The sequence below is a fragment of the Typopeltis vanoorti genome, chromosome 1 (assembly GCF_054136105.1).
Source record: "Typopeltis vanoorti isolate ZY-2024b chromosome 1, IOZ_Tvanoo_1.0, whole genome shotgun sequence".
Taxonomy (NCBI): Eukaryota; Metazoa; Arthropoda; class Arachnida; order Uropygi; family Thelyphonidae; genus Typopeltis; species Typopeltis vanoorti.
Window position 1 is genome coordinate 171,138,785 of NC_143549.1, and position 72,089 is coordinate 171,210,873.

Genomic DNA, 72,089 nt, shown 5'->3' on the forward strand with positions numbered 1-72,089 from the left:
ATCCTTCTATTACGAATTCATTCGCCATGCAGAAATCCAGCAACATCTCTCCAGTTTCATTTATATTTCATATACCTTCATTTTCCTTGATAATTTCTGAACCTGTCCGATCATTTCCTATTTTAACATTTAGATCCCCCATTACTTTAATTATATCTCTAGTATTTGTGTCGACCATTGTTTTCTGTAATACGAGATGTGGCTATTAAATAACGGGTTGCAAAAATGTGGTTTATTATTACAATTGTACAACTTAATTGTTATCCTTTCAACATACTCCCCTCTTCTATCTATACATACGAATGCATATCCGTTGCATACGAATTTTCGATTGTTGGAAGCAGTGCTGCAAGTCATCAGGTGTTATCTGCTTCAGTAGCGCTACCGGTTTCTCCTTTACATCCACTGACTGAAAATGGATTCCCTTCAATGCGGATTTGAACTTTGGGAAAAGGTAAAAGTTGCGTGAAGCTAAGTCCGGCGAGTAAGGTGGATAGTCCAACACTGGGATCTTCTTATAAGCCAGATACTGCTTTACAGACTGTAGGCTGGAGCGTTGTCCTGATGGAGAATCCAATCGTTGTTCTTCCACAGATTGGGTCCCTTCTTCTTCCTCACTCGTTCTCTCAGCTTGGACAGAATCTCCAAGTAATAATGGTGGTTAACTGTCTGACCCTCTGGTACTCATTCAACCATTACCACGTCAATGATATAAAAAAAAAACGATCAGCATTGACTTCCTCATTCTTTTGACTTACTCATTCTTGCCTTTTTCATTTTCGGTGACGTGGGAGTTTTCCAGTGTATCGATTGTCTCTTGTTTCTGGATAGTACTGGAAAATTCACGTCTCATCCCATATGATAATGAGATTAATGCGCTTCTCGAGTTTAACGTTAGACATTATTCCGGCAAAGCGACTTCACACGTCTTTCTTTTATAACTGTCTACAGACTAACTACGAGCGACAGCGAACAATGCTTATCTCAACTGCTTCTAGAAACTTCAAAGTTATTCAAGGTACAAGCGCATCCCACTGCTACGAGTACATAATTCACATTATCTCGTTATTTAATAGCCACACCTCGTATATCATATTTTCTTGATCATCTGCATTATTAGTTCTTCCATATCCATTTAAAATTGTTACTTTATAAAATCTTGATTTAAATCTTGCTCTTATGCAGCTTTCTGTAATTGGTTCCCATTCTGTCACTGCAGCTCTTGCTTTACTGGACATCATTATTGCTACTCCTTTTTCATGTTCACTCCTCATCTTTGTTTCCAGAGTATATTATTGTTTCTCTTGAACTCGAGTAGATCAATCCCTGTTCATTCCATCTTGTATCGCTTATTCATAATATTTCAATTATGTAGTCTTGAATTTTTTTTTTTTTGTTATATTGGTTACTTTCGATGTGCCATATATAGTCCTCATATTTCAACATCCAGTTCATTTTTTGGGCTCCAAATAATTTGTATGTCTAAAAGTTTATTTTTCACTTGCTTAGAGTATAATAAAATTAGTTTAATCCTTTATCCAAGTGTGAGCAAACAAAGTTTGCGCCTGAAAGTATCTTCAGGGTGGCACACCATTTGGCAACTCCTATAGGTAGAGATGACCTGCTAATGCTTCTGCCTGGTATCTCCACTTGGGCCTGGCTCCCACTGAAGAGACCTCAGTAAAGGTCGAAACTAGTCTGGGTAGTGGCCCTTCCCTTAATGCATAACATTAGACATATCCGCAAGGAGATGTGTTTTGCATTATGGGAGATACTGAGACAGGAGTGTTGCTAACTTGCTCCACCTTTGCAACAAGTTGCCGTGGTGTTATACCACCTTACCCTAGTCCTGAAGATACTTTCAGGCGCAAACTTTGTTTGCTCACACTTGGATAAAGGATTAAACTAATTTTATTAATTTGTATGTCTCTTTTGGTTTTTGTGTCTCGTCCGAATTTTCTCTTGTATTCCTCAATTCCCTAGTTGCTCCACAACAGCTTTCACTAGGGGATGTTATTCTCAGTAGTTTGTGTTCATTTAGGACTTTTTTAGTCTGACATTTCTGAGGTTTCGGTTTCCGTAGCAAAGCACGTTTTTAGGAAGATGGGTTGCTAGCCCTTCGCTCAACCCTCACCTATTTTCCTGGGCTTGGGACCGGCATAATGCAGCACAGCCGCATTATGGGTGGCTTACCAGTTATATAGTGAAACCATTTCTGATAAATGAACGTTTCCATTAATTGTAGGAATGCTCTATTTGCATTGTTCAAACTAAAATAATAATTGTAGCGTTTGAGATGTACTCTGCTCTTCCATCTGTTTATACGAGGAGGAGGGGAAAGGAGATATATTTTATCTATTTTCAGATGGTTATATACTATTACATAAAACACCATGTACATGTATATAATTGAGATCAGTTCAAAGAGCTGCATAAAAGGAGTAAATATTCCTATATATTAATATATTAATGATATTGTATTGCTGAGTTTGGAAATCAGGTAGTTGTTCATGTACATTTCTGGATGCTAGTTTTTTTATGATAATAATAATAACTACTTATGAAAGTACTGTATTTCTCTTAGAGTAAAAGCGATTTGTGTTTTATCGATATATATATATATATATATATATCAGGAAAATTTCAAAAGTTCTACACACCGTACTCCTGTTATTAGACGAAATATTTATTTAACAAAATACATTTACAGGTCTTCAATATAATCTCCATTCTATTTCATCACTGCTGCCAACGTTTGGGTAAGTTTCGCATTCCTGTCAGTATTTTCTTTCTGTTTTTTTTTGTTTGTTTGTTTTTAATAAATAGATTTTCTCTGCGTCAGAAACATCGTCGACTTCGGGATCAGATTGAAGTCTGGAAGCCTCATGTCAAGCAGTACGGATGGGATGGGATCAGGCTGTACGGAGGGATCAGGTACTTCACGTGAAAATTGTGACCTCGCATTCGATCAGAATCAGATTCCTCCTCGTACTTTTCCCCTTTCATTGTTTTAATCCTGAAGAATGAACATCAGGCAATCATGCGAGAGAGAGAAAAGTGTCATTAACCCGGTGTTAGTAAGGTGGGGTGTCACAGAGCCCAAAGATTTAAATTAACTATAACTTTTTAACAACGTGTGGCAGTGAGTCATGCCTCAGTATAGCTTCCCCTCCCGTAACCCACTACTACTCGACGCCATTGACGACAGGCTGTTGCGCGCAAGCAAGTTTAGTGTGCAGAGGTGTAAAGTGTGCTGGGGTCCACCAGACCCCACCTTACCAAAAGTGTGACTATATTTACTTCCGAAACGCAAGTTGTTTTCATGTATATTCTACTAAAATATTATCGTTACTGCTGTGACTTCTATATCATAAGGGTATTTTGAGAATAATACCTTTTTTTTTTTACCAGATGAGTTACGAGCAGGAAGAACAGAGGTTATGTCAACTTTATAGATGACGCTTTGACAGACGAGGAGCCATTTAGCGGAGATGATGATAGTGAAATTGATTTAGAATTAGTCAGTAACCATGAGTCTGATACAGAACAAGACTGTTCTGCATCTTCAGAAGAAGAATCCACAGAGAATCCACTAATATTGATTAAAAAGATATGGATTTCTATAATACACTATATTATTTGGGTGGGTCTGTGGGACCTTACCTTACCACTTTTGTTACATTTTCCCACCTCGCCAGCGTCGAGTTAAAAATTACGATATTTAAATTAAAAAGTGTAATATTAATGCAAAAGTTGGTAATTTGCTTCAAGGTGTATAAGATGATACGTGATATGTATATGGTGATACAGTATTAGAACATAATTCAAGTTTTAGTTTTGGATGACGTTTCCCTGGTTTAGCATAGCTACTATAAATTACTATAAACCAAGTAACTCTTAATTCGATAATTAAGTATCCTCTGTTGTGTTTTTTGGACCAGTGCCTCCACATACGAGAAAACAATTAATTTATAATGAAAACCAAGTCACTAATGATACTCTCAGATTCACGAGAATTCTTATACTCTCTAAGAATAGGCGAGACTATAACTTGCAGTTAATCTTCTGCTTCACGTAATTAAAAGGCAGCAATCTTTAGCTGTTCAGAAGAATGAACACAACTGCACACACGTGCGTATACAGTCATGGTACCTGATTCTGTGTGTGTGTGTGTGTGTGTGTGTGTGTGTGTGTGTGTGTGTGTGTGTGTGTGTGTGTGTGTGTGTGTGTGTGTGTGTGTGTGTGTGTGTGTGTGTGTTTTCTTCTAAACAGCTGGTTTTCATCTTAGTTTTAAATGGAGAAAAGCTGCAAGTGTGTTTTAATTAACTGAGAGATATCTCATTTAAATTAATTTGGGTAAATTTAAAATTTACTAATATCTCCGCCCTTAGGAACCGGATGGCAAGCCACCCTTATCTTCCACAAGTTTTGTTCTGTTAGTCTTCCACCGGGATTAACTGTTATGACTCTCTAATCTGATAATTAATGTTTAATTAAAATGACTGGGTTAGGTTACTGAAACAGAAAGTGGCGGTGAAACCGTAGGTAGAGGAATGTAATTTTTAATGATGCATTCTTATTTTATAAGAAACTACCTTCTCTTGTACAGTGCAAATGCACACAGAATTATACTATCCGTATAATGTACTGCATCTTATTTTTAAATGATTCCGGTATTATGATATTTTCTTTTCCAAATTTTCCATTATAGGGAAAACTGTTCTGGTTTTTATTAATTAATATCCGTTGCCATTATGACTGCCTATAACATTTAAACAAGCACATTCGTAAATACAATGTGACAAGTGTACTTTGATTTGAAAGACCTGTGCTTGAGCTCTGGCTAGGATACGAGAAAGGTTTATGAGAACTATTCAAATAAATGTAAGTTAGTCGACTGATCTCATATGGTGACAGGATTTCCTTTCCTGGTATCAGATATTATATGCTAGCCGCAAAGGCTTTATTGTCTTGCTTAATTACTCCTCCATGCTTTCCCAATCATCGCTGATTTCTCAATCAGTACTGTAACAAGTGCAGTCAGAGACTCACAACAGTCATCGCTCTTGAAACTTAAGGAATGCAGTACCAAAGTGACTGGTACTGCATTCCTTAATTTCTCATTTCATTTCCTTTCCTTTCCTTTCATTCTCATTTCCTACATGTTTTACTTTACTTCTTTTGAAGCATTAAGAATATCTGAGCATAAACAGATGTTCATTAAACTGCAATGAAACTCACACAAACAAGTCTTATACGCGATTCGCGATAAGCTTTGAAATCCTTCCAAGTCGGTCATAAGGTCGTTCTAGGAAGAATTATATTTTAGAATTCAATTAAAATAATGTTAAAATGACATTCGTTTTCAGTATTATTACACATCTATTTAATGCAATTCAACGTATATTTGTTAACTTGATGCCAGAGATTGATGCTATAGATCTAATTTTTATTAATATTATGTATATGTATACTACAAGCGCTATTCAGTAATGAATAACATAATACAAGAGAATTATTCTGCTAATGAATTCTAAATTCTGCAAATGTAATATAAGTTCTGAGTGAAAAAAAAAAAGTTATAAGGTTTACTGTTAGCAATCTGTTATAATCAAGCTCGTCATATTTGATGTACACATACCGGAAACTGAATTAGAAACCTTTATGCAGCTGTACGTAAATGATCACTTACTCACGTGTTCTATTTAAGAACGCTAGTGGTAAGTAATTGTCAACTGTGTTGATCACAATGAGAAAAACAAAGGGTCTTTCTGACTTCGATAAAGGGCTTATTGTGGGGACCCGTCTGGCTGGAGCCACGATTTTGTGAAAACAGCAGAGCTGACTAGTTTCTCAAAAGGTGAGATATCCCGGGTGTTTACTCAGTGGAAAACTAACCCACTTTGCTTGCCTAAGAGGCGTAACTGTGGTCGTAAGAAAGTCTGTCAGGAACGAGATCGTCGTCGTCTGAGAAGGCTTGTAAGGACAAACAGAACTTCCTGTGCACAACTGTGTAGGGTCGGTGTGCAGCAATTGACCGAAGCATTTCACGAAGTCTGTTCCCGACTCATATCTCACCAAACTATGTGCAGGGAATTTAAGAAGATAGAAATTGGCAATCGCATGCCGATACGTAAAATAAAAGTTTCGTTTCTAATTCAGTGTGTAATGTTCATCAAAAACAAAGAATTTCTTTAACTACTCAAACCCAAGTACGTGTTAATCCATTTCATAGCTTACTGATTTGACATCCTTAGCTGACCCTATAAAGTTCACAGCTTTTTGTATTAAACTAAATTCTGAATAAGCTGCTCAGAACCGGTTAGGCTTTAAAAGATGTCCTGATATATTGATTAAACTGAAGTACAAGAATTGAACTGATTGCTTCAGCAGTTCTACATAACTACGCTGTTCTGTTGTTTCTTCTTTTGTCTTCTTTTTGCGATAACTATGTAAACCACTGCATTTTGCTTGTTGAACAATAACAAAACAGTGGCAAGTCTTCTTTTTTTGTGTTTTTTTTTCACAAATTTTCCATGAATAGAAGTTATTTAAATAAATCTAACTCAACAGAATGTTAGGTATTATCACATTAGAACTAAGTCTGTTTATATAGCTTATGTTTCCTTTAGAAACTTGCGATCTTTCCACTGCTCTGATCTCGGAAGTATCGAAGAGAATCGATTCAGAACTGAACACAAAATGTACCATAAAATTATTCATCGTTCAATTATTTGCTACTCAAACCAATCCTTCTTTCGCTGCCTATTTTCATCTAGTGAACGCATTCTTGTTTATTGATATTCTTGTCACGAAAGATGTGGTTCTGAATTGTTTTAAATTTGTTATCTCAAACAATTTTGTGACGTGACTTGGCAATCAATTAATTATTAGTTTCAGAAGTATAATATCTCTATCTTTTATTAATTAAGGAGGATGGGTTGTAATGTGTGACTAATATTACAAGACTTTCTCTATAAACTCATTATTTTCTCGAAGATGAAGGTTTATTCATTAGCTCTGCTAAACTTACGTGTCTCCGCAAGTGCCAACTCTCAGACTTGATAGATCGTTTAATTACACTGAAGTAAATTACTTATGAGATGTCACTGAATAATTGAACATTCTTCGCAGTCCTTCTTACGCATTTGTTTTCAGCCTTTTGCTGCATTTTGTCTCTGATCTTCATTCTTATTCATTTCTCTGTCGTTTGTTTCCCGTATATACTTTCACTCCCTTCATTCATTTTATATATATTATATGATTAGAAAAGATAAACTTCATTGAAATCTATACAAGAGATTTCATTGAATCTGTTCAACTTGGAGAAATAAAATCCAGCTATAATTTCCCTCTTATAAAGTGTATTGGCACAGACTACACAATATGGAATCATCTTTTGGATCGCATGCAATAATGATGTGAAGAGCAATACATATTTGCTAATTCCTAGCAGCCAATATACCATAAGACCGTAAATCTTTATGTAAAGAGCAAATATATAACATCACTCTTTCAATTGTCAACCTAGCCTTCTGGTGCGCATATTTAAGAGTAAATCTTCCTCGTTGTAGAAAATGCCAACTAATTCATTAGGTGATAAATAATTTAGTGTCGGTGCAATAATACTGTCATTCGTAATGGGATTTGAAGTGGCCATACTAAGACATTTGAAAATCCAGAGCAGGTTAGATTCCACCTTTTGCTTTTCCATTTGTATGTTATCTTTTGTTTTCCTTTTTTTTATCATCTTTCTACTTTATATTGTCTTTAGTTACCCGCTATCGATTTTGGAGTATCAGTGATATCTTTTGTGTATACGAAGAACACTATGGGGAACAGCACCTCCCTCATAGATGAGCACACCATTTCTTTTATCTGGAGGCAGGCCAACGGAAGTAGTTCCGTTGACCTGCCTCCAGATAGTGAATTAGACCAGTTTAAATGCCAATGTAGCAAAAGGATTGCAGGATAAACTCGCTGGTAATCTCATTTCCACATCTACTTTTGATGGTGTGCAGACAACGTTCATGTAGAACATTTTACTTATACGTGCATACTGCAGCCATGTAGATCATCTTATTGTACCCATTCTGTCAATCTTCATTATTCATTATTTCCTTTAAAAAAATAAAAAAATATGAAATCAATAGAAGCTGAATACAATCGAAAATGGCTCTTTCATATCAAAAACACGAAAAAAAATTCTTCAAAGAAAAAAAACTGAACATCCGCGTCTTCAATACTGCTCTAAATTCAAACCTCAATACAGTCAATAGTCAATTTTATTTTCATAACTCATTCCTCACTCCCTTTCATAGAGAAACTGTCGTGTCTTACCAATACGGATATCTTCATTGTTTGATGTTACCTGGTCTTTACGAACTTCAAACAATTTTATTGCCTCGCTGTATGCGATCCATTTATTGGTTCGGTCACTGCGTAACTCATAGCCTTCTCAACATTTTATTTTCAATGAAATAAGATCCTTTAAATGTTTTTTAACAGATTTATATCCCATTTCTTTTTAAGCGATCATTGAAGAAAATGTTCGATTTCGGAGTATGTTTCGTCGATAGAGGAATAAATATTAGTCCACTCTATGAGGACACGATAGTGCAGCAAATCGTAATTCTAATAAATTCAGACGTATTTGAATTTTTTTTGTTCTTTGTTACGCAAAATGCTAGAAAGAAAATTATATAGCATAAATAAAATTGAAATAATTTTAAATATGACTTGAATTGTCTCTCTTTAAATAACATAATTCGAATTGTGTTGTATGCCTTGAAATCGCATTTTTTTTTGATAAATTTATTTGATGGTAAAAGTTCTTAGTGATGTTTATTACAGATTAATTATTTTTTAAAAAAAAATCTATTGTTGAAGGTCTATGAATTCTATGAGCATCCGTTGCTTTGTGTTGGGCAGTCACCCGAATTGAGAAAGTGATCATTTTAAGAAGGTAGAAACTGGACAAAAAAAAAAAAAACATTATTTTTTCTTAAAATTCCCAAAAATGCATTCTGACATTATTCAGTGTTTCTTATTCCAATTACATCGATAGCTAACCACCTATAGATCAGAAGTCTCAAATTCGCTACTGTAAGTTTTGGTAACCAATCATTCATCACTCAATCATTTAATCATTCTTTGCACTCCATTTACTCAATATTATTATAATTCACCAACATATCAAGCATATTACGAAGCATTTTCAGTTAAAACAGTGTGTAAGGTCTGAAAGATATAGAAAGAAAACAAAAATCAATAAAACATATTAGAATGAATCCTTGCAAATACGTTATAAGATTAACTGCACAGCACTTGGAGCAATTTGATGGAAAAAAATTTCTCACCGAATTTTATTAATTGCTTTCCAAAAATCCCACGAAAACATCACATCGTTCTATTAAAATTCATTGTTTATATATTTCTTTTTTTTAATATAATGTGAACTAATCGAATGAATCTACTCATCGGCGTATCCATGAAATAAAATGTTGCTTAATTCACAGTATTAGCTTCTGCTTTTCATTTTAATTCCCGCCGAAACAACTAAGGCGTTAAACAAGGAGGTCAGTGCATTACGTTTAGTAACTACATATCTTCAAGCCAGTTTGTGGACTGAAATCCTACTTTTTAGGGAGGAGAAACATTGTCACTACCTCAAGAGATTGGCTAACTCATCTTTAATTGTACTGTTGATAGAAAGAAGACCCGGATTGAGATAACCTAATGAAGCTACAATCTCTTCATATTTTTCTCTGTTCTCTCTCCAAGAAACACTTAACACCTAACTTTAATTTTGACTTTAACTCTTCTATGAAGTCTCCACAGCGCAGTCGACAGACCATCGCAACATTTGCTCTATAATGGGAAAGATCTATTTTTCAATCTCGGATCCAAAAGAAAGAATCCAACTTTCGATGAGTGAGGTTCGTTCCACACAAAACAGATTGACTGGAAAATGCATACAATTAGAGGATGCAATACGCAGATCCCGTGGTTTTAGTTGTCTCAGTCCTTATTTTAATTAGCGTAAACTCCTCTACTCTTCTCCTGCATTCCTTCTAGATTTCCCTAAAATCTGTAAATAATAAAATCTTTTAATTTTCTCCTATTTACCATAGTAAAACTGTCATTAAAATTCCTTACTTTAATTAGTTTTCATACATATTTAATGGAAGTTAAAAATAAATACATACCCAAAATGTAGTTTATATAATTTAATTTTAGTATTTTCTTTCTTTTAGATTCTATTTTCATTTGTTTCAAATCTTCTGTTTCCTTTTCCCATCATATTTTATTCTTATGTTTTAAATCATTCTTTCATATGTACAAAAATAATAGAATAACTGCAAAATGTGCCTATTTATTATTATTATTATTATTATTATTATTATTATTATTATTATTTTCACTCACTTCAGTTGAAATCTGTTCTTCGTTTCCTCTCCCTTATTTCATTTTTTTTTCTTTTCCAAAGGTAAAAAAAGTCACCATAAAATGTACCATCGACATTCTTTAGTACTTGCCTAGCTACACAATTTAAGAACAGATTCTTAAATCGTGTAACTCCTCTCTCGAGTACACCACCTCTGAAAGGGAACCAATAAAAGTATCTGTCAGTTAGGAGAAACCTTTTGGAAAGACGGCTTATCTTTTGTGATGAAATAGAAGGTCGCTATGTCCGCGATTTAAAGCCGAGACATAAAATGGAAAACTTTCTTTTCAGATACTGGAATAACCTTATTGCTTTGACTTAGTCGCCACTGTGTGGAAGTTTCGAAAAAGATTTAGTTTTGTCGTTTGATGTTTATTCTGTAAAGAACTCTCTCTGAATATCTTCAAGTCAGCTACAAAATATTTTTATTGTATTTTGCATTTGTACTAGAGCTTAAGTGAGCGAAGCATGCTGAAATATCGCTTATTTATTAATATAATGTATTGAGAATATGTACGATATATTTTGCTACCATGTACACGATCAGAATCAGAATCTGTGGTTGTCGAATGGAACAGGTAACATCATTTCTTCTCTTACACAAACGAGCAAACAAACAAAAGTATTTTATTATATAAAGAGAATTGCATTTCTTTCCTAAAATTCAACTTAATTACTGTTAGTTACGCTATTAGCATTAACTTCAGAGAAATCTATTCCACCAGTGTTTGGACCAATTTGTTAGGATGTGTTTAGACAGTACAGCCCAAATAACTATGGACAAATAATATCCATTAATTGGTTGTGGTCTTCTGTTTTTGAACCAGAAGAACACAAAATTTCTGATCAGTTTTTTGATTTTCCGAGAGATTAAAATAAAAAAAAATAAAAAATAAAAAAAACAGAATACCAGGAGGGTTTTTTTGAATTACATAAGAAACATGTAAGATTACGAAGCATATTAAATCTGTGTTTCCTGGCTGGTTTTTCTGTCTGCAGCGATAAAATTACTGATTTCTGAAAGGAATACCTTCCCACCTCCGTATAAGACAGGCAAATTTACCTTCAGCTGAAATAAAGTCCTTTATGAAAGCCCTTTGTATTCTAGATGGTCTTTCCTGTTGAAGAGCATTGTCGTTACCGACTAAGGTACGGAGGCTCCTTTTCGAGGAAGAAATACTCTTTACCTCTGTATGAGACGGACTGTCTCATTTTCAGTTGAAATTCCTTTATAAATGTCTAGACGAGATTTAAATCTGACTTGTTCAAAAGCATCTTTTGAAGAAGTCGGGTTTATTTATTAATTATTACCGAATGCGCCAAGGAACTGACTGATAAAAAAAAAACGCACACATTTTTTGATAAAAAAATATACGAAAAATAATAAATTTCATTTTAAACACACAGTTATAAAGACAAAATCAGAAATGATTGGTGAATACACCAAATGTCGAGTTCAAAGAAAACATCGTATAATTAATAATGATGATTTTTTCAAATTTTTATTGTCTTTCTTTCCAAACTTTCTTTTTCTCAATGTTTCTGCAAATATTTCTCTTTAATTTTTATTTGCTATCTCTGATTACTACAGTACAAATGAAAAATTCTTCCTTCTGTTCACCAGTATACTTTCTTTCCTGAAATAAGGATTGAAGAAATCTTCTTAGCAGCAAAATCTTAGCTGAGAAGATTGTTTGAGATACTCCCAATTATGATCTTTACCTAAACTTGTTATATTGTTTTAGGCTCATTTTTTTATCTGTAATCTCTGTGTAACCTTACAATTTTCCTTTCGTTTACAGTCAAGTCGTCTGGATACTCGGAAACAGCTTTACAGATTTTGGTGGATCCAGTTTTAGAGACTTTTCTCTAATTCGATGCAGATTCCCAAGTAATGTAGGAATATCATAGAGGTCGCTTCTCTCAACTATCTCTACGATCCTTCTCATTCATTTCAGGTCTACAGTTTCGCCGGTGCACTCCATTTTTCATTTTCATTTGTCAGCTACTTCAATATTTGAATATTTACTTCAAAAATATTTCCTACTAGTGCCTGAAATGCTGACTTTTATATCATCCTTTCAGTTGAAGATTACATAAAAATTCATTTCGATTTCAGTGAAATTTAAGAACTGATTTTGTAAAAAAAAAAAAAAAAAAAAAAGATGTTTTGTTTTTAGGAAAAATAAACACTTCCCCTAAATTTAATCTGTGTTTAATATGTAGATCCTTAGAAAACCACAGAAATCTCTTCCCCGCGTTTCTTTCCAAACAACTTGGCTTTCTTCTTTGCTCAAGATGTTGCTTTTATCTATTTCAATTTATATCAAGATATCAGAACACCTTTATGCACTGAGAACGGAGTAACTAAAACTTCCCTAAAAATCTTTAATTCCTTCTGCGAAAGGATAGTACTACCAGATGAAGATTCCTTATACCCAGTAATTCATTCTATTGCGAATAAATATCCTTTTGTTTCCCTTACGAAAGGCAGAAACAAAAGGACAAGTTTGCCTTATGATTCGACTAAAGATTTGACGTCATTGACCAAAGATAGTCAGTGCAGTTTATGACAATAACCACCACTCGAACATTCTAAATATCAAACTTCACAATCATTTATAGTGAAATCTCTTGTAATCACGACAAACACGGATGATATTTTCAGCCGATATTTGGAACTAGGAGATGAAACTAGTGAAATATATAACCGAAACTCTTAGTGTTACTTAGCGGTCTACAGTCTGCCAACTAACACACATTCATTGGGCCTTCTAATATCACAAACATGAATTCTACGAATATGAGAGCTCTAAAGCCGAATTCTCTTCTTTCTGACATTTGTCAATTTCTGTCCACATTTTGTTATAGTCATTCATTACTAAGCATTATTGCTATATCTTGTAACTGCATGGATGTTTTGTGAATGTTTTGAGGAGGGAGATGAATTTCGTCGCCTGATATCAGATCACCACCCAGCTTGTTGGAGGAATGAAGGAATGAAGTGGCTTGAAAAAGTTTCCCGTTTAGTGTCTAGAACAAGATTTACAAATTGTTTAAATAAATAAATGTTGAAAAATAATAAAAAAACTTAACGAACCCCAAACAAATGTACTATAACCTTAATTATTTTGTGAGTGGAATCACATAAAAAAATTGAAAATTCTACATGATCCTCAGTCCATTCCGAAAGAAAGACAAAATCTACTACGACATTTATTCAAGTTTTATTCCTTATAATGCGAATTACATTATTCCTTCATGAAACTCACCAATTTCCAGTATATTTATGCAAATCGATCGAGTAAGTTCTTATCTTAAAATACAAAATTATCTGAATGCGATTATACTCGGAGGTGGGCTGATGATTGCTTTTTGACTGGTGATTAAACATTTTAAATATCTTATGTTTACTTCGAAACCTCGATAAAGATGAAAAAAAAATCAAACGAAAACCTACTTATTATACCGAGAACATTTGTCATCTCATGCGAATATTTCACATCTGTCAAGAAACTCTTTAAACGATTGGGCATCAACATTAAAATGCATACATGGAATAAATCGGAAATAAAGCATGACCATAATTAGCTTAGATAATTTATCATTGGCGTAATTCAAATATGTGTGTGTGTGTGTGTGTGTGTGTGTGTGTGTGTGTGTGTGTGTGTGTGTGTGTGTGTGTGTGTGTGTGTGTGTGTGTGTGTGTGTGTGTGTGTGTGTGTGTGTGTGTGTGTGTGCTATTAATATGAGCATTTTTCATTTGAGCTGCGACCTCTGTGACCTTTCATCACTATCAATTTTTGTAGATGCGCTGCCATTTTCTACAATTAATGACGTTTTTAACGATTTTTGATGCTGGCCTTTGACCTGTCGATGACACGGATATGCCAAAGATGACGCTGAATTTTTAAATAGAAACATTTTATTTCATTCCATAGAAAACAGCGTTTTTCTTAAATTAATATTGTCAGAGAGAAATTTGTGACGCAGTATGCACATACATTTTTGTTCCATGTGAACTTCGCATGCATCACTTAGACACAGTGCGCACGTGCAGAGTGAATTGTACTGCGGTGAATTATTGCCTTCGGTGATAATTAATAAGGAAAATGTTCACTTTCTAACATCATTATTTTAGTAATGAAACACAACTAATTGTAAATTTAAAGTGGAAGTTATACATTGTTATATTGGAATAACTAATGTATGTTAGAGGTTCCCAAAGTGTGCAGGCCCAAGCCAGTGATATATTTTTTTTTAACTTTTGGAATTAAAAAAATTACTAAATTACTAGGGGCGACATTTATTCTGTTCTGTTTTACGCTTACACATAGAAAAAGAGTAAAATAAATGTCACCACAGGTAATTTCTAAACAAGATTCGGATGAATAACCAGAATAGGATGGTTAATCCTTATTTCCACAGTGATTTATCCTTATTTCCATAGTATATGTATAATACTGCGTGTGAGCTTTTGGCTAGTTAATGAAAAACCCCAGGGAGAAAATCCCTGCCACATCCGTATCAGACCGGTTAACTGACGTTCAGATGAAAAGTCCTTGTTTCGAATCCCGTCCTAGAGGCGGAATTCGAATTCAGGGCTTTCAAACCAAATATCCTTGTAGAAATCAACTCAGCTGCAGAGTTTTTGAAGTTTTCGTAATTTCAGATTTTCATTTCAGAAGAAGACGAAATACGAGCTAAATATTATGCTGTGTGATAGAATATTGCAATCCACAGCCCACTGTTTAACTACTTTTTTCTTTTAATATTTCTTGGGACTTGAACGGATTCAATTTCTTGTGGTTTATATTACGTTTCTTGCAAGAGAATTTTTCCCCTTTAACATACAAAGTTGTCTTAGGGTATCTATTAAGGAAAAACGTTATTTCCCAGACTTCCTTTATCTCCCCCTCTTTCCTTTTTGTTTCAAAGTATACTGTACAAATAGGAAGCACCTATGCATAAATAATTTCTCATTTATTTATAAACCGAACAGACAAATTTTATTATTTTATTTAGTATTTTATTATTACAAAGTTTATCTAAAGAGCCACTGCAAAATCAAATAAATCCTTAGTAAAAGTGTGTTAAGATAATGCAACAATGACAAGAGCACGTTTGACTGAAAAGAGAAGTCAAGCTGGAAACAGAATAAGTGCATTAAAACAGCGAACTTCTTTCTCCGACTGTTCAGTTTGTTAAAGTGAATAATTAAGAGCGGTCTCTACTCTGCTCTTTTTTTGGCTTCACAGATTTCTTCGGGCGAAATCTCTCTTTCTCGCAGCGTGTGGGTGTGTGCGCGCATTCAGTTTCCGGAGTTCTGCAGTATGCTCAAGTTAACAATAAGCTTAATTCAGTCGCAGAAATTATCGGAAAAATCATTCACGAAAGAGAGAGAGTTCTCCCTAACGAAGACGATAATCAGGTGACAAATTAACCACCTGAAAAGAAAAGATAATTTCCACATTACAACTTCTCAGAAATTAAGGTTGCCTTAATTGTTAACCGATTCCGTTTTAACGGTACCGCAACTAATATCCGTACGGAACTCCCTCATGCGATCCTTTCGTTTCAATAATGCGCATAAATAATCGCTTTCTTTGCATATTCTCAGTTATTAATCATTGGGGAGTTTGCTTAATATACATAAGATGTGTTTCTTGTGCAAATTACGGTTCTGACTTTTGCTAAATACTACCAGACGTTTTCTGCCAATATCTTAACTCCCGCTCTCATTCGCTGCAATAAGCAATAGCTATAAGTTGCATAAAATCTAAAGAACCGGGAGTCTATCTTGCTCAGGAATCTATCCTTATTCGATGCTATTAAATGAAGTAAATTGGTTAACCTCGTACCAAATTCCAATTACTTTGTACGTGTCTAAAAGCCATTAACTGTAGAACTGTAGAATCCTGTAAATCATCGTCTAGATTTCTACCTTGATTATTTTCTCCTCAGCTTTGAAATGCTTTTAAACACCATGCCGTCCTAGTCGGTGGTAAGAAAATCAATATGTATTAGCTCCTAATTAGGGCATGAAATGTTTGTGTTGATGGAGGTTATTATTCTGAAGTTATTATTTAGTTGATCATTAATCATTATTATTTGCAAAATGTGCGGTTAAACAGTAATTTACAGAATCAATTTCGAATTGTATTTTCCTTATGATTTTCTTAATGATCCATTTATACGACCCTCCTTAAGTTTTTTAGTGAATCGCGTTGATTAGAAAAGACGATGGTATTCAGATTAAATTTTGTTCATGGATGCAAATCATATTCGTGATAAGATCATGGAAGCTCACAGACTACGAATTCTTCAATTCCTATTGAACAATTAGCTCAGATAGGCTAATTCCCTTTCTTTCGAATATGCCGAAGACGAGGTTGCTCCTCTAGATGGTATTCTTATGTAAAGTGAATTTACCACTCAGCACGTTAAGTTTCGAATTTTTAGAAAACTTAGAAATAAGACACTTATTCAGACAAGCGCCTTATTTCTAAATTATACCACGAGTCTTTAGAAAGTTAAAAGCCGAATGTCCAATTTACACTTTTAATTTAGTAGAAACGTGAACAATTATCTCGGAATAATTTGTAATAAATTATTCCGCCCCCCCCTAATCGCTATCGATTCATAACTCAAAAATATTATGAGTTATGTTTGGTTTATGAATAGAAAATTTAAATGAATGGACATATTAACAGGAAATACTAATAAGACTGAAATATGGATATTGGTTGATGAGGTGGAGGAGGCTGAACGTTAATTGCAATAATATCACGCATTACGTTAATTTTAATAGAATGTGAGGTAAGTAATGGAACTAAAAGGAAAATATGAATATAGGCTTTAGATTCCATATACTTAAATGTTCTGTATTTAAAATTAAGATTTTTTTTTCTGAGTTCAAGTAGCGCAAATTCACAGCTCAGTTACTAAAGGCGGAACTTATGGTTGCTATGGAAACATTATGTTCGTTTTGATTCTCCAAATGAAAGTTTTTTAAATTACATAGAGAGAGATTTTTATCTCTTTCTGTTACAGTTAACAAAACTTTGGAAAAGTACTCCGTACTTTACAATAAAAATTCCACCTGAAATTTGATTTATAGGAAATGAAACATTCGGAGAGGAAATTCAAATCAAAGTTATGTGGCTAAATAACTAATCAGAATGCTCAGTTAATATCGAGGAACGTTCAAATATTAAAGGAGAAGCACCAATGAATAGTACTTTTGAGATATTATTGATAAAGAAATATATTCCTTCCTTCCTTGTGGGTGTGAAATGTGATTCCTGAATTGAGCGATAAAAATAATCAAAAGATGTTGAGATGACTTTGTGTTTTCCTTTAATGTACGTAGCTCAAAACTGCAAGCATATTACAGCCAAATAATTGGACTTCATAAAAACCAGATTAATGTTATGACTATGAAATGCGTATATTCTCGGACCGGTTTGCTACTTTCCGGTTGAAAAACCCAGAAGAGAGGAACCCTTTCCATTTTCATATGCGACTGGAATACTACTCACCTTCAATTTAAATGTCCTTATAAAGGCTGTTCGTTAGGCGGAATTAAAATCCAGAACACGCTATGCTGTTAAAAAAACAAACATACGGAGACACTAAATTTATCTGTCTCAGAAAATGGAGATATCAAATGATAGAAGAGAAGATAAAGAAGTCAATGTCGAAAGGATTCAGTGGTTTAGAAATACGGAAGAGGCAACTAAGACAATTAATCTAGTGTATCTGTTAATTGCATATTATCTAGAAGATTTGTTTGCTTAGTCCAGGAGTAGGGAAGGCTTCCCATTCTTTCGAGATTTTATGTCATTTTTAGTTTAAAAGCTATGGTGTTTCGTAAATATTTGATATTTATAAACAAAGAACCTTCAAATGATTTACACTGCAAACGTATAACATAATTCAGGCTATACAACCCTCGTGTAATAACTCTTATTAGTTTATTTAGAGTTTTAGTTTATTATCATAAATAGAAAGATCTTCTGTTATGATTCCTAGCTTTCATATTAGTAATTTTTAAAAAAAATGTTTTATATTAATGTTATTTACATGATATACGAAATTCTAGTTTAGAATCCTGACCAGACTTAATCGCAGGTTTACATCAAGCACGTTCGCCATCTCAGATAATTTCTAGCTTTTATTTCTCTTCTGAATTAGACAGACTCAGGAAAGTCTCATTTAAACACTTATAAAGCAAGTTTCTTTGTTTTTCTATTTTTTGAAACTTTAAGAATTCCACATAAATAACAACTCCGTTACCATAGTTACGATTATCAGAATTTTAATATCAGCATTTTGTTGAATCACATTCAGTAATTTATCGACATTTTCGAAAATGTATATTTTAAAAAATATATATTCAAGTGCTGCGTTTTCTAATCTCTAAAAATAATTCAGTTTTGTAAGGAAATTGTGCCTTAATAAAGGAGCACGAACCTTACATAAGAACACGTGTATACATTCTCCTTCCCTATCTAACAAAATATCATTCACCAACTTCCCTGTTTTTCAGAATCAGTGTACTAACATTATTTAAAGATTACCGAAGGAAGAACAAGAACTCCAAATTTACGTATAGTTAGAGGGTGACAATGGATAAAATTGAAATATTATGTTATGTATTAGGTACTAGATAGGTACATTTGCAAATTAACGATGCGAAGGTAAATTAGACACGTGTCAGACGGTTTCTTCCTTCTGGAAACTCATCCCGCAAAATATGCGTACAAACCATGGAATGCATGCTGTTAACAAACATAATACTGGACTTGAAATATGTAGATTTTCGACTGTTAATTCCAGCCAAAACTAATGGAATAGATTAACAAATATAAATTCCGATATATAAAATGAGTTCAGCTAGCGATCCCTGAGGTATTTTTCAATGTGACCTACGATTAAAAAAAATGGAACAATTCTCTGTTACACATACTGTTAAAGCATTACTGTACGTTTCTTACTATATGTTCGTTACTATAGAAACGTCCAGGAAGGAATTATCAAACAAAACGTTTTAGTAAAATATTTCGCTTTCTGTTGGAGGGCGTTAGTAGCAACGCGCCTTTTTTTTTTTTTTTTTGTCTTGCATTTGGCAAACAGATTTGTTAAATGCATTAAACAGAGGAGGGGGGTGGGAATGTAGCGGAGCGAATTTGTCTCTTCAATCATCGATTCTTTCTTAAGATGATAACGGATAAATGTTCATACAGAGATAACACAGACGCAACAAGCTGTGCTAGAAATCTGAAGGTAGTAGAATAAATTATATACGAAACGAAAGATAAAATAAATCTCAAGCAAGATAACTAAAATGTTTCTGATGTTAAGTTGTTGATAATGTCAACACTATTGCAGACGATATTTGGATTGAAGAAATGGATAGATTGATAAGCTAACATTAGCTAACCTAATATTTAATTTCACAATATTTATTATATTAGATTTCCTAACATTATAATGTTTAGCTCTACAGGAATACAATGAAGCTAGAAGTAGGAATTTCGCCACAAGAAATGAATACTTGTATTGCTTACTTACAGCAAAGAACACAACACACGAGTATATCTCTAAATAATTAGAAAAAAAGTAATGAATTATCCATTAAAATGTTTTATTTTAACATTCTAATACTTATAATAAAAGATTTATTTATAATAAAACATTTTAGATTCTAATTAATATAATCCCATCAGAGATATCCGTGAAATGCGTTAAAATTAACTCGAATTCTTTTTATGAAATAAAAAATGAAAATATAAAATAAATGAAAATATGCTAAAATTATTGAAAATGAGGGACAAAAAAAAGCTTCAGTTTTAAATTATGCACCGATCGGTAGTTATGAAAACACAACTTTCTGAGATAAGATTGTTATGCTTTTGAACAGCAGGTTTTGCTGTCTTGTGGTTTCTACCTGTTCTCTGATGAGAATCAATAGTTCGAAATAGCTCTTAGGATAGTGAAACCAAAAAAGTACTAATAAAAGGCGAATATACGGGCTTCTGGAAAAGGCGTCTTTTAAGTAGTGCAATCTAAGGCATCTCCTATACCAAGGAATGTGTTCTCATAAGCTCTCTGTTCTATTTTATTTTTCGAATATTTCTACGTTTTAATAGAAATAAGGAGGGATTTATAACATCCCTTATTTCTGTTACTCTCTGTAACCTCAGTCGGTATAGACGCTTAGATGTTTCGATAAACCCATGTAACTACTCTTGTTATCAGGAAGGAATTCGATGCGGCCTGTTAAGTAAGCTTTCATTTTATGGTCTGTCTTGATTTCTGCAAACGGGCTTTGTCTGGACACACATTACATGTCATGGTAGACATATTTTATCCTTAGACTTTGTAATTAATGCTAGACTTCACTGGCTCCATTTTTCACTTATTCTTCCATTTTCCAGTTATCAACAATCTTCTAAAGTTGACTTCAAATCCAATCAACACCACAGGTTTGCTGATGAGACCATACTGCACTCTGTTCTGCAACTTACGTTCAGTAATTTTCAATGAAAGTTTGTCTCTTTAGTATCCAGAACATATCGTTTCCTCTCACTCTACAGGAATTACTTTACCTCTGTAATTCTTTACGAATCAAAATTTATTTTTTCTATACTGCTATTCTTTTAAACATTCTTCCTTCTTCTTTATTTCATCAAGAACCTAATCTGCGTCTAAAAATTCAACGTTAAAAAGTGTTATCTTTCTCCTCACGTTCTTCCTAGTGCTAATGCACTGAAAGTTGAACATCTTCGCGCGCGCGCGAGTGTGTGTGTGTGTGTGTGGGTGTGGGATTATCATTAAGAAATCCTACAGTTCAATTTATTTTCCAGCACTGAGTTAATCGGTCTTCGTTACGCGGGTGAGAATGCTTTCGGTGGTGTTGTTTTTACTAACGTAAACATAACCTGGAATCCATTTGGTAGTGGTGTAACACATAAGTTAAGCAGAAAGTAGGAGTTATGGAATTCACACTAGATGAGCTTCGTTTTCTGCTGGAAGGGCAACAAAAACATTATTACTACTAATAATCATAAATATAGCTAATCCATCTTAGCCCGTTGAATTTTTAAGATCCCAAAATCTTGTAATAATCCCCAAAGTGTGTAATGATTGAAGAAGATGTATTTCCGGATCAGTTCAGTAACTGGTTGACTGATGTAATAATTGATGTAATAAAGAACAGTTAATCATATCTGAATACATCTGTATATTTATCGTGTGATTGTCGCGTTTGTTCTCTGACTAGACTGTCTGTTTTGCAGAAATTAAGAGAAAGAGGAAACCCAAGTTTTTAGAAATACGAAAATCATTTGAGGCATCAATCCAGACCCATCCAACTAATGGGTGTTTTCTACCAACTACACGATAAATATTAATTATTGTGAATTATATTAATGCTTACTAAATTCATATGCTTATCCAAAATTTATTGAGTGCATCTGTTATTTTAAATGTATATTAAAGGCTCCATTAGTAGGATGCGAAATACAGCATATGATAAGATTGCTTCATTGTTATATATTCTGGTTTTCTTTCATTGATAAATAACCTTTCTCATAATTTACAAGAATTAATCGTATGATCTCCAGGAATAAAATCATCTACTATTTCTACTCTCGAGTCTTCGTGTTTAATAGCTAGCCTTTTAATTTATTACTTATGTTTTCAAATCTAATTGGATTTTATCGGTTTCACTAATGATTGTGCCGTTAGAATCATCCACATGCAAGGAACCATTACAAGGACTTTACAAATGGAAATGGTTCAAACAATCTGCCAAACTGTTCATCCAATTTGTTTGTGCTCTTAAGATGTGTCAAGCTGATTAACAACATCTGGGACAGACGTTTGGAAGGCAAAGCACCAACAAATCGAAGTGCAATAATCGATGATGTTTGGTAACATCTTACATATTACCAGAAAAGAAGATGGAAGTTGGCGAAGGTGTTTAACGAGTTGATGCATCAGGAATTTCTTTCTATAGCCAAACTATGAAAACTTACATCTTAGCATTCCAATCCCAGCATTCCCTGTAGCTTCTGAACTGACCAGGTGGGTTTCCTCACTACTTCCTCTTCTTTCCCAAGCTGAAAATCATATTGAAAGATAAATAGTTTACGATGGTGATAAGTCCAATCTTAAAAAAAAAGCTTACCCGAGATGCATTAAACAATGAGATCCCAGGACACCATTGTTTCAATGTATAAGAAAGAAGGCATCTGTGGAATGAAATAATAAAAGTAATTGTTTTTACTTTAATTTCTGTGCACAAAAACTCTTCTGTCTCGAGTATTTTTGATCAGCTCATATATTTAAGTGAGATTAGTTACTTACTCATAAGCTTTATCCCTTCAAATATTACAAAAGTAATTATTTTAGGCATCAATCCAGACCCATTCAAATACAAAAACAATCAATATGAAATATTATTAACTTTACAATAAATTAAAAGTTATTAACAAAATATTACTACCATTGTCTAAGTTTTTTCCCAAAATTTGTAAAAAATGTCCTCTAGAATTCATAAACAAAAACACGGTTCTTTATAGAAGTGAAATATACAGTCGTAGAAGTCTTTATATAGAGTCAAAGATGAAGAAACAGAAAACAATAACCTTAATTATTAAATTAAATTTGATTGATTAGAAAGCAGATCGAGAAAGACTAATTATTAAAAGAAGTAACAATTATGTGCAAAAAGGGAAACAGTATCAAGACGTTGCTGATATGTCACTGAATATGATATGACAGATGCACACTTATCTAAAAAAAGATCCAATTTTCTTCATATTTCTTTGCTGTATTATCACATTAAAAAAGCAAAGTCATTAATATCATGCTCACGTATCTGTGATTAATACGACGATGATGATACATTAGTTTATCATTAAATAACTACAAGTCTTTAATGTACCGGAAATGTTTATGTATCACTACACAGCACTTATTATAAATATTCGGTTTTGAATTGACATTTTGATGAATAAAACATCATAGCCAGACAGTCATAACAAAAGTCACCATTTGGTGGTGGCGTGCACAAGTCATAAGCACCAGTGAGAAACTTCATTAACGGGAGACAACGGAACTGTCCAAGTAAAAATTCCAACCCTCTTTCCCATTTTACTGCAGAGAATACATTTGTGTACTGCCACCTACGTAGAAATGATCCCCCGCCAGCAGAAAATGGCAAGTCCCAAGGTAACAAGTAACAAATGATGTACGAAGAAAATTAAGTAGGGATCTCAGAGCTCATCTTCCTCTCTCTCTCTCTCTCTGCGAATGTGGTTGTGATGTCTTTGTGATTAATGTGTGTGTGTGTGTGTGTGTGCACGAGCGCGCGCGTGCGTACGTTCTCTCTCGATGGATGGGAGAGAACTGCTTGCATTTTATTAACTCTGAATTTTGTGCAAAGGCGTATGTGGGTTTGATGTGCACTAGAAAGCTATTCCAACAGAAATAGCCGAGTATAAGATAGCAGGAATAAAGAAAAATACCCATTTTCTGTTCGTTTGATTGTTTTGCTGCAGAATATACCCGTAGTATACGATTTAAAGGTCTTGGCACTTCTCAGAAAGCAATAACAAGTACTTTAAATACGATTTAAAAGATCTTCGTAGTTTTTGATTTACTAGGCGTTAGAGTATCAGTGTTATTAATGGCAAGCGTGTTCAGTAAAGCACACTATCTCTTCAAACGAGGAATTGCATGATTGATGTGCTGTCATGTATTTGTTCCTTCTGTAATTGGGAATGATAGTTCTCTCGCGTTCCTACAAAACTTTATTCTGCATTACTGTTCTCAGATGTGCTACTCTTAATAATATTGTACTTAGGTAACAGTTATGTAATTCATATTATTTATAGTTAAGGCTGTTAATGGAGTGCAACAACTTAGTGCTGACAAATTCGTTTTCTTAAATAAGTAAATTTTATGATCCAAAAATTTGAAAATTACATATCACTGGTTAAACATAATAAATGGTTATATTCAGTATAAATGATAATTTGTTGTTCAATCTAATATATATAAATTTGTAAATATTTCAATAATTAATAAAAATCGGTAAAAGTGGTATATTACAGTGCGATTTGCACGAAAGTGAATCGCAAGGAGGGGATTCTTTTTTTGGCGGAAAAAAAGTTTAGTTTAAAATTTCACCGATGAAAGAGGGAGACCCCAGTGATGACATTGAAAATTTATTTATTCATATTCAGGAAACATATCACTACAGTAATGGTTCAACGTGTCCGCTGGCACAAGCAATTATATGCTGCAAGCGGGTTAGAACGCCATTTTAGAGAAGCGTAGAACATATCCGGGTGGATGCAAGCAACTTCGCGGCGAATGGCATCTTTTAAATCCGCCAAGGTACACTTAGGCTGTTTAGATACACTCGGGACTTTAAATAGTCCCACTAGCCAAAATCTACTGGTGTCAAGTCCGGAAACCGAGGGGGAAGGGGGCATGCGGAGTTGCAATTACGGCTGATGAGTCGTTCTTGACCAAATGTCCTGATGAGAAACTGCTTCATGAGAGATGCGACATGCAGTGGCGCCCCATCCTGCATGAACGTGACTATGTGAGAAACATATTTTCCCCCCGCAGGCATGGTACCTCGTTTTCGCGTATCAATTGCAAATAGCGCAGTACATTTACTGAGCACGTCTTCCAGCCTCTTGTTGCATATGGCTCTTCAAAGAAATAGGGACCCATAATGATGAATGCAGTGAAGCCGTACCATATAGCGAGTCGCGGTGAATGCAACTGCTCCTGTGTGTAGGTGTGTGGATTGTCCTGCGCCCAAATTCATTGCATGGGACAATTATGCGTATTAACTATCCCATGAATTGAAAATGCGCTTCGCCTGTCCAAAAGATGTTGTCTAGCCATTGTGGATCTTCTGCGACATTTATCAAAGTCAACATTGCGAATTCCTCCAGCGAGTGGTTATCTCTTAGAAACAGCCGGTGAAGAGATTGCAGCTTGTATTATGGGCAGAATACGGACGTTTTCGCTATGCCCATGATTCTTGCAAATTCCAATTCATTGCTTACGCAGCTTGTTAATTCTACTGCTAGGGCGTTCCTTTGTGATACCACAGCGCTGGTAAGGGTTTTGGAAAACACAGGTCTGTCGGTACGAGGGCGATTTCACAAACTTCAAGTTTCCTCAAAGCGTCATATTAGAGACCGTAGTCCGGCAGAAGTGACAAGACCTCGACCTTCATTCTTTTCTGCGTTCGAAACTTTCTTAAAGCTCCCGGTGACGATTCCTCGCTTACGTAAAATAACTTCACTAACTTCATTACCCACCAATGTCAGCATCACAGCAACAAATCTTTCTTTTTACAAAAAGCATTTCTGTTCGCACTAACGACTGGGAATTCGCACGCATTCATTACGAGTTGCCAGCGGTACACCCTACGTTTTACAGGACTTTCGTTTGCATGTGTCTCAAAAATGAGACATGTGGTACAGCACCCTCCATTGGTGAAAATTTGAACTAAAATTTTCCAGAAAATTTAACTAAATTTAATCAGAAAAATACATTTTTAAAAGGTAAGTGTATGTAATTTAATATTATTTTACTTATTAGTTTTATGATTTTTTTGCCTTTAAACTGAAATAATTTAATTTACGATTTTGGGATTAATTAAGTAGTTGATTTTTAATAAAATATGCTGGTCAATTTTTTTTATATATGTAATTTTGCTAAAAACTGCATTAATTCTGAATACTTTTTTCCAAGAATTAAAGATCATTAAAATCGATGTAAAATGAAACGAATGTATTTATAGTTTATATCGACAAATAATTATATGAAAAATGCTAAAAACGTTTATTGATGTAATTATTTAATTACATCAATAATTATAAAAATTTATTGATGTAATTATTTGTCTCCAAGTTCCCCCCCCCCCTGGAAAATTTTCTGCAGACGCCCATGCATACAGTCAAATTGACGTGAAATTTGTAGCGCAGGTTGCATAATCCACACGACAGCACACCCAACCAAAATGGGCACTCAACGCCACTGATATATTTATTTATGCGAGGCCTTATCTACTAACACGAAGCACTATTACTGTTGCCATGGATACAGGTTTCACGATAGTTTAAGCTCATTTCGTATTATGAAAATACCTGCGTATATATGTTATAAAAATCGTTCAATTTAAGCTAAAATTAACTCAATACATTTTAATAAAGATCTTTAGTACTAATTTCCATCCAAGCAATGCAAATAAATGCTCAAGTTTAGTTTATGAAATTTCTATACCAAAGACACTTAGTGGCAATTAAAGTCCTTAAATTCATATTTTGGGACAACAGCAGTAGTTTGTTTCTTTCCCAGTCGGAAAGAAACAAACCGGAACGCTTTAACCATAATGACTTAGATATTGAAAATGTAGCCGATCTTCATCCTTACTTGTCGCTGGTAGTCGAGTTCATGACCTACCGAAGATCTGAAGGCTCTGAGTGCTGAAGATAGTTGCCTTCATCACGTATTCGTTAACCCTAAATGGTATATTATTGTCCGAAAGAGTGTGAATACGACAGTGGAATTTTCTAAGTTTCAAGGTTATACAAAGTGCAAAATATCGATTAACTCTTTCAACCAACAGCACTGCTTATTTCTGGCTGTCTAGGGTTATGAAAACTTAACATTTATCATAATGCTGTTGCAAAGCCATAATTGTATGTGCTTGCGTGTGTGTGTGTTTTCGTTTTTTTTTCCTTTCATAATTATGATGAAAAGAAGTAAGGCTACTTGGGATACTCAAGTACCTAATCTTATTTCGTTTTCAATGCAAACGAAGAAGCTTAAACAGTTAATCTAATAACATGCTGATCAACAGCCTATTCCTATTATGTAAACAACTCTAAACGCTTTTACTTCTGTTTGACAGATCTACTGTAAACAGGGTCTTCGAAAAGGTTGCGAAAATATTTGACTGTCTTATGTTCTTATCCTTGTAATTCTTCGACTAATTTACTACATTAGACAATAAGCAGAAGTAATCTAAGGAATCCCCGAGAAAATTACAATTACATTTCGATGATATGCACTCCATAAAGGGTTTTCGAAACACTGTCACTGACAGCTGTCTCTTCACTTCAAGGTTTCAGAACCAGGCTGCCATGTTCTATTTATGTTTTGAAGTTTCTCATGCGAACAACACAATTAGCAAATGCTTCGCGATAAGCCTTCTCTGGATTTACCTTTCATTCCCATCGAATAGCAAAATAACGACATCTTTTCGCAAGGTAAATTACATAGTTCGAAATTAAAAAAAAAAAAAAAGTGATGATCCCAGATAATGCCTGGAAAACAAATATACACAAAAAGAAAGACAGTAAACAATGTTGATTAATAATTGTAAAAAGACAAAAAAATTAATAGAGTGAAAACTTACAAAAGGTTTATAGTAAGAGTGAAAAAAGGCAATTAAAGTAAATGTAGAAAGACGAGTTTGGAATAGGAGAATATTTGGTATAAGCAAAGGAAAGGAGGGTCGAAATTCACAGTATGAACTACATATTACAGAATATGGCAATATGTATTGAAGAAGTTGCTTTTCAGCAGGGACGGCTCGCTCATAGGCACTACGGAACTGCAGCACCCCCAATTTTTCTCGATATACAAATATATTTATTAATTTATTTATATTTGCTTGTAATATTTAATTTCATCATCGACAATCCTATACAATTCTCTTATTTTGTATAAAAAATAATAAAAACCCATCTTAGGAGGGCGAAGGACGCTAGCAGCACTGTGTTTACCACAGTGTCATATTGCTACGCGCGCAAGCATATGCACGTCATAGTGAGATGCGAGCTATTAGCATAATACGACACTGTCCGTCGTACAGTTCCACTGTTGTTTATATACAGTTTGCGCCAGTAATAGAATGTTCGTAGCGCTTATCGTGTTTGCTCCGTCTCTTTAAATATTTGGACATTACAATTAAAGACATAACATTTGTTGTAGATTTTATTTTAGAACATTATTGGGGTTATGATAATGGATTTTATTTTTAAATAATTTTGAATTATACTAAACTGTATAATTTTATCGATAATAAACAATATTTTTTCATGAAACAAAACAAGAAGAATATATTTTATTTTTAAGTAATTTTGAATTATATCAAACTGTATAATTTTATCGATAATAAACAATATTTTTTCATGTTTATTTATTTTTAATTTTTACCATAATTTTGATATTTTATCCAAACACGTGTACTTACAGTGTGTATGTATATTTCGACACCCCCACGATTTCAAGCCACGAGCCGCGGCTGCTTTTCAGAAAGAGTTAATGTAGTGTGGAAAGAAATCAGCATTCAGAAAGCAGAGTGTTATTTACTGTGCAACGTTGAAGGGCCGATACGAAGTTAGTCTGGGAAGCATACACACATTCATCCATCCAATTCTCGTCCTTCCAGGACTAGTTGAGTCCCCCCCCTGATTATGAGTTTTAAGCACTTAATACAAGAGGGTGTGTGTGTGTGTGTGTTACTTACCTTCAGTTGAAAAGTCTGATAAGGGATCTTCGCATCATAGACGGGATTAGAATCCAGGTTTTTCCAAACAAAGGGCTTAAAATATATCAAATGAGAAACATGACAACAAGTGTTGAAAGAAATTCAGGAACAGTGTTTCGTTGGCTTCAAAGACTATAGACAAGTATAACAATAGATGGTAAATAGCGTTATCATCTAAGAAACCTATCAGTGGCATCAAAACGTTGTTCAGTCTCCTGGGCAGAGTTCCAGTCTTATCTAATTCGCGTTGCTCGTTATAAAAAATAACCCCTAATATTACGTATTCAGGAATAAAGAAAAGAAGAGTGTGGTTAATTAATTCAGCTTGTTCAACAATAACTGATATTAACGAAGAAGAATTAAGCAGATGATTCAGTGAGGAATATCTGTTTAGCACGACCGAACAGTCTTCTTTTTTATGCAGTTTTAATCTTTCGATAAGTAAGTTAGTAATAGTCACTTCCCTGCAGCTTGGATGTCAGAAACCTCCATACTACAGCAATTTGAACCCACAGCCTATTGATATAAAAGCGAATATGTTATTCATTCGGTCATTCAGTCCAGAAATATGATGTGAAAGCTTTATTTAATCCCATGTTCCTAATTTGGCTTCGGAATATGGATGGTAGCGAATCATAAAATGTTTAGTACACCTAAACGTTAAGTTCATATGAACATTTATAGTTTATCCTTTCCAACTAACTAACTGAAGAGTCGGGAAGACCGATTACAAGTAAAGAATAATCGACTGCTAATTTAAGCTCTGTGTGAAAATATTTGGGTTCGAATCCCTTCTGGGAAGATACTTTATAAAGGCTTTTCCATTAAAGATGAGTTAGCCAGTTTAATAGCAAGATGGTAAGCGTCCTTCCTCTGGGAAACTCTGGTTTTTAATCTTGAAAAACAGACCATAACATTTCAATTAACATATATTTCCCTTGTAGCCTGAGTTTTGTCTACTTTCTACTGTAATTCTAAAACAGCAACATCAGCTAATTTAAGGAAATTGTTCTAAATTTGTGTGTATTACTTAAAAAGAAGAATCATAATTTTAACCTGAACTTCATATTGTTCTTTAGTCGAATAGAGAAATGCAAAATTACAAACCAAGGATTTGTTTTCTAATTGGGAAATGTTTCTATTCTCTAATAATCTCTTAGAATTCGTAATAAGTCAAAAATCTATCTCAGTGATGTACTCTTTGTTGTATCTCTTTGTTTACATAAGAATAGTCCCTTCCTATACATGGATATTTAAGGTTTCTTTATCCTTTTTAAAAGTTTTTCTCCTCAGGAAATACTGGAAGTATGTCATTCAATGCAATATACATTACTTTGTTAAGTTACTTAACTGAATTTTTGCTCTTTTTCTATCATAATTCTGAAAAAGTTGATTGAAAAACCCTTAGTCATGCGGAGAAGCATTCTTTACAGGAAAGTCATATTTCTTCGTCGCTCATGTACAGAAATAGAAACACTCAGAAGTTTGGTGGTGCCAAAAGCAGAGGGGAAACCCCTGAATTTTGTCAAACATAAAAGTTTTCAAGTGTACGCAGTACTTCAAAGTTATGACAACAAAGCATTATAAGTATTTGCTCGGACTGGCTTTACTCTTCAGAATAGATTCAATCTTGCTGAAGGCTATTTCTTTTGTTCGAAGTACCATCTCTACTCATGCGGAACAGCAATAATACATCGAACTGAAATGTAACATTCAAGGAACACAGTTCTTCCTCCCCCCTCCTAAAAAAGAACACTGACGATAGATTGTAAAAGTAGACATCTAATAGAATAGCTTTATTGTAAGGGTCTTTTTCGTTCTGAATGATCAAAGAATGAATGGGAAATTGTATGAATAAAGCACGTTGTGCACCAAGGAATTGAAATGAATAAGATATTCAACTAGCAAGAAAAACACTTCTTGTTATAGCAGATTCTTTATCTCTTTTGGTTACAATAATACTCTTCTTAAAGAATCTTATGATGGATGTTTTTGTACGCATATTTGAAACTGACCAGCTACACACACAGACATCCAAAAGACTCGAATCCGTCTTTTTACAATGTAAAGCAATCACGAAGAAGATTCAAATACTTTCGGCTGCATAAAAGTCACTAATGTTAAATCATATACTCGTAAGAACGATAGCCATAACTTCGCATTTTGAAGTTGTAAGTTGTTGTTGTTGAGGGTCAAGACGAAGCAATTTAAGGTATGAGGTTATTATAGCATCCGTGATAATTCTGACTGTGTGTTCTCCAGCTCAGTATTTCTCAACCGACGCTGGCATATTGCTATGTTAAAATTTCGAGATATATCTTATAGTTTTTATCTGTGAGAATTTTATTTTATTTTGTTATGTTACAGTTTATTCATCGTTTGTTGTCTTAGAGAGATTTGAGTAATTTTTTTTTTTTTTTTTTTTTTTTTTTTTGACTCAAGATCATTTAAAATTGATTGATAATGGCGCCTGAAAATCAAGTCCCGCTTACATTGCAGTTCACATTGCGTACCAAATGGCATAGTGGTAAAGTCCTGGTCCTTTTCAAGATATATAAACATATGATTAGGAAGCATTCATGACTTTTATTATTAATAAAGAGCGTTTTTATTTATGCTTGGACGATATTAATACAGTATACTTATTAACATTTCCAAATTAAGTGCAACTTCGTAGTTTAATTAGTCATGCATATGGTATATAAGTTGAATTGTATGTAATGAAAAAAAAACTCTAATCTCATTTTAAATTAGATTCGTTTTTTAATAAACCTGAACTTTGAGGTAAAGATGGAAAGTTGAATTAGGTTAGGTTTTACACTTGGGGAGGGGAGGGGGAAATAAACTTAAAGTTCCTGTCACTATATATTTTTATGGCAGTAGATGGCAGCACAAAGCAATGCTTCAAAAGGAATAGCTGACAGGAAAAAAAATATAAAATGTAACAGCTGATATCCAGAAGTGAATAAATATTAAAGTATAATAGAGGCAGTTGTATTATAATATAATGTGCATTGCTCTGTGATTTGTTTCAATTACCGAGACCGCGTAAATGAAGCGTTTACTTTGCCGCCAATAGGCAACAGTATCCGACTGACCGCACTGTTCATTGCTTATTACACCACTGCAGAATTCCACACTGGCATGGTGTTTATAAAACTCTTGTCAATTTTCAAATGTCAAGACTGTCCTGAAATATCACGTTATTCAGTGTGACACCGCTTCATATCGGAGGCCTGAAGTGAAAAAAAAAACATGTTTGAATATTCTTCTAGCTGTATCTAACATTCGACTTCTTTGATGATAGTATACTATAACATATATAATGTAAAGACAGTTCTTGAGGTCTTACAACAGTCCATGCATCTGTTCAGAAACTAAGAGAGACAGGCAGCACGAAGTAACTTTTTCTGATTATTCCTTCATTCACTGATTGGCTTCTATTTGCGAAATACGGATGTACGGATTGCTATAAATAAATAATTCCTTTTCACAAATGTTACCTTAACAATAAAAAAAAAAAAAAAAAACCTCATGTATTAAATACGAGTTAAGATGTGTATTACGGCTGCTTCAAAAACAGGCAATAGCTGATGAGAGAATTTTTTTAAAAAAAAGTAGGAATTGATGCCGAATTTTAAACAGTGTTTTCACTGTTTAGAACGCTGATGAAAAATAAGAAGAAAGTTATAAGAAGAGTCGACATGTTTCGTGTGTCGTAAAACTTAAATAAATTGATAAACCAGAATACAAATGATATATTCGTTATTACTGTATGCGTGTTGGAACATCGCTAGTTGTTTTCACATTCTGTGGTTCACGCGTGCTATACCTAGATCCGTGGCAGTTCCATTTTTGATGAAGGCAGACCACAGTTGATGCAAAATCAAGCACTGTGTTTTTATAAATGCTTTGAATAAATCCTAAGCATTTGAGCGGCTTCTTTAAATTTTCTTGTCGGGTTTTTTAATTTTTATTTTTTAACAAACTCTTTCTATTACTATGTGGTCTCAATACCGAAAACTACCTACAGAACTGCTTAATCACAGAAACATACGTCTACAAATGTATAATTCCTTTAGAGAATTATAAATTCTTAAAATATTTTATAATATTGCTATTAATGTTTTGTTTGTAATGTTGATAATATTTTAGATGCAGTGTATTTGCGTGTGCTCTGCATTTAAAATTAACTGTATTGTAGAAAATACCATCTTCATGATGGCATTTTCAATTTTACAGAAGTCATACAGTCTACAGTAATTTTACACTTTTACACAAAGCAAGCAAATATTTTCTTAGAAAAAATTTGAATTTTCAGATTAGGAATGAAGTACCCCAACGTATTTTGAAAGTTAATAAAATGTTTAAAAAAAGGTTAAGTGTCAAAAATGATATTGGGATTGTATAATACTGATTATGAAGACAGTTTGAGAATTTGTAGACTGCAGACACTAGCAAACAGGAAAAAGAGGGGTGATATCAGGGGCGCGCCGGCCATATGTGCAATGTGTGCGACGCACACAGGCTCCAGGATAGTAAAGGCTCCAAAGAGGCGGAAATACTTAAGAAAAAGGTTTTTTAAAAGTGATTTTTTTTATTGGAGGGGGAGATGGGCGCCAGCTAACGTTTTGCACACAGGCGCCGGACACTACTGGCGCGCCCATTATTATTATTATTTCACAATAATAATAATAATAATAATAATAATAATAATAATAATAATGACCCCATATGACCAACAAAAAACAGCATTACTTGGAGCAGTCCATATCTTACGACGCTACCCGACAGACTATTCTTAGATTCTTGGATAGAATCTGAATTGTTCTGTATCACCAGTCAAATTGTTGTTTAAATAATATATAAATATATAATTACTTAATTAAGGGGATATTAAATCCCGCATAGTTTTAAAACCGAATAAGAAACTCAAAGATCGGAATCAGAGAGTTTCTTGCCGAATATAGTAAACTATAAAGTATCGGCGAAACTAGCGTTAGCCAATGCAAGTGATCCTAGTACGTAGTACAATACTGGGCAACTCGTTGCACAGGTGGAGGAAGTTCAGATCGCTATTCTTAGGTATTTTCCATAATGTAAAAACACATTTCCTAGGAAATGTATGCTGTTATTACATTATGGAGGGAGGTCACTACCCAGACCGGTTTCAGCCTTTTTTGAGGCTTCATCAGTGAGTAGCTAGACCTAATACCAAAGTGTATAGCGAAAAGAACTTATGTACTCTGCGAACGAGTTTTCCAAACAGGTGCAACCATTAAGTTACTTAAGTATAAAGAGCTAATAAGCTTCATTTCGGCAATGAAAACATTACTTAAATTAAGGGGATATTAAATTAAGGGGATTTAATATCCTCTTAATTTAAGTAATGTTTTCATTGCCGAAATGAAGCTTATTAGCTCTTTATACTTAAGTTATATATATAATGTTATTCAAATCTTGTTTTGACTATGTATCAATTATGTGAATAAACAATAATAATAATAATAACAATAATTACTAATGCTTTCTAAATCATATTATTAAAGATGGAACAAAATTTCTTACTGACATCCTTGAGAAAGTTTTGTAACAAAAAAAAAATTAGATAATAATTTTTTTCAATAAAACTTAGTTATTGAGCACGTAAACGTAAAATAAATTAAATATTTTCAGAAGTGTTTGGCTGTAACATAACAGTCATATTATAAAACCTTGCAGGGCCGCGAAGAGCTTGAGTGCTTTGGTGAGTCAGTGAAGGTGTGGACGGATTTTCGCATAATTCATCAAGAGGTACATCAGCTTTCACAGTGTAGTGCACCAAAGCTTATAAGGAGGATCACATATAATTGATTCCACCCAAAAAATATGCTAATTGTAGTATAATAGTACTTCTGAGCTTTCTTCGGTGAAAAGATCTAAAAGTTATAGCGAATCTGTATGGTAAACAATCACTGACAAACACAGCATCTATTTAAAATGTTCAATTCATTCATCAATTGAACGACAGATGGCAGCACCATGCTCTTATAATATTACAGTTTAAGATAGTACACATCTGATAAAATGAATAAAATCATGCTATACTTTTTAAATACTAACATGATTTCTATTAAAATTGCCATTATCAATAAGACGACATCAATTGTATAATAATTGATGAATTGTTCAATGAAAAGTTTATTATAATTATCGAATATTTCAAGCAACTGTTCACTCAGAGATTTTGTTTTTAGTCGATATCTAAGTTAAAATCGCTGAAAAGCACAAAAGTGTGTGAATTCTTCATGTAGCCATTCGTTCTAAGGCTTAAAACATCAGTTTCACAATCAGAATAAAAAAAAAAAGATTATTAATTTGGTAGTTGGCTTGAATTATAGACGGCTCAACGAGGACGAACCAATGAAGTTAGTGTATTATGCCAGTAATGACGTATATTTTTCTGTCCGATTTAGCTATTTGCAAGTCATAAAATCTGACTTTCGAGGTTGAAAAATCTTATTCCCAATAAGACTGGCTAATCAATCCTGAAATGAAAAGCCCATTAATTTGTAAACTCATGCACAGTGATCGAGAGTTATTTTAACATAATCTATCTGGATCAACGATTCTTACCTACTGTTTCATGAGACGCATTATCTTTTAACGTTCCGTATTCCTTTCAGCTATTCTAGTTCACTCGACTATTGCGGAACATAACAAGGTTTTCAGATTCGCTTGTTCTTGGCGAGAAATTAAAAGGGCACTGGGATGAGTCACTAAATGTCACAGCGCATGCCTTCTTGATATCATTCGTTTTTTTTTTTTTTTTTTTTTGCCTGTGCACCTATTGGCTTTCTTTTAATTTGCTTCTTTCCCATTTTCCTTATTTCTTATTCCATATTTAAAATCATCATCCGAAAAAAATAGGATGTATATATTTTAAATATGTGTTTTTATGAAGTTCACGCCCACTAAATGCTCTGTACGTCTACACTGTACATTTTATACTATAGATTGTACATTTTTTACAACATATAGTACATTCTTACCTTCGGTGGGCTAAGGATTGTTTTCTATTTTTTTAAAATTAATTTTATATATTTTTGTATTTTGTATTTATTTTTGCATAATCTGGAAACCCTGGTTTAAAGATCAAATATGGATTTTTTTTAACTTAATAGGGTTATTTTTTCCCTAATTTAATAACTTTTCATTATTCCATAATTTTTGAAGACAACAAAATCCAGAATATTTCTGAATATTTTCTCTCCACTCTCTGTCTCCAAAATATTTATTTTTATATTTTCCCCGCAAAGTTTTCTCTCCATTTACATGTCATTCAGCACTCCAATTTTTTACTGTATTGTTTAAGAACATTTGCTGTTTCACTCCGCAGAAATTTTTATATGATTTCTTCTTTTTCTTTGATTGCTCTTTTGCTTCTTGGTCTACTACCACTCCATAAAGGGTTCTATTTTGGGATCTTCGCAAACAACTTCACTTCATTCTTCCTTTTGACGTCAATCAATGATTTTTTGCATTTTCGTTTCTTGCCTTTTTAATGAGGAAAAAAAAATGCTTTTCTTAATTTTTTTTTCTTACTCAATTTTTGTTATAGTGTGATATTCATCTTTATCCTACTGAAAATGCGATTGCGATCCCTTCCTACTTCAAGCTCCCTATATAGATTTGTATCTCACTTTAAGATCCTTGTCCGATCTAAAGATGGCATCATCAAAAATAATGAAACAATAAAACGTTTCTTGCTTGAGATCTTCTTTCCATTTCAACTTACACTAGTACTACTTCTTATTATATTTCTCTGCCCTTGTATGGGCTTAATTTTCTGTTCTGCTGTCTTATCTACGACTTTTGTTTCTGTAAATACACCTAGTGCTTACTTTTCGCCATTAAGTGCTTCCCAACGTTAGTGTACAAATAAATGGTCTGTACAGGCTGTGTACAGACGTGCTTAATCCTAACTAGCATTTATTTATAAGGTACTCGTGCATGTTCTAAGATGTATGTTGCTGATTTGAGGAATTAAAAACGTACGTTCTTTCGGGAAAACCCTTACCGTCTTAGAGTTAAAAAAAGTTCTATCTCTAAACACACTCTTATTCTAAACACATATTTTCCCCATTAGTACATACTTTTTTTCAATTAATGATTAATTACGGTATTATAAATTTGACTTCTTCCAAATATCGACTAACTCCGATTTGACCATATGCATGGACGTGCGTCCACAGAAAATTTTCCAGGGGGGGGGGGGAACGGCAAAGCTTGGAGACAAATAATTACATCAATAAATTTTATCATGGTAGTAGTAGTGTTTTTATAATTATTGATTTAATTAAATAATTACATCAATAAATGTCTTTTTAACATTCTCGATGTAATAATCGATTTCGATAGAATAATCGATGTAAACTATAAATACATTATTTTCAATTACTAATTATAATGAAGAGCCAAAGGCTTCAATTCGGCGACATGAACATATTTAAGTTAAGGGATATTATCCCATATTGTTCCTTAGCCGAATAAGAAACTCAAAAAGTTTCATGCCGAATATAGAAACTATATAAAGTTCGGCGATTCCAAGCGTAAGCAAATACCAGAATAGTGCAGCAACTGATCCTTGAAGGTAGTGCAAGCTGAGGCAACTCATAGAAAGGGTGGAGCAAGCTCCGATCACTATTCTTGATATTTACCCATAATGTGAACTTAACTCCTAGGAGCTGTATTACTGTTCTGCATTATGAGAGAAGGTCACTATCCAGACCGGTTTCGACCTTTTTTGAGATCTCATCAGTGAGTAGGTAGACCTAGTTAATACCAAGTTTGTAGCGAACAGAACTTACATCCCTTCTATGATGATAATATCATAGGATATCATAGATAATATCATAGAACAATATGGGATAATATCCCTTAACTTAAATATTATTTTCATTTTACATTGATTTTAATGATCTTTAATTCTTGGAAAAAAGAAGTATTCAGAATTAATACAGTTTTTTGCACAATTTCATATATAAAAAATATTGTGGAATTTTTCACTCGATCCCGGGGGAAGTGCACCGTTTGACCCCCTCTGCGGACACCCATGACCGTGTGAATGCATTTTTATCGATGTATGAAAGTTTTGATAGTGAATAGCACATCACCGCTCATCTTAATTGGTCCAATGCAATTAATTGCTAGATAACTTTGAATATTTCTGCATAGAGTGGAGGAACAATCTGTTTTAGGATTTATTAGAAAACAACAGTGAAGGAGAATGCAATATTTGGTTGGCATATCTGAAATACTCAAAGATGAAAATATGTGAACCATCATTTATAAGAGATGTGAGAATAGGAAAGAATAAGTGTGAGTAGAAACACTCATTAATGGTAAACGAATTATTAATAAATTATCATTTGTGATATATGTGTGTCCTATAAGTTGACGGGTAGAGCGAGTATCACGATCCTATAAAGTCTAAAATGAATAAGTGAATTTACGAAGGCATAAGTATATATATATATATATATATATATGAAGAGAGAGAGAGAGAGTATTGCAGGAATAAATATGGTTTGATGGAGCAGCAAATCACCTCGTAAAATTTTTTGCTCATGTTATGTGTATTTCTCTGGTTTGTGTATATTTCGCTCCGTTTTCCAAGAATTTTATTTTCTTTACTGAGACTCGGTATACATAACATCCGATCATTATCGGAATTATCCACACTTTTGGGAGAATCCTACAGTCATTAGTCTTTTTTTTTTTTTTTTTTTTTCAGTATCAGCGGTTCTTTTGTCTTATCAGTCTCACATATGCTGGTGTTATAAAGAGATTTGATCTCTGTTACCAATTGTTATAAAGAGGGGGATTATTTATTAATTTATTTATTATCAATCCTCATTTGTTATAAGATTTTCTCTCTAACAATTATTTCTATTTCCGAGTGTTTTTATTTACATGCATAAGGGTTCAATTCCGATTGGTGCAATGACTTTTAACAGTGATTTTTCGGATTTCAGAATCCGAAAAATCACTGACTCAAGACCGAAATACAAAATATACACATTTAATAAACCAAAAACAATATACACTTCAAACAAAATTACAACTACAAAATTAACTGAATTCAAGGCCTTTTAAAATAAACTTCCCTTTAGAGATCACCCATTCCCTGACTGGTTTATTTAACATATACAGTACTTAATCACGTCTACTACACTAAACACCTTGTTTACACAATAACAAAATGCTCATAGTCAGTTTCCTTGTTAAGGCCTTTTTTCGAAGATATAAGATTCTCTTCTTTTTCCATAGAATCCTTTCTCATCACCCTTATGTAGCACACATTATTCCTCCTGACTCTGAAGTAAAATATTCTCAATTCACCGAAGTATAGGTACTCTTACCTCATGCAGTTCAATTTTTGTTCATTTTTGTACCAGCAAAAAAGTTTCTTCTACTGCTTTATCTAAGTTGTTAAATTCCGTCTCCTTTTCCAGTAGAAATAACAGATAGGTCCGGCGTCCTTAAAACAGATGAAATTTTCAATCAGCGTTTCCTCGACCCTTCCTATAGAACGTCAATTGCAATATTTTCTTTTATTTACCAATACTTATTTACAGTCTTAACTCCTCCACTTTAAAGGCTCACAGTTCTACGATTCCTTTTTCGGAATCTTTTATTAATATGTCCCCGACTGTCACATAAAAACTTAATTTCCTAAGAACAAAATTTTGCCGGCCTGCATTCTTAAACTTCCATTAGCTTTCTTCTGTTTTTCCTCCGTTACTTTCATACCGAACGCTCCCTTGTTGTTTTCGTTACCTCGATACTGAACGCTCTCTCTGTCAGCTATCAATCACCCATCAACCTCCCTGACGAGCATGAAAGTGGCAAGCGAGAAGTGAAGTATAATGGCTGACTTGTCGTCTCCGTTAGCGTTACGAGGATGTCTTTACAAAACACAGCACTTAATAATTTTAAATCACAATAAAATTTTTGAAAGTAACACAATTATCCAAATCCAGTAAGCACATAATTTTTTTAAATGCTTCACATTTCATTTTGAGAAAATAACATCAATAATGTGCACATCGCAAGTGCCGACAAATTTTTTAATTGTTTTTTAAAACAATTAAAAAACAGTCATAATTTAAAATTATGAATATTTTTACACCGGTATTTTGTTGTAGATCAACAAAGTCTTATAATACACAATATTCATTTTTATTCAGGGATAGATATTTTTTTACTGTCTGTTGTTTCCGAAGACTAGAATAAAATGTTTCTATATGCTGTTAAAACACTTTGCAACCTCAACAGATGCCATATTGCACAAGCAAAAGAAAAAACAATTAGCATTTTTCAGTTTCAGAAAACGTGTAATAGTTGTTTGTAATACAGCCATTGGCACTCAACCCATGACAAGGGACAACATTCAGCTGGATTGGTTGACACAATAACCAATCACAGCCGCTAGGTGCTGGGTGATCTCAAAATGTCAGCTCACCTAGCCACGCCTTCTCAGCAGTTTAAAAATACTAAAAAGCTAAGAATTTGACTCGCTGCGCCCTCTTTACATATTTTGAAAAGGGCGCAAAGGTGTATGCATTTTGAAAGCACATCCGAGCTATTAACGCGAATGTGACGCAATGTTTACGCGTCGAAAAGTGCCCTCTTCATGAAGCACTAATGCTTTATTACCCTCCTGAAGAAGACAATGAAGCATTCGTATATTGTGTTCAATTTTAGGAATCGCGCTAAGTCTGCAAACAATTGGGAAAGTCTTAAAAGGGAATAAATGCAAAAATTTAATATGGGTGATACTGATATTTCGTGGATGAGCACCAGACACCTAGCACACCCAGAATATTCATCATTTCGCCAAAACAAGTTACCATAAGGTGTTTTAACCTTATTAAATAAAAATCTCTGGAGGAGATATAAATGTAGAAAGTATTTTTACCTTGGGTATATACTTACAAGCTCAGTATTACTAAATCTTGATATTTCTAGCCTAGCTCCCACTGACGAGACCTCAATTAAGGTCGAAACCGGTCTGGGTAGTGGCCCCTTGCCTTTAATACAAAACATCATACATCCCCTTCTTGGAGATGTGTTTTGGCATTAAGGGTAAATATTAAGATTAGTGATCGGAGCTTGTTCCACCTTTGCCACGAGTTGCCCTGATCCTGCACTACCTGTGGGATCAGTTAGACTTGCATCAATTGCAGGCGCAAACTTGACTTTTAGTCTGTTTGCTTACTTGGGAAATGGAGTAAAACCAGGTTTAAAATTGCTTGGTATCTTGAACATATTTATACCCAAGGTAAAAATACTTTCTACATATATATATATATATATATATATACACACACACACACACACAGACACACACACGCGCACTATCTGATCAAAAAAACGTTCCCTTTAACACACTTTCCAGTAGTATACGGGGTGGGTCACACCCTTTGCTTCTATGACAGCTCTAGCTCTGCCGAGGAGACTTTCTACCGGGTGTCGGAACGTCTCTGGAGGAATGGCAGCCCATTCTTCCTGAAGAGCTGTAGCCAGAGCAGTTCGTGATGTGGTCGTTGGGGTCTGGAGCGAAGTTGTTCTAATTCATCCCAAAGGGATTCTATGGGATTCAACTCAGGGCTCTGGGCCGAATAGTCCATTTCTGGAACGTTATTGTCCACAAACCATTCCCTCACAGACCTTGCTTTATGGCAGGTAGCATTGGCATACTGATACAGACAATAGTCATCACAGAATTGATCTTCTACCGTAGACAGTAGGCAACAGGTCAAAATGTCCTTGTACCCTTCCGCATTTAGATTTCCGTGTAGTGTTATGAGAGGGCCAAGTCCATTCCATGAAAAACACTCCCACACTGTAACTCCACCTCCTTCAAATTTCACTGTTTGTACTACACGCGCTTGCAGGAATCGTTCTCCAGGCATTCGCCACACCCAGACCCTCCCATCAGACTGCCACATGGTAAAGCGTGATTCATCACTCCAAATCACACGTTTCCAGTTGTCTCTTGTCCAGTGGCGTCGCTCTTTACACCACTGCAGGCAGCGCTTAGCGTTCACTGGAGAAATGTTTGGTTTATGAGCAGCTACTCGACCTTGGAATTCCATTCCTCTTAACTCTCGACGCCCAGTCATGGTGTTGGCTGGACAGTTAGTAGCTCTACAGAACTGTCGGGTGATTGTTTCACTCGATGTCTGGCGATTTCCACGAGCCACCTTCTTCAACGCTCAACATCTGTCATTAAACGCGGCCCACTCGACCGTGGTTTTATTGTGGTTGTGCCTTCACGTTTCTACTTCACAATCAAGTCACCAATTGTTGACTTGGAAAACTTGAGGAGGGTTGAAATGTCTCTGACAGATTTCTTACTAATGTGGCAAACAATAACTAGCCACGTTCGAAGTCACGCTGAGCTCCTTTGACCTACCCATTCTGCTCCTACTTCTTATCATCAAACAACACACAGCTCCGTGCCTCATTTTATGCCTGTAAGTGAGGTCGTAGTGACATCTAAGCGTCATTTTACGAATTAGAGGGGTGTCCGCATACTTTTGATAAGATTAATGCTTGCGTGTATAACTACACCGTATACCATGCAATTTTTCGAAACCAGATCCAATGAAACAGGGTAGGCCTACCTAATCTCGTAGTCTCCTATGTCTGTATATTGCGTGCCGTCTCTTCGTCTGTTTGCCACTTCTGTAGGATGAAAAATCCGAGTTTCCGGAATAAAAAATCCACCTCCATATGACATCAATTAACTCACCTTCAGATGAAAAGCACTTATGAAGATTCTTGACGTCCTACAGGGAATTCGAACCTACGCCTTTCTAACTAACGAACATCGTCGAAACGGACTGAGCTATGGAAATGCTGTAGCATTAATAATATAAATAAAAATTATTATTAAATTTACTAAATAATAAGTGTCACGAGCTTCCTAGCCTCCGGTTTGCCGTTCCCTAGTTAGTAGTGAATCTAGAAGAAGGGATATTTTTATTTCCCTACCACACACAAATTTGCTTCGTCACCAAATTAAAAAGATGTTAACACGGGTAATTTCAAGAATAACCTGATTTAAAAATAATGAGTTTTAATTATAAATAATACTCAACTTTAAATAAAGATAAAGTCAGATTAAAGCAGCACACAGACAAAAATAAATAAATAAACGCGATAAAAAAAGTCGCCGATTTTTCCCCCTAGGGAGCAGGGCAAATATGATTGAATGAAACATTAGAAAAATGAAAAACGTTTCTTCAATAGTGTAAAGAGTACAGTATTTGTTCTGTTCAGAAAAGTGAATTTAGACCTCGAGCGTGATGAAAGAATGTGTCTGCTTTTGCCACTGTGCGATGATTTGCGCTATCGCTTGCCAGCGCAGTACTGTACCTGTACATTACAAAGACCCTTATAATAGTTAGATATTAATGGAAATGCTTATTTTTGGAAATAGATATTCCACTTGAAAAAATATCCTTTGTCTTCTAAACCAAAAGGAAACTAAATTAATCATTTAAATGTGCAGGTATCAAAATATAAATATAAAGGATGTGAATTTTGAAGTCACGGGTATTAAACTTTTCTTAACAAAAGCCTTGATTAAGTACATTTAACAATATAACAGTTTAACTCACACAAATCTTACTCTCTCGGGTACTATCGAACCGAGAGATTGTTGTAAGCGAGTGCTACCATGGCAACGAAAGGTAGCCATTATAAGAATAGGTTTCATTGAAAATATGAGCTACGGATAGTGGCGACATCTGATGATTAACTATTATGAATCAGTTACCTTGTTGATGATCGGTACAAACCGGAATAGAAATTATTAATATGCTTCTACAAACATTCGAGAACTGGGAAAAACATCGGTAGGTACATTATTTTGATATTTGTGATACAAGAAAAGATTGAATACTTAATTTATATATACATTTAAAAAAAAAGGTATCATGAGAATAGTTATAAAGTTAAAAAATTGTAATTCAGTTTCTCTTTGCATGTGGAATGCTACTACTGTCTAGACTTTAAAATAGTAATAGATATATTTATTATGTTCGTGTTTAGAAGATGTCAACATAATGTCCCAGCAAAAATATATTTGGATTTTATCACATACATATAAAAGTTGATCTTCTACATAACTCTTATGTATCACTTCTACACTGTATATTCATTAAGATTTAAAGCACTTTAATATCACAACATAAGAATTCCTTAAACTTTACTTGAGTGTTTTATCCCCCTTCATTCTTGAGTAAATATTATTAGGTTTAATTGACGTAGCACATGTGAAATCATGTGTGTGTGATCGCCTTCGAATGCTGTCGTAAGCCTAATAAATCATTAGGGGAAAAAAAAAACTGTATAACAAAGAGCACCAAAGTGTTTATAGCGATAATTTGTAGTCTCTCTCTCTCTCTCTCTCTCTCTCTCTCAATCGCTTTGTACTTCTTCAAACGCAATAAAAACCCTTGGCATAAAAATAAGCTAATAATACAAATTATTATTCATGACGATATATGATAATTCGTCATAACAACAGCAGTTGATTGAATTTGACAAAAATAGTCATCATTACCGACAATATGTAACCCCAAACACAACGTTTTACTTCTCACTGCATTTTTGCCATTAACACGATTTTTTAAGGATGGCCCTCTGAGAAAATAAACAGGAAGGTGGTTAGGATCGACATTATTCTCCATAAGAGGGTTGCCATTTAGTAGCAATAATAATTAAAAACTTGTATTTAGGATTGTTTATAAAGTAATTTCCTGTGAGAAAAAAATAGATTACTGACAATTTAATAAACCGAAAGGCCATTTTACCGGCGAACATGTTAATAGAAAGGAGGATGGTAAATCCCTTTATGTTTTTATAGCCGGGCACGAAACTCGGATCGAAATCCATATTGAAACTCTATGGATTTTGATCCGAGTTTCGTACCCGGCTATAAAAACATAAAGGGATTTACCATCCCCCTTTCTATTAGATTACTGACAGTTTCTAAGAAGCAAATTATACCTGAGCTTCGTGTTACTGTAAGTGTGAGTGTACTTGCATATAGGATATTAATATATCTTTTGAATGTAATGAACTTTGACTTAATTGAAATACTGATCGCTAGTTGTACGTGTTTATTCCATTCATTCAAAATAATCATAAAAAATATAATAAACTTTTTAATTTATTTCTCAAATATAATTTTTCAAAATCTGTCTGAAATTCATTCTCAGAAATGCATAAAAAACTTTCAGAATATTTATCTTAAAATCATGTGACACACACAGTCTTTATTTATATAATATGTTAAAGCAACAGAAACTACTATATGTTTTGTATTTTTGTTTAAATAAACTAAGCGATAACTTCAAGCAAGGATTAGGGATCTTCACTATGGATCATCCTTAAATGATATCGCGTTATTTCAAAGGGGATACAGGGTCTCACATTATTTCAGATACACCCTTTCCTAACATGACACAGTTCACTTCCCCTTTAAAAAAAAAAAAAAAAAAAAAAAAAAAAAAAAATCGGGAAACATTGAATGTTTTTAATTTGAACATTAGCAGATGAATTTATTCCAATTTTCGGGTTCAACAGTTTTGATAATAATATCCGCACGATCATATTTTGAAGTCACAAAAAATTAATAATTGTATTATCTTTGTACTAAATAATTTTCTCAGCGTTTTAACTATATTTTTCAATCTTTTGTTCATGTTTTCTAACGTTAATCAATTCAGATTTTATTTTATCTTTCCCCTTCAAGAAAACGCTTTAATTTTTTTGTAACATCATCCTTCTACTCGTATAATTTGTGTACTAATGTAACTACAAATTCCCTTTAAATTGTGACACTTCAATGGCTTCTTACCTGCATTCAGATTCCAGAATTAAACAGAAGATTTTTGATTCTCATTCTATGAATAACAGAATCGTAATATTGTGTTGTTCTGTGTTTAGCGTTGGCAGACTTGTTTGTTTGCCACTATTGTTTGCAGCACCTTTTTGAGTTATGTCTGTATAACCAAACAGTTTAAACAAACAAACAGAGACAAACAAAAACACTTTATTTATTTGTATAATGAATACATACTAAAAGTAGTATTTGAGAGTGATATATCCCTGTGAAGAAGAAAGAGAGGCGTGCTGCTGTCTTTTCCGAGGACAAATGAGTGGTGCAGTAACCGAATATCTGCTAATTATTTAATAACTAGCCTAAAGATAAAAATATGCCATACAATGTAGCCACCCTAAGCCTAACCAAACAGAACTACATGTAGCGCAATTTTTTTTTCCTAATCCAATTGTTTTCGATTGTTTCTTCTTCTTCTTCTTCTTCTTCTTATTATTATTATTATTATTATTATTATTATTATTATTATTATTATTATTATTATTATTAAAATGCCATTTGAAAATTCTTAACACCTTGCAAAGGATCCCCGTGCCGAGTCATTATTTTTATTTATTTAATTTTTTCGCTTTTTTTTTTTTTTGCATTTCTTGGAGTTTAAAACACATCTAACTTTTAATGAAGTATTGAATTTAATAAAAATAATGTTATAATTCTGAGTTCAGAAATACAGATAACCTAGGCAGAGCTAATTTCTAATTAAATCAAACAAAGTGAATGTCGAAAGATGCCAGTTGTGCATTGTTTCAACTGAAAGATGTTAACAGTAGACAGGAGGGCGATGACGCTTACATTCCACTGAGATAGTCTTTTTCAGTAATATTGCACAGCAGTGAGCTCTTAATATAGTTAATTAAGCAGTTCGATCAAGCCTATTAATAATTTAATATTAATTTGTTATAACTGAATGCAACGGAAGATGATTAAAATCCCTACGATAATCTGCTATTTTTCGGGAACACGTAACTTAGTATGGTGCTAATACCAAATGAATGAAATTAAAAAAAAAGTTAAAAATGTATTTATGTAACATTATATGTAACATAAATTTTTAAATTATAATTAAAAAAATAAATAATAATAATAATATGATCATAAAAAACAACAATAATAATTCGCATAATATGTGTGTGTGGACTGGCTAATTAAATTCTCTAAAAATGAGAAGCGAAGCACACACGCAACCATGGGAAATTGGTAACGGATATCATTACTAATTCCCTATGGATGAAACAAAATTCATACAAACACCTCATACTGCAAACTTGCCAGGTTTCTGAAAATTTTAATTAAAACGAAAACCATTTTGTTTTGTGTGATTTTCTTTTCTTGACTACTTGTATAATAAACTATAACACTTTTTATGAATGTTAGTCAAGTGAGTTTTAATTTTTTTTCCTACTAGTTTCACCGATTTTTGCTATCGGAATCTTCAGGGATACAATTGGTAAGCGATATGAAGGTAACAGACTAGGTTTTAACTGACAGTTCTAATTCATACAAAATTAGTATTGTGAGACAATGCGCGTGTCTCGGGAACATGATTTATTTGTTACGAGACATAATGTAATTGGCGTGAAAGTTCATTTCTTTGATGTTTAGTGATCTAATTAAAGCTTTCCAAATTTCCGGTAGGATTAGACCTTGATTCTTATTTAGGTTTCCTGTTGAATGGGCGACCATAGCAGCCTCCTTGAAGGTTCTGGAACGGTAGTTCTCTTCTATATAGGGCATATGACTCTTATTCCACTCAATAAGATGGTTGGTAGAGGCATGGTTGGGAAGAAAGGCTTGAAATATCTTGTCTGTTGTTTCTAACATAGCCTATGTGCTCCTTCTGTCTCATTTCGAAGCTTCTAGAGGTCTGACCGACGTAAATAACTCCACAGGAGCAAGGTATATTATATACTCCAGAGTACTTGTAGAAAGGATGAGAGTCTTTCAGTGATCTTAAAAATTTCCGAATAGTATTGACCGGCTTGAATGCTACTCTAATATTGTGTGGTTTTAGAAGGATAGCCATTTTTTTTTTTTTTTTTTTTTTGAAATGCTGCTGACAAATGGGATAGTTATAGTTATAATTATAGATTAGACCTTGATTCTTAAATAAGAATCAAGGTCTAATCCTACCGGAAATTTGGAAAACACTAAACATCAAAGAAATGAACTTTCACGCCAATTACATTATGTCTCGTAACAAATAAATCATGTTCCCGAGACACGCGCATTGTCTCGCACAATACTAATTTTGTATGAATTAGAACTGTCAGTCTGTTAGTCTGTTACCTTCATACCGCTTACCAATTGTATCCCTGAAGATGCCGATAGCAAAAATCGGTGAAACTAGTAGGACGAAAAATTAAAACTCACTTGACTGACATTCATAAAAAGTGTCATTTTGTTTTGTTTTTTAATTTGTTAATTGCATTCATTTCCCTTTTCAGTTAAATATAAATATAACTTGTGTGTGTGTGTGTGTGTGTGTGTGTGTGTGTGTGTGTGTGTGTGTGTGTGTGTGTGTGTGTGTGTGTGTGTGTGTGTGTGTGTGTGTGTGTGTGTGTGTGTGTGTGTGTGTGTAGAGAGAGTTTTTTACCTTGGGTATAATATATGTTAAAGATACCAAGCTATTTTAAATATAAACCTGGTTTTTTACTCCATTTCCCAAGTAAGCAAACAGACAAGTCAGTCAAGTTTGCGCCTGCAAGTCTAGGTGACCCTGCAGGTAGTGTAGGTAGAATAAGCTCTGATCACTATTCTTAATATTTACCCTTAATGGTCAACGCACCTTATGGTAACTTGTTTTGGTAAAATATTTATAAGCTCTGTATTACTTAAAACTTAGTATTTCTTAGCCTGGCTCCCACTGACGAAACCTCAATAAAGGTCGAAACCGGTCTGAGTAGTGGCCCCTTGCCTTTAATACATAGCATCATACATCGCCTCCAGGAGATGTGCTTTGCATTAAGGGTAAATATTAAGAATGGTGATCAGAGCTTATTCTACCTTTACCACGAGTTGCCTTGACTTGCACTACCTGCAGGGTCAGCTAGAGTTGCAACACTTGCAGGCGCAAACTTGACTGACTTGTCTGTTTGCTTACTTGGGAAATGGAGTAAAAAACCAGGTTTATATTTAAAATAGCTTGGTATCTTTAACATATATATATATATATATGTGTGTGTGTGTGTGTGTGTGTGCGTTCAGGAACATTGCCTCGGTTGTTTTGATATATTTTTATAAAGATATTTAATGACTAAAACCAAGAATAATTGTAAGGCTTTCATGATATAAAACACTAATAGTTTCGGCATTTGTCAGCCTTCTTCAGGTGTCTTCTAAAAATAGGAAGCAGCAATAAAAACACTAAAGTTTAAAACTATGAAGCACAGGAAAATTGCACTACATAATTGATATGAAAAAACGGTCTATTTACATTTAAGTTGTTCTTTCAAACGTGGCATTATTTGTTGAGTGCGTGCTTGCAGACTCTCGTGAACACCAGTACCGAACAACAGCAGAGTGGCTATCAGGGATGTTGTAGCTCAAATTCTTATTTAAATGTTCGTGATTAAGGATGATTTCTCTGGACGCCACAATTTTTCTTTCAAACTGATCATGGCAACGAAAGATGTTTTCAGATCTATCCCAGCAAGACTGAATGACCCTGGTTTTCATCATCAGGATTGTTCGAGAAAAGAAGATGACTAGACAAGGCACTGGCATGTGTTCTTTTGTAAGAGATGTCCCGCTTGTGTTCCTCCATACGTAATTCAATAGCTTTATTTGTTTGACCAAAATAGGGGATATTACAATCAACCATATCTTATATACGCCAGGATATTTCAGATTATAATGATGAGGCTTTGAATGGCTTACTAGCGAGTGGATTTTTGGAAGTGTAGTGAATAAGGTCCTGATGTTGTACTTCTTAAGAACTTTAGTTAATTTTTTGGAAACTGAACTGATGTATGGGATGGAGATGTTACCCTTAAAGTTGGTTATTTCTTCAGTGCGGTGGCTAGGAGGATTTAGAAGAAAATTTTTAATGGTTTTATCAGAATATCCAGTTTGTCTAAAGACATGTGAGAGGTAATTAATTTCTGTTTGAAGTTCATGTGGGTCATTCAGAAGAGAGCGTGCTCTGTGTCCCAAGGTAGAAATAGTTCCAAGTTTTTGTGGAGGAAAATGATGGGACTGACTGTGAAGATATCTATTAGTTTGCGTAGGTTTTCTATACATTGAGATTCTAAATTTTCCAGAGCAGCGTGAAAGTTTTATATCCAGGAATGGTAGGGAATTGTCATATTCAAGTTCGACTGTGAATTTTATATTAGGATGCTGATTATTGAGATATTTGAGCTACAACTTCCCTGATAGCCACTCTGCTGTTGTACAGTACTGGCGTTCACGAGAGTCTGCAAGCACGCACTCGACAAACACTGCCACGTTTGAAAGAACAACTTAAATGTAAGTACAACGTTTTTTCATGTCAATTATGTAGTGAAATTTTCCTGTGCTTCTCAGTTTTAAACTTCAGTGTTTTTATTGCTGTTTCCTATTTTTAGAAGACACCTGAAGAAGGCTGACAAAACCGAAACTAGTAGTGTTTTATATCATTAAAGCCTTACAATTATTCTCGGTTTTATTCATTAAATCTCCTTATAATATATATATATATATATAAGAATATATGAATCATGGTTTTAGGGAAGAAAGTGAACAATCTCATGAAAGAAAGAAGTGTAAAATCTCATGTAGTATTATTATGAGATTAGACAGATTGTACAAAACAATTTTTTTGCCATTTTAGCGGGAGGGGAGGGATTCTGCTTGATATGGTTTTTATTTCACTGTTATTTGGATTTCATTTATTTAATTCATCAGACAAAAATATTTAAGTACGGCAACACGTTTATCTATAATCGATGAGATGAAGTCATATTCATTAAAACAATATCGCTTGAATTCTTTTTGTGTAACTTTTTATTTATTTTTGAAATTTTTAATGCCTGATTTGGTTTATTTATTAGCAATTTAATTAATTTAATTTTAATGAACATAATTTATATAAAATAATATTCATTCAATGTTACGCAAAAGGTGAAATTTAAAAAGAACAAACTGTGATTACTTTGTCAGGAAATCTTTCAGTCCCAAAATGATATGGTTTTTGAGAAAAGATATTGTGTAATCGTAAAATGATATCTGGAATGGGATGACATGAAAATCATATTTGGATTCACTAAAATGATCAAAAGAAATAAAATATACTAGTCTTGAACTACCTAATAAATAATCGTTATATGATTGGCTTGCTTGAAGTGGTTATGATATCATTACGTAATTAATACTGCACATAAAGAAATTCTGCAATAAACATAATAATTTATCTATCCTCTGTTAGACATAATAATAAAATGATCGCATCATCTACGTGAAAGTAAGGAGAGAAACGGTGCATGTCCAAGATACATAATAGATTAGCCTGCGTAGTGTTAGTCATTTAGATGATTCCAGGCCTACAGAAGAAAGACCTGATAGCTTTGATTTAATCACCCACTGAAGAAATGTTTTCTAGGATTTTATTTTTTCAGTTAAGCAATTAGTTTTTTTTTTCCATGGAAGAAATACTTGATCTCTCAACTCATGAAAAATCGCATTCGCAATGACGATACGCGAAGACTAGCTGCTTACCCAATTTCCAAAAAAGTTAAGGTTAAAAAAAAGAAAACTATATCTCCTACCTCTTCTGGAGAATAAAGAGAATGAAAAATTTATTATCATTTGCAGTATATTTATGTTGATTCACATACATCCAAAGAAATATTTTATTCCTTTTTTTTTCGAAAATTTTTATGATATTGGAGAAAGATACTATTTTTATAAAATCTTATTCCTTATCCAAACGCACGTTCATTTATCTTAATTAGATAATAAGATTACGACGTATTTGCTATCTGTGAATGTTCTTGAAGAAAAATAAAGAGCAGCTTGATATTTCTACTTAAATTAATCAATTCAGGTCCCGCTTAAACCAAAAGCGAAATGGCTCGGCAAATTTTGTAAGGATCCGCCAGTAAGAGCGGCGGTTTCCTTTCATATACAGATTGATAGAAAGGAAGAAAATTACCATAACAGGTAACTAGTTAAGTAGTGTTATGAACTAGATGATGCTTTAAAAGTGTAACAAGAAAACAATTATCCAGGAACTTCAAATACAGACATTTAATAAAATAGTTGCATATTGAAATATATGAATTCGGGCTGAACAAAAACAAACAAACAACAAAAAAAAAAAGTAATGGTCAAGGTAAAAATATATTGTTCATATATAGAATATTCGTGCATTCAGACACTTTTTTTTCTATATGCGCAGAATCGAAAATACAATCAATATAGCGTGCCCCATTAGAGGCAGTCGTAAACATTGCAAAGCAATTTGGTTGCGTAGCAGCGTAACGTTCAATATACGCGTAGAACGAATACAAAAAGTGTTTGCGGGGTTGTATGTCACTAATATGCACCACTGAAATCGTCATTCATAAGTACTGCTGTATACATCTACCTTTATATGAATGTCCTTGAATGAAATCATAGAACTGCGCAACTCATTGTTATAAAACGCAGTTGTTAGTGGGGGATTCTTTCAAGTTTTGCCAAGGAATAAAAACCTGCTGAATCTAAATGTTAATCGAGGTCTGTCATTACCTTCTTCTTGTAATTGGACTTCTCCTTCTGCTGTCTCTCTTCATTCCAGATATTGACGAAATAAAAATCTGGGCACCTTGGATATGTTAAACGATTACTTCAAGTCAAGTAAGTTTATCTGCTGATTATGATCCCTGAAAACGTTTTCTTTCGTTAGATATATGCTTACCGAAGTCTCGTGGCTTGGGAATGAATTTTGCGTGCCTGACATGTCTAGTGGTAGCGTACCGCTCTTTAAAATCAACAGGTTGTGAAGTCAAATCCCTCCGTAGGCAGGAATTTTTGTGAAGCTGTTTTCTGTGGTAGATGATTCTCGTCGCCAAACATGATATTTTTTCAAGCTACTTTAGGCCTTTAATAAGTAAGATAACTAGATTATTTAACATTTGGTCCCCCCCCCTTCCCCATGGTACTACCGTGCTACATATTCACGGGCTTTCAATGGTAGAATTCACATAAAAATATTATACTAATTATTTATGAAAAATTCGTAGTCGCTTCTGTCAATTGATCTTTCGCCTGGAATATGTGAAAAAACTGCACTGTACATAAAGCGAAATTGAAGTGTTTGATGTTAAAATATCTAAAGAGTGAATACAGATGCCGGATAGTGTTAGAATAGATATTTTAGATTTTAGAAAAATCCATTTTTTATGTTAATCTAATCCACGAAAGGTTTTAAATCCATAATACTTAAAAGTTAAGGGGATAAAAATCCCTTATTGTTTTTCAGCCAGTAAGCGAAACTAAGATCGAAAACTACGATCTGTAACGTTTCATGCCGACGAACTGTCGGCGTATCCAAGCGTAAGTTTCCACTTGGTAGTGCCACACCACGGCAACTCGTTGCAAAGGTGGAGCAAGTCCCTCACTGTTTTTGATATTTTCTCATAATGTAAAAACGCACAGCTCTTAGGAGATGTAGTACTGTCTTTACATTATGAGGAGAGGTCACTACCCAGACCGGTTTCAACCTTTTTTTGAGGTCTCATCAGTGAGTAGCTAGACCTAGAATAGAATAGAATATCAGAGTTTAAGTTCTTAAAGTTCTTAAAAGAACTGGGCGATGGACTGAGTCCTTGACTCTTTATCCCGTCATCTGAATGAAGAAAATCTGTGCGGATGGGGTGTTATTGGGCTAAAAGCTCTAGTCATGGCTGGGTAACAGCAATAGTCGAGCCTCAGTTAAAACTTCATTGGCTACAGCATTGCCATTTGTTACCCTGGAAGTCCTAAAAAGGACTTATCCTTCTCCTCAGAGTTTAAGTGAAAAGAACTTACATATAATATACTTTTGCTATACGATTGCCAGAAAGGTGTGTCACTATATTATATTATAACATAGTATAACTAAGATGAAAAGCCAAACGGCTATTTTTCAGCCAGTAAGCCAAACGGCTTACTGGCTGAAAAACAATAAGGGATTTTTATCCCCTTAACTTATATCAACCTCGCCAGAAAAAAATAGCCGTTTGGCTTTTCATCTTAGTTATACCTTAGTCTTGTTTGGGGACAATGCATTAGATAATTCACAAGCTCTGCTTTAGAAACCAAATATAATACTTTCCGCATCGTCTATCATCTAATCGGGGTTTAGTCGGGGTCATTAGCCGACCAAAGAGATCCTGGTCTAAAGAGCTCAATTAGAATTGCTGATCTGTGTCAAGAAAAAAAAATTAGTACATTTATCATACTGTGATCTCATTTGGAGTGCAACACTCGATATATCTGTTTCTACCCAATGGTTCCTGCGGTATGATCTTTATTGCAGAGGTTATCTCATTATTTCAAATATTTTCGTTACATCTGCAGTCAAATATTTGTTGTCTGCTACATTACAAATAAAAATAATCATTTCATTCTTAAACCAAAATTTAAATTACACAATCGCTCACTTAAACATACAAAACCGAAACTAAACATCTGAGGGATCCTGGATATGTTAAAATGCCAACTTGAACCCAAGTAACTTTACCTAATGCTTTCTGGACTTTTTTTTCTTCTTTGCTTAAGTATCTTTTTACTGGTGTTTACTAATTGTTTACAAAATGAATGGTCACCTCTCGAAACTGATCTGGCTCGACTGCGACTAAATCTACTAAACATATAGAATCATATGAAATTATGTTTGTTATATTGAACTACAGACAGCGTATTAATTCATGAAAAAGCATGTCAATGATCTTTTTGGTTATTCTTGGTTTTAAATTAAGCTTTATTTACAAACAACAGGATTAAAACTAATACAGTACTGTAATAATCCAGTGATAATTCAGTATGAATGGTAGCTATTCGGACTATTTGGAGTATCGCTGACTTAATACACTGGCCTCACAGTTAAGACTGTGAAGCCAGTGTATTAAGTTTTAATTCCATCATCGCATGAGAACACCTAACTCACTTCCAGTTGAAATTCCTTATAAATGTTCTTCGCTCTCCTAGACTGGATTCGAGCGCAGTTCTTTTCATCCAAATGGTATCGTTGATACAGACTCATTAAAGGTTCTGGAATAGTGGAGTTAACTAATTGTTAACTTTGGGAGAAGTCAGTGAAAGATGCTCAGTGTCCAGTTAAGTGATAACAGATCATGTGAATATGGAGATTGTTTAAGTGAAGAGAATGCGTGTATTCACTGTCCGATTTGCATGTATGTGGATGAAAACTCAAGTTTCCTGGAGAAAAAAAAAACCTTGCTACCACCTGCCTAAGATCTTCAGTTATAAAAGCCTATATAAAGATTTCCCTATTCATGACGAATGTAAAGGTAATTTCGAGGATAAAATTCCGAGACTGAAAGCAGGAATTAGGGTTGATACCTGGTCTGAGCCTTTATAGCTAAGTGGGTAACGACGATGTTTGGCTAAAAGAGCTAAAAGAGCTAATTCGTATGGAACGCAAAATAGCCTTTATAGGAGCTTTTTTAAATTAGGCAAGTTAGATACTCATATTTTCTATCTCGCTAAAGAGAAAAACCGGAGAAAATACATGTATACAACGCACTTGAAGATATAGTATATTTCGTAAATAGAATTAAGAGCCCGATCATAGCCTTAATGACATTTATATAAATCTGAATTACTTGGCTGTGGCAGGCCATTGAGCCTAATTCGTTGAGGGGTAAACAAGATAGTCACACTCAAAATTCCCATGCAATTGCTCGCTTATTATTCTCGTAGTGTAGTAAAAGAAATATGAGGCCGATAAGTAGCAATATAGGTTACATCTGCAATGCATCGCAGAATCAGGAGGACCCTTACTTTCTGAAGACAGATATGTTTATACTATTAAATTATGTTTAAAATTATGTTCTATTTATAGATGTTTTCAAATTAAACTTTAAAATAGCTTCTTTGACTAATATTCCTAATTTTCACTCAGGATGTTACTTTAAACTGGTTTTCAGAGTTTTGAAAATTTAAAATTAAAACAAAAGTTCAGCTTAAAGAAACCCAAATCGTTTTTTTATGTACAAAAAAAAAACGCTCGGATTCTTCCTGCTTCCTCTATCTGAAAAATGGATTTATCTTTTGCAGAACGAAGACAAGAAAAATAAACACAATATAAACATACAGATATAGAAATGGCAATAAGTTTATTGTAGTAACATTTGTTACTACAATAAATTTGATACTTCTTTATGCTCCTTTCTCTCTCTCTCTCTCTCTCTCTCTCTCTCTCTCTCTCTCTCTCTCTCTCTCTCTCTCTCTCTCTCTCTCTCTCTCTCTCTCTCCCAGTAGAACACCACATTATAGGCCCAGTGGTTTTCGGAGAATGAATCAAATGAGTAGGAGGATGATTCTAATATTAATGATCCCTTTCTTAACTGTGTTGCATATCATTTCCTCTAAAGACATTCATATTAAAATTTGCGTGAAAGAAAATCTGGGCAATTCGGTATAAACACCAAATAATTCTAATGAAAAACGAAATATCAGTTTCACACTTCTCTATTAGTTTCATACTTCTTTGGGGAGAGTTTGTTAGATATCAGGTTTGTTAAACCATTGATTCCATTCTGACTTTGAGATAGCAGGGTTCGCTTGTTCATTTAACTGATATCTGATAAACTCTTCTAAAGAAGTGTACAAAAAGGTATTCGACATTATAGAGAATTTTTTTTTATATCTTAAATAAAGTTTTATCTTAAAATTATGTGATGTTATTACCGAAACCTGCAAAAATTACATAAATAATCACAGAAAATGTCAGATGTTCATTACAAACTCACTCTACAAAAAGAGGTCCCAAATGTTTTATCTACGTCTGATCATAAGAATTTAAGTAGAGTATATTGCCGAGAGCAAAAAAAAAAAAAAAAAAAAGTGATCTAAATAGTCAGTTTGTTATGATGGCAGCCAGATAATTCTGTTGAGCTGAGCAAGATCATAAAATGAGTTTGTCTTCAGATCGAACTAGATAATGGTCATTATGGCGTCGTCAGAAGAGGCTGAATAGGGAAAAGAGAGGAAGTATATTATTGTTAATCAAGAAATATTTAAACTAGACAAATTAAAATTCCTATTCGGAAGGAGGAGTCAGAGAAGCGTTGTGCTTAATAAGCATGACGGTTGACAGTTTGCTACCGTAATGGAGTATATTTTACAATATTACCAGAAGTGGTAACATGGTAAAAAAATAGCATTCCTGAGGGAATTTAAATCATGAAAATATTGAATGGAAAAATGAAACAGCTAATAATAATCCAACGGTTGATAATTTTTTGGAGCAATGTCTGTAGCTCTTTGTGAACCATGACTGATTTTCTAATTGTCAGGATGAAAAGATCTTAGATTGAATAGTAATATTAGAAGAACTAATGACTGTTCGTGATAATTACCGAATGTCCCTATCATCATTTGATCTTTGTATGAAAATTGAGACTACGGAAATCAATGATAATTAAGAAGCTTCAGAAGAAGGGAATATTCAAAAAAATATTAATTAATTAATTAATTAACTTTGAAGGTATGATAAACGAATTAAAAGAATAAGCTAGGATACATCATTGAATGCAAATGACAGTAATTTAAAATGGACAGCTGAATAACTTCTGGTATAAGTTAAACTACAAGTTTATTCCGAATCCGAATTAAACTTAAATCTGGAATCTAATCTCCAGATTAAAGATGTCATTGTAATTCAGGGAATAAAATTTCATCGTAAATCTTTAATTCCGAGTATTAAATTTCATGGTCAAGCTGTTTATACAAAATAATGACATTCTTAAAGAAATAGATTGTAAGAAGAATACTGAAACAATAAAGTTCTGATAAGTCAGCTAAGTCTTATGTATGCTATATCGATATGCTATCGCTGTATAGATATAGCGATAACTAGCTTTAACTAATTTGTTAATTAAAGACTGAAAATCAAAATATCAATTATAGCTAGCCAGAAATGCTAAGATTAATCAATAGAGCTTTTATATATAAGTAGAAGAAATAAGGTTAATATAAAAGAATTGAATGTAAATAGCCAGTTCGACGAAAATAATTTGGATCGATCTAGCTATCGTTCTGGAAGAATTTAATAAGTATTTTGCTACATGTAAGCAGGTCAAAAGGAATAGAAAACACTGCTAGAGAAATAATATTTATCTTAATAATGCAGGGAATAAATTGTTGACATCTCAAATCCCTTAGCAATATCGTCTGCAGGATGGGATTATATATATCTTTTGTTAACGAACGGATGTTATATCATGGATACTAAGTCATTTCAACTTTGATAATCTTGAAATCATTTGAAATGACTCTTCAAGATTTGGAAATCTCAAATCCTCCACTTTATTCAATGAGCTATCCTTATGGATTGGAATAATCCTTACAAAATAATTCTTATTAGTGTTATAGACAAAGTAACAGAAAATTGATTGATTGAGTATCATGTTTCAAGATACCCCTATAGCAGTGTACATATGTACAACTTTTTCATCGCACACTTTCTTGGCAATTCTTATAGTAGGGTATGTAAGTTCTGTTCGCTACAACTTGGTATTAACTAGGTCTACCTACTCACTGATAAGATCTCAATAAAGGTTGAAACCGGTCTGGGTAGTGATCTTCTCTCATAATGTAGAACAGTAATACAGCTCCTAGGAGCTGGGTTTCACATTATGAGTAAATACCAAGAACAGTTATCGGAGCTTGCTCCACCCTTACTATGAGTTGCCCCATGTTGCACTACCATATGGACTATCCAAGTATTTGCTTACGCTTGAACTAGCCGAACTTTATATAGTTTCTATATTCGGTATGAAACTCTTTTAGTTTCTTATTCGGCTATGAAACAATATGGGATGTAATGTAATATCCCTTAACTTAAATAAAAGTATATGTTTTTTTAAAGAGAGGGGTAAGTTATTTTGTAGGCATTACTGAGGCCTGGCTATCAGAATCACACATCCTAACTGGTATCGAGTATAAAGGGTACAGTATTTTAAGGAAGGATAGAGAGGACAGGAGAGGAAGAGGTGTGCTGCTAATGATATCGGATAACTTGAATCCAGTTAGAGTTGAGACCTATGATTGTAATACTACTACTAAAAATATTTCATGTGGCAGTGAGTTTGAAGCCATCTGCTGTGAAATGTGAAATGTTCCATGTGAAATTTAACAGCATCAATTACATAGTGGGGATGTTATTACAGACCTGATGGATCAGTTGCTAGTGATGAAAAAATGCATCACCAAATAAAAAAGATGAGCGCGAAAAGAGTAATCATAATGTGAGACTTTAATTATCCAAATACTGATTGAGTAGAAGTAGAATCTCATGAGAAGAATGAAAATGCATTTATTGAGATTTTGCGGGACAACTTCCTCAAGCAGCATGTGACAGAAGGAACTAGAGATCAAAGAGTGTTAGATTTGATTATAGTGTCAAAGGGCGTTTCAGTTAAAGATGTAAGTATTCTGCCTCCGGTTGGTGACAGTGATCATGCAGTACTCACTTGGAACTAACTTTAGGATTGTTCCATTCAAAAAAGGTTACATGCTGCACTACACAGCAGGAAATTATGACCAACTCAGGAGTATACTATGTTCAGTGGAATGGGAAGAATATCGACAGTTCATGGGAAGCATTTAAACAATACTTAAATGATGCGATATCATAGTGTGTCCCGAGAGTTCTAAGAATAAATAGGATAGGAGTCAAATGGATGTGTAATCTTATTAAGCAAGAGATTCGTAAGAAAAGGACGATGTGGAAGAAATATCGTGCGCATAAGGATGGCGTCCGTTACGAACGTTATAAGCAGCATTTTAGAATAGTCACAACTGTAGTACGGAAAGCAAAGTCTGAGTATGAAAAGAAACTGGCTCTGCGTGCTAAAGACAACCCATAAAAATTCTATTGATATGCTGCATGTAAAAGAAAGAATGAATATGAAAGAATAACTCTTCTAAATCCAGATGGAGTGAGGGTTACAGATGCAGACAAGGTTGTTCAGTTAATGAGCGCCCATTTTGATAAAAGCTATCAACCTGGTGTAGGCAACATTGAGCTCGCTGTTACCTCTTCAGTAGATGAAGAAACGCAGGTGCATGAAGAGGAGGTATTAGAGCTGTTGCATAAACTGAATAAGAATTCAGCAATAGGGACTGATGAGATATCAGAACTTGTGCTAAAGGAGTGTTCAGCTGAACTGGCCATTCCTTTGATCGGACTGTTTAATATGAATCTCAGAACAGGGAAGATTCCGAAGGAATTTAAGGAATGTATGGTAATTCCATTGCACAAGGTTAGTGCAAAGACCGCTGTATCCAACTATCGACCAATTAGTATCTCAGGAGTGGCGAAGATTTTGGAAAATTTGGTTACGGGTCGCATTCAGAAATGAGTCCACAGTGAATCTCTACTTTGCAATGAGCAACATGGGTTTATTAAGGGAATATCATGGTTTAGCAACTTGTTCACATTGCATAACAATGTTACCATTGAACTAGACAAAGCAGAATGGGTACACCATGATACTTTTGGATTTTGCTAAGACTTTTGACAGAATACAGAATGGCAGACTGTTGCATAAAAGTGGTATACGAGGGTTGTGAGTCTGCAATATTTAAGGTGATGTACCACAAGGATCAGTGCTTCATCCAATGTTATTCAGTCTGTATTTAATGATATTAGAAAAGATTTGACAAGCGATATACTGCAAATATAGGTAGGGTAATCAGTAATGACGCTGTTATGCAGTACTCGTAGAGTGATTTGAATAGGCTGGAATTGTGGGCATGGAAAAATGTGCAAAGATTACAAATACAACTCAAAAGGTAATTGCAATGCTGAAACGAACAATCACATGTACAGATGAGGTTGTTAATTTGCCTCTTTACAAGGCCTTGATAAGAGAGCTTGGACTACTGTGCACAGATTTCATCTCCTGGTTTCTGATATCAGGATTGTGGAATACTGATTATGAAGACCGATTGAAAATTTGTAGACTGCATTCACTAGCAAACAGAAGAAAGAGGGGTGATATGATTGAGACTTACAAACTTGTGAAAGGATCATACAGGATTTCAATTGATGGAATTTTTCAATTGATGGAGGGTGGGGAAAGGAGGAGAATGAAGCTGAGAATGAATGCCGCTAAGAAAGGGGACTAGATTTTTCTCTCAGAGGGTGGTGCGTGATTGGAATGGATTTCCATTGGATGTTGCAAGTGCAAACAGTGTGAATGAATTCAAGAATAAGTATGATAGCTGGTGTGTGTCGTATGTGACCTCCCTCAATGAGTATCTGACTACCTGGAGGTCTCTTTTCTTACAGGTGTATATCTTACAGGGGAACTATTTCTTCCTGGTATAGGGATATGGCAGTTCTAATAAACCTTACAAGACCGTTATTTTAGAATTAGAAATAATGTGCAATTTAAAGCGAGTAAGCGAGGAAACAAAGAAACAAATAAATCATGTAATATATTTTATTTTCAAGAAAACGGCAGAACTCTTTTAGCCCTAACTTTCGGAAATTGGTAAGCAACTGGTCTCTACCGTTAATCGTCTCAGGTAATTGAGTGCTTAGATACTGACGATTTTTAGATATATTTTGACAAGAGAAAGAACGTACATCTCTTTGTAACCATACCTGGAAGTATTATCTGAAATTGCGCGAGTTTTATTTCTGGTCGATATTTCTGAATTGAGAGAGTAAAATCAGAGATATGTTTTTATAGAAAAAAATCTAATTATTGTTTAATTACTTAACAATTATTTTAAGAAATGAACAAATTGAATTGAACTCTTTATTACTGGGTGATTATTTGAATATCGTCACCTCTGGCCAAAATTCTCGAATGCAGTGCTTACTAGTCGTTGATCTTTTGCATTTACAATTAACGCTTTCATGTAATCTGAGATGAAATGCTCTAACGGATTAAGTTTATGTGATTTATAAGCCATGTATAAGGATTTCCTTTACCATTCCAATGGTAACTATTCCATTTCCTTGTGTTTATCACCGAAGCCATATGGTCTGATTAAAGGACGAAACTAATTTCAAATCCGTTTGAAATCCGTTTCGGCCATTTCCTGAGTTTTCACCAGTCTCTAAATTACCATTACCAATACAGTATTACTCACTTTACCTCGACTAACTATGGCTTCATCGCGAACAGTGTATCTGAATTCAATCTAAGCTCATATTCTCCTTTGAGTTTCTGGCTATGTCAAGCAAAAATCGACATGAAAGCTGTAATTTAACAATTACAAAGGCATTCACGAAATAATTGTTCCAAGACGATACGATAATTGATTACATTATTTTGAGCGATAATTTAGCTGTCGGATACGAAGTTAAATGATCCGGTTTCTAACAGAGACGTGTGTACATCAATAAATACAACTTATCGATTAGGGACAATATGGGAAATCTATTTCGGTTTTCTTCAATAGCAGCTCTGCAGTTCTCCTGTGACTGAAAGAGTAAATGAGTGGATAGCACACTCATTGGATATATTTTGTCTCCACTAGACCAAAGAAGGTGTCTCGAAGTACTCTGAAACAAAAAGACAATAACATCCCAGAGGTTCACATCCGAACAAGGGAATGCAGTCTATCGGCAGATTCTGAGTTCCACACAATCTGAGTTCCGTTGCCATCGAACATAAATGTTCGATGGCAACGGGATCAGGAAAATTAAGCAGAGGCTGGAGAAACGCACCGAATGCTTGGATATGCTCTTTGAACCATGCTTGCACCATGCCAGCCTTGTGACACGGGTTGTCTTAGAACCACATCGCCACCATGTGGGACAATACCTGGTCCGAAACAATCCACAGGTAAAAAATAGCGCTCAAGGCGTGTTAAATGAGGATGAGAGTACCCAGTGATTTCCATGAGAAAGAATAATTCTATATGATATCGTCACCACAGTTCTGTTTACAGTCACCAGAGTAGTCTGAGTTTAAAGGTGGTCATTATGTTTTGGCTATGAGTTTATAAGAAAATATCAGTCAAACGAACAGCATTCATCTACAAGGTTATTAAGGTTCTATTATTATGACTGCTTTTCTTTTATGTCTTGCTTCTGCTGAAATATTTTTTACATGAAATGTGTATTGTCTATAACCGCTTACTGTACTGATGCTAGCCAGTCATGACGTAAGAATCAAGACACCGATCCACTTGATCCAAGAATGGTCTCTTCATAAAAGAAATCAGTAAAAATCGCTTACAATTACGACATAAAAAATTTCTTGCAGTTAAATTGACAAACGGTCTTCACATTGAACAGCTGAATTGAAAACTTTGACATTACCTAATTTATTTATTCCATGGTCAACTAAAACATTTCGCCAACAAAAGCAATTCATCACTGCTTTTAAAATTATATAACTGTGACATTTTTCTTTCTCTTAAACAAAGAAGTTACGTTATGGTGGGTCAAAGGATACTGAAAAATAAAGTTTGATTATCTCAATTTTTATTATTTTAAAAGTCTATTCTGCCAAAGAGTAGAATAAAGACTTTAAAATTAAAGTACAGTTAATATAACGTTGTTCTCCTTAAAATCCGAACATTAAATAATAATTTCAGCTATTTATTCTTTTGCTGATATAAAGAACTTCAAGTATAACATTCGTATTCTAGTATTTAAATAACAAAAATCAGAATAATTCAAATTAGAACTGCTATATTTCTATTATTAATACAACTCTATCAAATGCATTTTTGTTTTCAATCTACGAATTGCTATCCTTTGTAAGATCCAATAATAGTACAGTGCATTAATTTAAAAAGGATGCAAAGGTTTCAAAATAGTCACAAACATTCTTTAAAAAAAGTAACCTTCCCGCAAAATTGATGTTATTCTAAATCATTTCCCACAACATTGCTTTGCAGAACAATGTACTTCAAGGCATCTAGGTTTATTCTTCCTCTACTTTTTAACTAAGAATAGAGGCTAATACATCTCTGTATTTGGAACCGTTGCTAGTGTGCTTTACTATCTAGCGCAAGTATGATAGTATCAGTTTGCGTGATTGCATTATCAGTAAGCAGTCGCTATGCTTTCCTTTAAAAATAAAGCTTTGTGTTTTTATTTTCAAATTGCTGGCATATAAAATAGAAGCAATGTTATGGATTATGCTCTTTGTTATTAGCTACCTAGTGGGCGTTCTTCTGTTCAAAATTCCTAGACACTCTTATCAACAAAAGCAATTGCACTGCTGTGATTTGTTTTAAACCGATTCTGAAACGTCAAAACAAATATACAAAATAATATGCGGCTTTGTTTTTTTTTCCACTTTTTCAGTATTAATTTAAAATTCTGATGCCATCAAGATGTTTTTAAAAAACTATCTTTTTTTTTTTTTTAAAGTAGCCTTTTAACAACAGCTCATAAGTCTAAGAAAGCTATCTATGATCTAAATGTCACTGTTCTCAATTATCAAAACTATATGCAAAATTATTGCGAAATTTCGAAGATGCGGATTTTTCTTGGTATTTATATTTAGGAAAACTAGATAATTGCATTTTTGAAACCTTTGAAATGATGGACTGGATTCTTCATATAGAGTGATGCAAAAGTCGCGCACATCGAAGTTGAAGCTGAACTGATTGAAGTATTTCAATTCTAATTATTCGTTTCGCCTATAGACGGCACCCTAGGATAAATTACACGGATAGATTACACGATAGTGGCAATCTATCCGCCACGTATCGGGTATTGGGCGTTCATTGCATAGTTTTGCTTATGAAGAAAGCGAAATGATATTTTCCCGGGAGCAATGAGCTGTTATTTCGGAATATCGACTCCGTTGTTTCTCAAAATTCGACAATTACGAGATTAATAAAACGCTTTCGGGAAACTGGATCAGTTGCAGACAAATAGAAGACCTCCCATTTTGACTGAGGCTAAAGTGACTGCATACACGACGTGTTGCACTTTCAAAGAGTCTTAGAAAACTCTCTGCACAGACAGATATGTCATATGATAGTACTTAGAAAGCTTACCGAACAATTAAAGCTTCGTCCATACCATGTTCACTCAGTTCAGGAATTGAAGCCACTGGATAAGGGAAAGCGGTCAGTTTTTGAAGGAAATGGAGTTTACGAGCTGGACAATGCTTTTTCTTCAGTTGCAAAGCGTGGTTCTACCTAAGAGTATACTTTTGTACCCAAAATAACAGAATTTGGTCATCGGAAAATTCTCATGTTTTCCATGAAACGCCCTTGCATTCTCTGAAAATCGGAGTGTGGTGTGCAGTATCACGCCGTTGCATTGTCAGACCCATTTTCTTTAAGGCGACATTGCACTGTGCCAAGACATCATCACCTAGTTCGTGGCTCTCCTTGAGAGTAAAGAACGTGATTTTGTGTTTTCAGCATTCAGAGTTTCTTGGTGACCGACTGATTTCTAAAGGATTTTAGCCCCCAAGGTCGCCAGATTTCTTCTTATGGGTTTACGTTTACCTGAAAGGTAAGGGGTATAAACTAATCCTCACACAATCGATGAACTGAAGACAACTATCACTGGAGCAATCAGAGCAGTCAATAATTCCATGCTTCGAAGAGTTGCATCCAATATAGTAAAAAGATCACGTGCCTATGTTCAGCGCCGTACTTACACTTTTTCCAAGGCGGGCGCCCTCCTCCCTCATTGTTTGGTGTGCTTAAATTGGGCCTAATTTTTCGGAACCCCCAGCTAGAGCCTCGTGCGCCTGCATAAGTACGGCCCTGCTTCCGTCCAAGAACGAGGTGGCCATTTTGAACATTTGCTTTAATAATGTTGTTTATTTTTGCCATTGTAAAAGATACGGTTATAAGCTTTCTTTATAACTGTATGAATGTTTTGAAAAGTTTATTTTATGATGCGCGCGAATTTTGGATCCCGATGTATAACAACAATGATTTCAGGCTCGCAATTCTAAAACGAGTATTGAGTAATCCGCCATAATTGTATAAATCAGGGAAGTTCACTCGAAAATTCATCGGCGCGATTCGTTGAAATATGCAAAACAAGAATTGTGACCTTATATGAACTGAAATGCTCTGGACTGTTCCAATTTAATATTCATTGACTATCAACAGGATAATAGCCTGATATCAATGTTCCTTCTAATTTTTTGCTGTGAGTGTTTGCAGAAATTTGCGTGTGTGCAAAATTTGCCTTCTTTTGAAAAGTATGTGCGCACCCATACAGGTCACCATATTGATCATTTAAGCAAAAAATTTAAAAGATTTTAGTTCACTCTTTACCTTCTGGTATCAATGGAACGTCAGCCAGGTCACCCCCAACTCTCCACCGTGTTCCCACACAGGGAAGTAGCCTCCCCAGTAAACAATCGGAAATCATGATTCACAAGCCTTGGGGAGGACTCGATTCGAGGACTTCGCGCATGCGAGGCCAACACGATATCGACTGTACTAGATAGGATTCTAAGTGTGTGTATTATTACCATCACCAAGTAAGTTGTGTGACATCAATCACAGAGCTAACATAAATATTTTATATGTATTTAATATTGATCTGATTAGAAGTAAGAAATAAAGTAAAAAAAAAAAAGATGAACTAGTGACTGATTGACTTTAATTAAATTTTCTAACTTTGCAAATAACTCTAAACATACATAATAAAATGTTCCCATTACTAATTCTGACCTTGTTAAACATTCATAATAAGTCCGTTACTAATTCTCATCTTGTTAAGTTCTATCTTCTATCTCTTTATTTTTTCTCTCTTCTGTCTTTGGCATTCACCCACTCTTTATATCTACGTTAATTGAATTTCCATATAATTGGTAACTTTTCACTCTCATTAGCATATCCAAATGACATTCTCCTAAACGGTTTCTAAGTTGGTTTTTTATTTGATTCATTAGACTAAAACCTCGCTCACAGTCTGCACTAGATGCAAGGAAGGTTCCTCCAATATCCATCAACTTTGCCAAATCACAAAACTGTTCATTTTGAAGAGCAAATACAACCATTTGTGTAAAATTTGATATCATTTTGCATTTCATTTTTTCTTGTACAGAAAATTTGAAATCATTAAACTGACTAATTATTTCTGTAGTATCATCCAGAAAATCATGATATTTAAGACAAAGGGCATTAACATGTTCACTACCAAATGAGAAATCACAATGTGAAATAAAGGAGATATCAAACACTGACCATTCTTGTATCTCATTCTCAGGGAATCTGTCCTCTAAATATGCACATAAACAATTTATAATATTTAACAGGGGCCTAGTATCTACTGGTTCAGTCTCTTCTTGTTTAAGTAAAGCATTTACTCTGTCACTCCAGCAAGCGTCACCTTCTAAATACTAATTCCTGATTTTGTTAATCTTCCCTCTGGCAAAATGATGACTGTCTAGTGGTGTAAGGTTACTCCTTTGTAAGAAGTTGCACAGGGAAGCCATTTCTTCAAAAACATCACTTAAAACATTAACAGCTACTTTGAATGTTACGTTAGTTAATTTATTGTGACAATAATTAACCACGGGATCATTTGATTTGTATTTTTCAAAATATGTGATCAGTCCCTCATAGTTTCTTATTATTGCCTGTAATGCAAAACGTCTGGATAGCCGCCACACTTCATTGAGTGGTCTGAAGGCAATGGCTTCATTTTCAGACGCCTCGACAATTTCTTTAAATTCATATCTTTTCACTGTGGAACGAGAAAAGAGCGTGTACACTGTTCTCATTAATGTGTCAATATCTCTGATTAGTTTAATTTCCTTCCACGTATCACAGATCCCCAGATCCTCACGGTGAGCTACACAGTGTTGCTGGACAAGATGTGGAACTTCTAATTTAAGTTTTGCAGCGACACCATTAACTTTGCCCAGCATTACTACGGCTCCATCAGAGGTAAACGTCACCATATTTTGGAGATCGAGTTTCTTTTCTTGATAAAACTGTTTAATAGCTAACACAATGGAGGAGGCATCACATGCCTGCAACTGAATTATTCCGCCAAAATATGTTTTATATTCATTACAATCTTTAGGTCTAAACTTGAAATAGAGAATGAGACATTTGTTAACAGTTATATCAGTGCTTTCATCAATGGTTAAGGTGTGGAAATTTGCAGATGCAATAATAATTTTTGCTTCGCCAGCTGTCTGGGAGTTGAACATACTTTTCCATGTGTTCATTAAACTGAAAGTAAAGAGTTATTCATCTTAACAACTAATTAGACACTGTCAATAAGAACTTTAATCTGCTCTGGGTTTGATCGTTTTCTCTCTCGGTCATCTGAACTTTCACGTAGCATACGCAGTACTCCTGTAGCTGGCAATGAACAATTTTGTTGCTTAAGTTTGTGTACACCATCCAGATGTATTTTACTTGTTAAATGGCGTTTCGAAAAGTTCAACTTCCAAGTGACATCAAACTTCTTCCCATTAGCAAAATTCCCCAGCAACCTTTGCATCACAACAATAAATACAAACAACACCAATTGTAGCATCATACATAAATATTTCACGCAGCTGAATGTTTATCAACTCATGAGCTTTTGGCGTAGCAGTTTTCACTATTTCATCCAATCATGCAGCTAGCAGTTCGTTTTCGCTTCACACCTTTCGCTTCCTTTGAATTTGACATGGTGCATCAGTTTTTTTGCAATTTTGTTATTTGAAGAATTTTTTTATTATTTTTATAAATTTACAAATGTACACTATTCACTGAATAACTTGGAAAGGCAATTAAATCTAGCCTAGAGGGTAGATTTAATTAACTTAGTTGTATCTCAATGCGTGTACACGAATGTTATTATTTACTCTACTATTTTAAAATTCCTTTTAAAAATTAGAGAATTTTGAAACGCTACAATATTTTTAATTGTACTCTAATTTAAGTTTTTAAAAGTATTTAATTATTTTTATTAAAATTATGAAACCATTGTTTTAATTCGTCATGATCTTGAACTAATTTGATCAGCTAATCACGTTCGGGAATTTTCCATGAGTCAGGCCTGAGATGTAAACAAACCACGCGCCATTCTATATGCTACTTAAAAATTACACATATAAGCCACACCCCTTTCACTTTGGCATCAAATCGCTAGCCTCAAATAGGGTTAATCGTTTAAGTTTTGTGCAACTTCGAGAATGTAATAAAAAATGCGAGGTTATAGGCTTGAGCGTTGCCGAGTTACCATATTTTTAAAAGAATTCATAGGTTAATGTTTAGGTAGAACTTCTTTCATTAATAAATTTTAATTTCATCTTGAAAATCTAGTGTGCGCATATTTTTTGCTTCTGTGCTAGTTGTAAAACATGTTTGCGCGCGCACATGCGCACAGCTTAGAGGGAACATTGCCTGATAGACTTCGATATGTGGAAAATTACTCAAAAAATAATTTTCATTAAAAAGTTCATCAAAAACCAGTTTATCGGCGATAACAATTCTATCGGAAAAAAAAAAAAAAAGATATTTACTGAAAAAGAAATTCATCAAAGATAATTCATTTAAAAACAATTTACCCAAACAGAAAGTCATAGAGAAAAAAAATCCGAGAAAAACGCTCGGCTTTGTGAGGAAAGTTGGTTTATCACCATAAAAAAGACAACAGACGCTTATAGATCGGATAACTCACCTCATAATTGCTCTGCGCATCCTACGCTGGATCATATTCTTTCCAACCAGGGGGTATTGTCCATTCCGACTGATCTGATCAATGACATAACGAGGGTATGAAGCGCTTGTGGCAAGTATCTAACTTGCGCCCCCTCTTAACCCCAAAATGACAAAAATGTTGTACGTTTTGCGCCCCAAACCTAGTTGCGCCCGTGGCGGGCGCTTCTTTCGCCACGCCCTCGTTATGGCACTGGATCTGATGTATAGAAGTTCATTAAAGACACAGATAATAATCGAAGGAAAAAACAAAAAACCGTTTATTTAAAAAATGAATCGACGGCAGTTCTTTCAAAAATTACTGACTTAATTAAGCAACTAATTTAATACAGTGAGAACATATTAATAAAATGTATTTATATTGAAATATTATATTATAATATCGATAAATTATAAATTATAATAATAAAATATTATATAAATATTATATAATATAAACATAAAATAATGTTTTACCTTTGATAAAACATTATTTCATGGGCATATATTTTTGCGTTGTTATAATCGAATGACATTTCGACATTAACATAAAATTTTGACATTCATAATGGTATTCGTTCAAGAGAAATTTAAATATTTCAATAATATTTATAGGCTTAAAATATTTGAATATTGAAAATGAAAAAAAGTTCTTGAAATCGTTGGTAGCCGTGAATCCAGTTGAAGGAGATGACTAGCAGAGATGACAAAAGGCTTTATTATTTATTATTTATTTATTTTTATCATTTATTATTTGTGATATTGATTATGAAATAAATCATACACAAGACGCAGGATAAAATTCTAAAATAGAGAAATATGATTTTTAAAAGAGTCGATTCCTTACAGCCACATGGTGTTTTTCTTCATAGCCATATATCTAAGTTCTACAAAAACTGAGAAATAATATTTCATTTAAAATAGCGATTTCGAGGAATTCCTTATAATTCTGTTTTATATATATATATATATATATATATATATATATATATATATATATATATATATATATATATATATATATATATATATATATATATATATATATATATAAGTTCTACAAAAATGTGAAAATGATATTTCATGGAAAATAGCGATTTGTTTCGATGAATTTCTTATTGCAGTTCATTTTAGTTTTCTGTGAATTATCTGCGAGTTTTCTCCATTTTTGATTAATTGCATTTCGATGATTTGTTGAATTTTTTTAGATTATTATTTTTACTATATTTATTCAGAACTTATTTCTGGCTAATGTAATGATTACACTTAAATTAGTGCTAAAAGTTTAACAAGTTAGATTCATCATCTGGCATTTTAGCAGTGACATTGGAGAATTGTTATTATCGCTCTGCTGTAGTGCATTTTGAAGATGTTATCTAGTTATATTTGTTTCATATTTTTTTAAAATTTACATTTTTATTTTGTCACGTTTTTATATTTATTTTGTCACGTTCTTGCATTTGCCCTGACTTTTGTTACCCTCAAGTGAACTTAGTTTAAGACTACAAAAATCTACCGTGCGCTACATTGATATATTAGGTATGTTAAATAGTGCATGAAAAGTAGTCACTTATTTGCAATCCTGAGAAGCGTATCATAAAAATCCAGGAAATTATTCTGAATTCAGGGCTTCTACAAGTCATGCATGTTATCCGTGGTTTGTTCACTATTTTCTAATCAAGAAACATGAGTTATGACTAATTTAGCAAGAGCAGGCCTCCTGAGTTACTCAGCAGTGTAGAATGTAGCCTAACACTGTGAATTTGCTGTGGTAGGGATGTTCAAAGAGGAGTTGAATATAAAACAAAGTGTTCTTTTCTTTTTTACCACTATTATATTATAGATTATATCCATTAAATAGTGTGTGTGTGTGTGTGTGTGTGTGTGTGTGTGTGTGTGTGTGTGTGTGTGTGTGTGTGTGTGTGTGTGTGTGTGTGTGTGTGTGTGTGTGTGTGTGTGTGTGTGTGTGTGTGTGTGTGTGTGTGTGTGTGTGTGTGTGTGTGTGTGTGTGATAGAATACTATTCCTAGTTACGAATTTACAGCAGAATGATAACTGGAAAGATAGCCAAAAAAGTAGCTCAACAGTTAATCCGATGCTTTCCGCATTAGTTAATGTTTCACAAACTTTATCGCGTGGTGTCGAAATGTAGCTGTATTTTGGTGGTATTTAAACTCTGCTCTCATAGCTCGTTACTCATGAATCATTTGCTTAGAATCAATATTGCAGAGTGTATTGTCCGCTTAATGTTTCATAATTCTACTTTTACATGTTCTTTCAGATTAACGGAGGCCAACA

At 34.0% G+C, this 72,089-nt stretch overlaps 1 long non-coding RNA gene across 3 annotated transcripts; it reads right to left on the reverse strand.

Moving 5' to 3' along the window:
• Window positions 1–9,354: 9,354 nt before the first annotated feature.
• Window positions 9,355–46,091, reverse strand: LOC150110642 (uncharacterized). 3 transcript variants are annotated; one of them, XR_016548556.1, is made up of 4 exons: window positions 45,964–46,091; window positions 22,644–22,707; window positions 10,429–10,601; window positions 9,355–10,090 (listed from the first exon to the last, which is right to left on the reverse strand). It is a non-coding gene; the product is annotated as an uncharacterized LOC150110642 (long non-coding RNA). The 3 variants fall into 3 exon arrangements; XR_016548557.1 differs by lacking the exon at window positions 22,644–22,707 and having other exon boundaries at window positions 45,964–46,058; XR_016548558.1 differs by lacking the exons at window positions 22,644–22,707; window positions 45,964–46,091 and adding an exon at window positions 22,492–22,565.
• Between the last annotated feature and the right edge of the window lie 25,998 nt (window positions 46,092–72,089).